The following is a 70066-nucleotide window of genomic DNA, read 5'->3' on the forward strand; positions in this document are numbered from 1 at the left end:
CTCCATTTGAAATATTGGTAAGAAAATTTACTGTGCTAAGTGGCTGCATAAAAATATTAACATAGTAAAGAAAGCATAATCAGCTTGCTAGTACATACCCTCTGAGCTGTTAATAAAAAACTATGACAAAAAAATGGAAATTCATAGAAAAACTAGCAATGCTGGAAAGGAAGACTTTTTCAGCTATTGCATGGAGTTCTTTCCTGTGGAGGGTTCAAATTTGTCCTAAAATCTACGTTCAGGCCTTGCTTCAGTTATCCACACAGAGGTGGTCACTGCCTCCAGGATGCCCTGGGGAAGCTGAAGCACCCGTGTGGGAAATGCGCCCCAGGAGATATGGGAGCCCTTCTGGAGCATGAGCTGGGATGCAGGCAGAGTACCTCAGGGGTGGGGGAGGGCATCACCTGCCGCCAGCACTGCTGGGGTGGCTGAGCAGGGACCTCTCCAGCACAGCAGCACATTGTGTCCCCTTGGCTGCTGGCTCTGAGGGCACTTCGGACTGGCCAGCAGTGGGCAGACAGATACTTGAAGGTCTTGAAAGCCCTTACATTACAGTCCCCAACAAGATGAAAGATTTGGGGAGGTCAGGGCTAGCTGGGACTGGAAGATGGTAGGTTTGGGGGAGGGAAGAGGGGCTTGGCCAAAAGAAATGAAAGATTTTGAAGAGGTAAGATGAGTTCAGGTAATGTTGATGCCTCTGCAACACTGACTGTGAAAACATTCATGGCAGGCCTTTACCCTATTTCTAACCAGCAACCTTAAGTCCTAAGCCTGCCCCTAAATGCTACCCCTCACCCTGCAAGGAATCCACTACTCCAATCCCTCACCTCAAAGTTTACCTCGAAACCAAAGTCCAAACACAGAACCCCTTACCCGTACTCTTACCCTATTGATCACCCTAATCCCTTGCCCATACCTCTAGCAGTAAAATGTTGGCTTTAACCCTAGCCCTCACCCCAGGCCTAAACAAAACCCTCATCCACAAGGGTAGCTCGTACCCTCAACACTAACCAGACACCCTCAGCAGAACACCAAACCTACCCTATAAACCTTTGCCTAATCCCTAACCATGAAAGGTGAGCTGTAGTCCCTGAACCCTAACGTGAACACTTAACCCCTGAAGCCGTTATTTCCCGTGCTCTAATCCCCTCACCTTCAAGCCTTTCCTAACCCTAACTTAAGCTGTTTGGCCCCTTGGGGCAGGAGGGGGATCGTGAGGTCCCAGAACAGTCGCATGGCACTGGAAGAGGAATGTCAGGTGACCTGTATCTGATCGGCTCATAGGCCACAAGGAGGAGATGGGTGGGAATGCTATGGTGAGGTCAGCTGTGCCTCAGGATCTCCTGGGCCAGCAGGAGGCACAAGGCCTTGAAGGTGGCTGTGAGGTCACTTCGGTCTCTGGAGTTGGTAGGGCAGTAGCAGGAACATGGCTGGGAACGGGACTGTGAGGTCACTTCTTTCTGCAGTAGCTGATAGGTCAGCCCTTGACTCATGGCTGGGATACGTGCTTTGAGGCTCACATCTGCCAGTGTCTCTGCCAGACCAGCAGAAGGCACGTGGTTGGCAAGTTGATTGTGGGAATCCCTAAGTACCTGGTAGGCCCATGCAGGAAAAGGGCTTGGATAGGGGTTGTCATGTCCTTTCCACCTGAGTACCCGATGGGACAGCAGTGCCCACATGATTTGGTTGTGTCTACTGGAGAAGCTGAAAGGCCAGCAGCAGGCACGTGGCTTGGAAGATCCCGGTGAGGTTCCTTCTGTCCAGTCAGCTGGTGCAGCAAGTCTTGCAGATCCCGTCTGTAGAAGGGTTATCCCATTTTGCTCCTGTGATCTCTTTCAGTGTTTTCTTAGAAGAAAAAAATTCAAGTCATCCTTTCAGTAGAAAGCACCAAAAGAGGGGGTTCACATGTGAATTCCTTGTTGCAGTTTTAGATAAAAGGAAGGACAAGCAGCTGGCCTAATCACCGGCACCAGGTGGGAGCTTCTTGCAGACTTCTCATTACAATCAAGTTTATCCTGCAACCCAGCAATATGCTCAGCACAACACAGCCTGAAGGCCAAGCTGTACGTGGAGCACAGCACAGGCCTGGGTCTCCTCAGATTTACCATTACATGGATTGCTAACTCCTTGATGTACAGTGGTCTTCTGGTCAGGATCCCTGAACTGCCTGAGGAAGGCTGGGAAGAGGATGAGGTGTCCTCTAGGCAGCTGGAGAAAGGGACACAAATTTAGGCTCTAGTAATCACTGGGGACTTTGAAGACCATGGACCTCTGCTGGAAGGCCTTGCTTAGAAGGAAGGTGGAAGGTGATCCCTGACCCAACATGGGGGGATGCTCTCCTGGACTTGTTTTTCACAAGAAGACAAGGCAGGACTGGTGGAGGATGTGGAGGGCGCGAGTGAGTGGTAGGGTAGAAAACCCTGAGGGAAGTCAGCAAGACAAATTGTAGCAGAGCTGAGCAGAGAGGAAGGATCACCTCCACCAACCCTTTGGCAGTGCTCTTCCCAACGCAGCCCAGGATGCCAGTGTCTGCCTTTGCTGCAAAGGTGCAAAGCCAGGAGAAGAGAAGAGAAAGCTTTGGGGAGACCTAATAACAGCCTTCCCACATCTTCTTGGGTACCAGCAAGAAAATGGAGCCAGGCTCTTCACTGTTGTGCATGATGGGAGGATGAGGGCCACTGGGCATCAGCTGAAACAAGAGAGGAAAATCCTTCTCCCCATCAGGACACTCAAGCACTGAAGCAGATTTCCCAGAGAGCTTGTGTCATCTCCATCCTTGCAGCTTTTCAAGCCCAAAATGAGTAAGCTCCTGAGCAACCTGCTCTGAGCCCATCGCTGACCCTGCTGAGAGCAGGAGGTTGGCCTAGAGATCTCTTGAGGTCCCTTCCAGCAGGAATGATTCTGTGCTTCCATCCACAACAGCTCTTTCCTTTATGATGGGAGGGAAAGCACTCAGGTTCCCAGTGACCACTGAAGTCAGCCAGAAAGAGGCTTGGTCAGATGATCTGTGGCTTTCTTGTCCCACTCCAGGCATTGTTGCCCAGATGCGGGGCTGCTTGGCACGTACCCCTCAAAGGCCCTGATTATTTCCTTTGATTCAACTTTTCTTTCCTTTTCCCCTCTTTTCCCACTCACAATTTCGTCCCAGTACCCTCCCATGCAAGCAGCACATCTCTGTTTTCCCTTTCCTCCCTGGCCCTACTTTGGCTTCCTGTGTACCCTCATTTGGTGATTCTGAGCTTGTCATCATGGGAACTCCTGCCTTGGTCAGCAATGCCATTAAACCAGTACCTCCTTCTATTAGCTGTAGTGTCCTGCAATTCCTCATGCTGTTATCTTGTCAGAGGCACCACTAAGCTGGTGGGCCATCTGTCCGTACACAGTAACAGCTGTGCCAACAGAGCTTCACTCCAGAGGCACCTTGAGAAACTCTGGGATATGGCAACACAAACCTCAGGAAGTTTTACAAGGAGAAGTTGCAAGTGCTTTTTTTGGGGCAGAATAAGCCCCAACATGAGGGCAGGCTGGGACCTGAACAGCTCCGGAGTGCCCCTGAGAAGAAGGGCCTGGGCACTAAGAGGAATGCCATAGGAGGCAGTGGTACCTGCTCACCATGAAGAAAGCCAGCCGCATAGAGGGCTGCATTAGTTGGAGCATGGGCGCCCAGAGAAGGGAGTTATCATCATCCCCCTTGTCTCAGCACTGGTGTGGCCACATCTGGAGTAGTGTGTCTGGGTGTGGGGCTCCCTGGTCTGGAGGAATGGGGAGGACCTGGAGGGGTTCTAGAGGAGATCTGGCAGGATGGGGTTTGGGGCCTGTGTGGAGAGGCTGAGGGACCTGGGCTTCTTTAGCCTGGTGAAGTGGAGGCTCAGGGCACTACAGTAGTAGCCTGTAACTGCTTGAAGGGTGTTTTCAGAGATGATGGAGCTTTTGCTTGGTAGTGGGAAGAGAAGGAAACCTCCACAAAGAGCAGCTTGGAAGGTTCAGAGTGGATGTGAGAAAAAAGAAATGTCACTCAAAGTGTAGCCTTGTGGTACAAGAGGTGACCCAGAGGGAGTCTGGATCAGCCCATGGCTTTGTGTTTCAAGGAATGGCCTGTGAGAGTAAAGAGCCATCAGTGAAAGTATAGAAATGCCAGGGTGAGAGGTAGGTGGGAAAGCAAGAAGGATGTCAAGGGCCTGAAGGGAAAGAGGTGCAGGCATGGGACAGTGTAGGACAGCCTGCAGGAGATGTGGCCAAGGGCTCTAGCAAGGCTGAAAGGCCCAACAGGACTGAGGTCTTTGTCGTCTTGCCTATAGCAGTTGCCTCTGCCACCAAGGCTGGTGAGATGGAACTTTAATTGGAGGGTCTCGGGATCTGCCTTCCCAGGGCCTGGGGGTCAGGGTTTGGCCTCTCTGCTTCATAAAACAAACCAAAGGGTTTGCTCAGCGTTACAGGCACCTGCACAGAGCCTTTGCCTATCTGCAATCATGGCCTCCAATTACCTGCTCTAACGAGTCCCTGGGGAGGCTTTGTCAGTAATGGTCCTCAGTGGGGCCCATTAATACTGCAAGGTACTTTGGGGTTTGCTTCTGACTTTGACTTCTTGAGCAGTTTGTTCAGTCTCCTCTCAGTATCTGAGGTTCATGGAATGAGCCCCAAATGCCCTAACGAGCTATTTATCTTCCTGTGATTTTCTTCAAGTCTTTAAGACTTGTATTGCTAATTGGAGCTGTTTCATAGTGTAGTTAAGGAGGAAGATTTCAAAGTGCACCTAATAAGAATTATTTTTTCTTTTAAAGGGAATACTGTATTACCTTTTAGTTTAGAGAAGAGGTTATAGCAGCATTCTCCAGGTGATAATGATCCAGAGTGTGCGCTCAGGAGGTCTGGACAGGTAGGAAAAGCAGCCCCTTGAGGTCTGACACTGTATGGACAACCTTGCTCCTTCCCTCCCAAACCTCACCATTTCTGACATTGGCCCCCTGGGACTTGCATCACTGTTCCTTACATCAGACTTCTGCCCTGAAGTCTGCAGCTGGATGCTACAGGTCCTTTGCACCATCTCCCACCTGCTCTCCTTCGAGAACTGGCTGCACACCGGCACAGAAGAATTTTTCCTATTTGCAAGCAAAGAAAAGCAAAGCAGGATAAAGTTCCACAAACAATAAAACACACTCTGTAACAATATGCTCAATTCAAGCTACCTCTAATGAGGTTGCCTTTCTACAAGAGATAATATGAGAAATGTTTTACATAGGTAGATACAAAAAGAGATATAACTAAAAAGTTGGCTGAAGAGACAATTAGACTACTGAAAGACAGGCCAAATTTACTCGCTGAAGCTCAAAGCAGCAGCATAGGGTAGGTAGGTGGATACAAAAAGATAGACATAAAGACAATTAAAGAGCTGGCTAAGGAGACAATTACAGTGTTGAAAGAGAAGTAAGCTTTTACTCCCTGAAGCTCAAAGCAGCTGCATAGGTGAGAGGTATCAGAATGAACAAAGAACAAGGTGCAAATATAGGAAAGATTAGAGAAACTGAACAGACTGTGTCACAGGCAAAATGGTGGTAATGGAGTTACAGGGGAAGATCAATATTCCTTTTGAATCTCCCTTTTGACTTGGGATGGGCAGAGGTCTCTTGTGAGTGAGGACAAGGCAATGTTGCACCCATCTTTGAAGGGGGCCCAAGGTGCGACCCTGGGAACCCCAGGCTGTACAAGCTCACTGTGGTGAGGAGTCTGCCATCAATTAGAGTCCTCTTGGGTGACTTCTCTGGGCACCTAAAAGAGATGAGGGTGCCCAAAAGCAGTCAGCATGGACTTACCAAGGGTAAATCCTACTTCAGCAAGGCAGTGGTGACGGTAAGGAAAGCTCTCAGGTTTCCTGTGACCCTGGAAGAAAGTCACATGTCAGTACAGTCAGAGCAGCTGCAGCTTGCTTGTCCTGCGCCAGGCTGTGTGGCTCAGATGCAGGGCTACTTGACAGGTATCCCCAAACAGCCCTGGTCACTTCCTTTGCTTCACCATTCATTTCCTTTTCATTAATTTCCCACCTCTCAAGTGCTACTCTTGAACCAGCCTTAGCCCCTCCCCTGCAAAAAGCCAACCCCTTTTCACCATTTCCCCACTGGCGCTGCCTTTCCTCACTTTGTACCCACCTTTGCTGTTTCTGAGATGGTTATCACAGTGCTTTCTCCCTTGATTAGCAACTCCATTACACTAGTACTCTTTTCTTATCATCATTAGTGTCCTGCAGCTGCTTAAGTTATGGTCTTGTTAAAGGCACCATGACTCAGGATGGACATCAGCACATGTACTTTCAGTGCTTGACTGCTGGAGGTTCAGTCCAGAGAGACCTCGACACATCTGGGGATTCAGCCAACAGAAACCTGAAGGTTTGGAAGGAAAAGCTGGAGAACAACTCCATGCAGCAGCATGGGCAGTGACCACACCAGCTAGGGAGTGCCCTGAGGAGAAGGGCCTGCGAGTCATGATGGCTGCCATAGGAGCCCGTGGGCTTTGCATTTCAAAAGGAAAGTGGAGAGACTGGAGAGGGCCCAGAGGAGGTCTGCCAAGATGGAGTGAGGAGCCTAAAGCAGGAGGTGTGAGGAGAGTCTGAGGGAGCTGGGCCTCTCTAGCCTGCTGAAGTGGAGGCATGGGGCAACCTAACAAGAGCTTACACCTACCTAGAGAGGTGACAGATCCAAGCTCACTTCTGCGGTGGCTGATGGTATGAGAGGCAACAGCCACAAACTGCCTCTTGGCAGCTTTAGGCCGAGACTTAAGAAAAATAAAATGGACTAGGAGGAGTGTTGCTCTTATCTCCACCTTTGGAGCTCTTCAGGATTCAGCATAGAGACCCTCCATATATCTGAGCTGCCCTCACATCACACAAGGCATCCCCCGCTTCTCATCTCCCCTCTCACTCTCTCCTCAAGACGCTGTATCTCCAGCAACCACAAAAGCCATGGGAGCTGTCCTTCCCCACCTCACCTCTTATTCCCCTGATGTCACAGCTCTGTGATGGCACACGGGGCTCCTGCTCTCTGCGCCCCAGGCTGTGGGCTTTGGTGCCCATTTGGGCTGCAGCACCTCAGATGTGGCACCAGGGCCAAGGGCAGACTTGTCACATGGAAACCTGGTCCCCAGAGGTGGGAGCCCGTGTGTGGCAAGGCTTGGCTTCCCAGCAGAGGCATGCTGGAGTGGGTGGCAGGTGGTGCCATAATGATGGATGAGGTTCCCCCATGGAGAGCAAAAGCTGCAGTCCCCAAGGGCAGAGAGCAAGAGGCCTGGGCTGTGCAGGCCTGGCAGGAGAGGGCTTTGCTGTGCCAGGTGACTCTGCAGCACCGTGGGGCCTGTGCCAGAGGTGGAGCTGATCTGCAAGAAGGACAAGGTGCTGCTGAGAAAGTCCCTGAGGGAGGACAGCCTGTGATCCAGCCACACTGTGGATGTCATGCTGAGGGCCGACTGGTGACTGGTGACTGGAGGTGACCCTTGCCCTCCACTCAGCACTGGGGAGGCCCCATCTGGAGTGCTGTGTCCAGTGCTGGGCTCCTCACTACAATAAAGTTGTTGACCTACAAAAGCAAGTCCAGCAAAGGCCCATAAAGCTGTTTTAAGGGACTGCAGCATTTTTCATAGGAGGAAATGCTGAGAGATGTGGGACTGTTCAGTCTGGAGAAGAAAAGGCTCAGAGGGATCTTGTTAATGTGTATAAATACCTGATGGGAGGGCATGAAGACCAGGGAGCCCAACTCTTCTCAGTAGTTCCCAGTGACAAGACAAGGGGCGATGGACACAGCTAAAAACACATGAAATGCAAAATCTGAACCCAAGAAAGCACATTTTGACTGTGAGGGTGGTCCAACACTGTAATAGGTATCCCAGAGAGGTTGTGGAGTCTCCATCCATGGAGATATTCCCAACCCAGCTAGACAAGGTGCTCAGCAACCTGCTCTAGCTGACCCTGCCTCACTTGGAGGGTTGAACTACAGAATCTCTTGAGGTCCCTACCAAACTCAACATTTCCATGATTCTGTGATTACGAAGGAGAAAAGTAAGAGAGAAAGAAAGGAACAACACATAGCCTTGACAACAAATACGGTGGGATCCCATGGAGAGGACCTAAGCAGGAGCATGGGAGAAGTGTGAGAAGGAAGGAGAAGCAGAGATGTTCTGTAGTGACTGTTAACCCCCTCTTCACCATCCCCCCTGCTCCTCATGGTGTTCAGGTAGGTAGAAGAACTGGGAACAATGGAGTAATTTGAGCCTGGGGGAAAGTGTGAGGGGAATGGTCTTTAATATTTTTGTCATTGCTTCTCACAATCCAAATATCTTCATAATTGGCAAAAAATGAATTTGATCTTCCCCAAGTCAATGGGTCTTTACCCATGATGGTATTCGGTAACTGATCTCCTTTACTTTATCTTGACCCATGAGTTATTCCATCTTATTTTCTCCCTTTGTCTTGTTGAGGCAGGGGAGTGAGTGAGCAGCTGGGTGGGTGTCTGGCTGCTGGCCAGGCTAACCCTCTACAGGACCACCACATCAGGACTGCTGCGTCCAGCATGGGGCTTCCCAGCACAAGAAAGACCCTGACAGACTGGAGCGAGTCCTGCAGAGGCCAGAAGGGTGGCTGGGACCTGGAGCACATTCTGGACAAGGAGAAGCTGAGAGAGATGGGTTCTTTAGAAATCGTTCAGAACAAGACACAGGAGCAAGAACCCAGGCCAGTTGGTGGGATCTCACTCAATGGAGATATTCAGTATTTGTTGAGACAAGGCCATGAGCACCTGTTCAAGCTGCATCTGTCCGGGATCTGGCTTGGCTGAGAGAGCAGCTGTGGCAAGAGCTATGGGGCTTGTGTGCAATAAATGTCAGTAGGAAACTGGTTCCCTTTTCCTTAATACTGGTGGTGGAGTTGGGTATCACTGAGCCCCGGAGGAGGATGGGGCTGACCATGCAGGAAACGTCCCTTCTCAGGGCTGGGGTGTACGGACAGAGATGGAAATGTCCGGTGTGTGGGACTGATCTGGGACAGTTTTCCCAGGGCAGCTTCCCCAGGATGTCCAGGGAACATCGCACAGACCTGGCCGCTCTCTTCTGCACCTTCGGTGCCTTGCTTCCTTCACCATGATGCCTGACTCTGCACTGTCAGCACCCTGCTGGGTACCCCCACCCTGCACACTCACACAGCTTAGCTCTACACTGGGGCTTTCCTCTCCCAGGCACTTCCCAGCCCAGCCCAGCCCCTCCCCAGCTCTCCCCACCTCCCCTGCCCTCTCCCCAGCCCAGCAGAGCAGCCCAGTTTGGGCTGGCCCCATGGCAGTGCCCACCGCAGGGTGCTGCAGAGCTCTGGGCACTCACCCCACAGCCCCAGCCCCTCTGAAGGGCACAGCAGCTCCTGGGGGCAGAGCGGAGGGGGTTCATGCTCCCCATCAGCCCCAAGGCTGGTGCTGGCTCCAAGGGCACAAGGAAGCAGAGGCCATGTACTCTCTGGCTCTCCTGAATTCATATTGTAGGTGATGCCCAATCCTGACTGAATTTGCCCCTCCTCTGCTCCCACCAGCCCCACTGCCCAGGATGGCATGAGAGTCCTGGGGCTTCTCAGGCAGCTCCTGCATCTCTCCACTCTCCCTTTCTTCTGCCTGCTGGGCTCCTACTGACTCCCATGGCAGAGTCCTTCTTTTGCATACCTCAATTTAATCAAAGAATCATAGAATCGTGAAGGTGGGAAAGGACCTCAGAGATCATCGAGTCCAACCTCATAACCTAACTGCCTGGTCCACCTCTAAGCCATGTCCCCAAGCACCACATCCACACGATTTTTGAATACTTCCAGGGACCATGATTGGACCACTTCCCTGGGCAGTCTGTTCCAATGCCTACCCACTCTCTCTGGGAAGAAGTTTTTCCTAGTATCTAATCTAAATCTCCCCTGGCACAACTTGAGCCCATTTCCCCTCGTCCTATCACTTGTTACCTGGGAGAAGAGACCGACCCCCACCTCGCTACAACCTCCTTTCAGGTAGTTGTAGAGAGCAATAAGGTCTCCTCTCAGCCTCCTCTTCTCCAGACTAAACAACCCCAGCTCCCTCAGCTGCTCCTTGTAAGACTTCTCCTCTAGACACTTCAACAGCTTCAATAGCTTCATGTTTTGCTTTTGGGGGAGTTCACATCTGAGGGCCTTTCACCTTCTGAGCCTCCATTCATTGCAACCCCAGGGCATGTGGGGAGTCCCCATCCTCTCCTCTCCTCACCCCTCCAGATTCATTTCCAGGCAGTCTGGTATATGCCATCATTCCTGTCATACATGAAGAAACCTGAGGAGAGAAAAGGGAGCTCATGGGCCATCTCCCCTCCCATTGAACACCAAGAAGAGAGCTTTTAAATCCAGAATACTAGGTCCAGTGGAACCCAATAGTACCATGATCTTAACTCCCAAAACACTGAGAACAAAAGGAGATCAGACTCTTCAAAAAAACAATTCCTTGGACATTTTCTTGGAAATACCTTTGGAGGAAGAGCCCATCCTTCAGGCACTGGACCTGGGAGATTCCGTTTTATTGAAGAGCTGCTATTGGGCATGCCACATATCACACAGTGCTGTGCAAGAGTCAGACACAATAAGATCAAGCCTCAAGACAAGTAGTATAAGCCCAGAAAATTATCTATAAGCAGGATTATCATGAGAGAAGAAAACAGACTCTTGGCCTAAGAAAGACTCTGGGAAATGTGCAGAGAAGGGAAGGCAGGTTATTGTCTGTGAAACAGCATCCATTGGGCCAGTTTCCATAGGACATCCTTGAGCTCCTGGTTCCTCATGCTGTAGATGAGGGGGTTCACTGCTGGAGGCACCACAGTGTACAGCACTGCCACCACTAGGTCCAGTGCTGGGGAGGAGATGGAGGGAGGCTTCAGGTAAGCAAACATGGCAGTGCTGACATAAAGGGAGACCACGGCCAGGTGAGGGAGGCACGTGGAAAAGGCTTTGTGCCGTCCCTGCTCAGAGGGGATCCTCAGCACGGCCCTGAAGATCTGCACATAGGACACTACAAGGAAAACAAAACACCCAAAGGCTAAACAGGCACTACCCACAAGAAGCCCCACTTCCCTGAGGTAGGTATGTGAGCAGGAGAGCTTGAGGATCTGGGGGATTTCACAGAAGAACTGGTCCAGGACATTGCCTTGGCAGAGGGGTAGGGAAAATGTATTGGCAGTGTGCAAGAGAGAGTTGAGAAACGCACTGCCCCAGGCAGCTGCTGCCATGTGGACACAAGCTCTGCTGCCCAGCAGGGTCCCGTAGTGCAGGGGTTTGCAGATGGCCATGTAGCGGTCGTAGGCCATGACAGTGAGAAGACAGTATTCTCCTCTAATGAAGAAGAGAAAGAAAAAGAGCTGTGCAGCACATCCCAAGTAGGAGACGGCCCTGGTGTCCCACAGGGAATTGGCCATGGCGTTGGGGAGAGTGGTGGAGATGGAGGCAAGGTCGAGGAAGGACAGGTTGAGGAGGAAGAAGTACATGGGGGTGTGGAGGCGGTGGTCGCAGGCTATGGCGGCGATGCTGAGGCCGTTGCCCAGGAGGGCAGCCAGGTAGATGGCCAGGAAGAGCCAGAAGTGCAGGAGCTGCAGCTCCCGCGTGTCTGCGAATGCCAGGAGAAGAAACTCGTTCGTGGAGCTGCCATTGGACATCTGCTGCTTCTGGGCATGGAAACTGCCAAAGGAGAGAAAAGAGAAAAATTCAGAGAAGCTTCTCTGAGCCAAATTTGATTCATTCATTGTGCGATACCTAAGGGCGCTTTTCTTTCCTGGGGGGGGGTGTTATGCAGCTCGGAGGCTTCAGCTGTGGTTTGTGCTGGCTGAGTGTGTGTGCAGAGCCGTGCCCTCTTCCCAGGGGCTCCTGAAGGGTCAGCCCTGCTTTCCAGCAATGACCCATGGAGGCAGCAACAGCCCAGGGTGTTTGGAGGGAGGCTTCCTGGGGAGGAGTTCCCCGTGCTGCACTAGAGCGGAGGGTGAAAATCCCAGAAGGAGGCTTTCTTCCCCAGAGGAAGGTGAGAGATGAGGTGCAGCAAACGGATCTCGTCACAGAGGTTGCTCTGGAAAAGACACTGGCCTGTCCTGGGAGCAGAGGGGTGCTGTGCCAGGTGCAGAGTTCAAAACACCTCTCCTTTCCAGCACAGCTCTGCAGAGCATGAGGAAGAGGACAGGGCAAGGATGCTGATTGGCATGGGCAGATCGGGTGCTCTCAGACATCTCCAGGGTCCTGCAGGAGAGCTGTGCCCTTCTGGAGGGATGCTGACAGCCCCGCAGGACTCCCTGTCCAGCAGAATCCGGTGTCTTAAGGTGCTGTCTGCTAAGGGACGCAGTGCCTCATTGCCCAAGCACTGAGTGCAGTGTCTCGAGCCTGGCAAATGAAGAGAGGGCGTGGGCACCTTGGTCCCATGGAAACACCTCCAGGGCAGCGCCCTCCAGGCCAGGGCCAGAGCAGGCACTCCACACCCCCACCCCTTGCCCCACACCACCACCGTTCCTGCCAGGGACCCCACGAGCAGGAAGAAGAGCAGCACAAGCAGGTGGAGGACCAAAGCAGAACTCTGTGACTCTCCTCCTAAGGGAAGCAAGGAGAGGAGAGGCGGCCGGGCACTCAGGAAAGCCTTCTCCTTACCCAGCAGAGCACAGCACCTGCCAGTTAGCAAAAGCCCCGGGCAGTCGCTCGCAGCCCCTTTGCCCTGCAGAGGGAAGCGGCCATGTGTCAGGAGAGATGCCCCTCTGCTGTGCCAGAGCTCTGGCTGCACAGGAGGCAACTCCTGCCCTGGACCACACGGCCTTGAGGGCAGAGGCTGTGCTGGGTGGGAGACGAGAGCAGGGGTCTTGCGCAGAGGCAGGTGTCTGCATTGGAGGGGATGACAGGGAGCTTCCCAACTTCTCCCTCCCATGCCATTTGGGGTTGGAGGTTCCTAGAGCTCTCTGCCCATGTCTCTGCTGCCTGGAGCTATCCCTGCCGGGAACTGTTGCTCTGCCCTCCAGTTTTTCCCTGTCAGGGATCACAGACCCCATCACCCACTCCTGTCTGCTCAGCTCTGACCTCAAGAAACCTCCCAGCTCCAGGCACTCTCCAGAGGTACTCCCCGCTTGCAGGCAGGAAGGAGCAGGTCAGAGAAACCCTGCTGAGGCCAGCAAAGGTGGTGCTGGTGCTCTCTGGAGGGAGAGGATTGGATGGAAGCAGTTGCCTTGCCTCCTACCAGACCTCCTGACCTCTCAGGGTGGCAGCTCAGGACTCTCAGGCTCCCTCGCCAAACGCAGCAGCGCCTTTTCCCTTTTCCTGAAACAGCAGGAAACTGAAAGCAGAGCCTCAGGAAAGCTCTTTAGCTGTAAGGGATCCCCTGCCTTGCTCTTCCTCTGCAAAAGTCCCCTCTGAAATGCCCTGGGCAGCTCTGGCTGCACACCCTGCCTTCACCCCTTCCCCCTGGTCTAACATGAGCCCCTGGGCTGGGAGGCCTCCTGACAGACCCTGCAGGCTGGAGCCTATGAACGCTTTCGGAGACCCTTCCCGCAAGGGCAGCTGCATTGCCCTGCACCAAGAGACTTACCGTGGCAAGGGCTGCAAAGGTTTCTTCCCTTGCAGCTCTCCTCTCTCCTCCCACTCCAGGCTGCCTTTAATCGCGCTCTGCCCTACTCCTTTGCCCAGAGCCCTGCTGCGCTTGGCAGAGGAGTTGCTCCTTGGCAGAGCTGTCTCTCTGCACTGCTGCCTGCTTACCAGGAGCTCCCTCCACCCCAGGAGCCTGTCTCAGCCCCGGAGGAGGGGACCTGCCCAAGACGCCACTGTCTCTGCCCCCCACCCCACTCAGCGCTCCCTCCAGGTGTCCCTGGGGCTCTCCAGGAACCTGCTTGGGAAGAGACTGAAGGAATCACCGCTGTTGCCTGTCTCACCTCTGCAGAGACGTTTCTTTGCAGCAGTGGCCTTGCTGCTCTCCGAGACACACTTAGGTCTGAGAATCCCCCTTCCTTGGCCCATCATGAGACAGGACACCCGGACACTGCCAGGGAGGCATCTCCTTTAGCCATGCTGAGGGAAGGCAATCAGCTGAGTCAGTGGAGGCATCTCATGCTGGATTTGTAGTGCTGGGGCTGGAAGGGACCTCAGCTCCCTCCCATGCCTGCCACAAACCCCCAGGAGGTGGGATTGCCCTTGCTTCTTTCATGGCATCTGTTAAAAATAGGCACCTGTACTCATTTTCTATGGTCCCATGATCAGAGATGGAGACCAGGAGTTCACACACAAATGCCTGGTGACATTTGAGGTGCCAGATGTACTAAGGCTCCTTAGCCTCACTTTGGTTGAGGCGTGTGTCCCTTAGCATGTCATCTTGGATCCCAAGTTAGGACAGTGTGTTCTGCATGGCTTTATAAGTTTAGAGGTGAAGAAATGTTTGGCTGGTGTGGCTTGGAGGCACATGGTGAATCGCAAAGTAAGCAAAGAGAAAAGTAACCAAAATATAAAAAAATAAAGCGAAAGATATGTATTATTGCACTTTACATATTTTAAAATTCTTTATGCCCTCCTCATCCCTGTAGATTTCTTTCAAAATATTTGTCCTGTGGTGAGGCAGGAGGGATAGATTGGTTTGCGTTTGGGTTTGTCCTGGACCAGTTCTTCTTGAAGTTCCCCAGATCCTCAAGCTCTCCTGCTCACATGCCTACCACAGGGAAGTGGGGCTTGTCACGATTAGTGCCATTTATGCCATTCGATGTTTTGATTCCACTGTGTTGTCCTATGTGCAGATCTTCAGGGCCGTGCTGAGGATCCCCTCTGAGCAGGGACGGCACAAAGCCTTTTCCACGTGCCTCCCTCACCTGGCCGTGGTCTCCCTGGTTGTCAGCACTGGCGTGTTTGCCTACCTTAAGCTCCCCTCCATCTCCTCCACAGCTCTGGATCTGCTGATAGCTGTTGTTGACTCGATTGTACCTTCAACGCTGAACCCCCTCATCTACAGCCTGAGGAACCAGGAGCTCAAGGATGCCCTGAGGAAACTGACGACGTTTTTCAGCAGCCGTACACTGCCTACCTTTTTCTGTACATGACTCCCACTGTATGTCATGACAGGCCAAGCATCTTTCCTTCTTTATATTTTTTTTCCCACTTCTGATGATGTTATTTTTAAAGAAATGTCATTATTCATCCTCCTTTTACTTAAGTATCCACCCATCTTGTATGACCCAGAGTCTCTGTGTAAATGGGGAGCCAATCTCTTATTGTATTTAAGCAAAATAAATGAACCTGCAGCAAAATCTTTGTCTAAGATTCACTCTCAGCGTAGCAGGAATGAGTGGGAAATGACACCACCTTTCTGGCTGTAGCAGCCTGGGGCAGGCTGCTCTGTCCCTGGAGCAGCAGGAGCTCTCAAGGACCGCAAGGGCCAAGGCTCTTGTGCTGACCTGGTGAGACGGGATGACCTTTCAGGGTCTCCTGGAGAGGAGACCAGGGGGCAAAGGGTACCAGTGACCTCCTTTTCCTTGTGCCATTGATACTCCCCACTTGTGGGGCTGACCCCCCTCTGCCCTCCAGGAGCGGCTGTGCCCTTCAGAGGGCTGAGGTTGTGGGCTGAGTGCCCAGAGCCCTGCAGCACCCTGCGGTGGGCACTGTTGTGGGGCCAGCGCAGGCTGGGCTGAGCTGGAGAGAGGGCAGGAGAGGGGGAGAGAGGGCAGGGCAAGGAGGAGAGGCTGGGGGGAGCTGGGCTGGGCTGGCAAGTGCCCAGGAGAGAAAATCATCAGTGTGGAGCTTGTACTGTATGACCACGCAGGGTGAGGACTCACACCAGGGAGGGTTGTGGTGCAGAGGCAGGGCTCGTGGACGGGAGCTGAGACATGCAGGCGCAGGAGAGAGGAGATCGCTCTGTGCCCTTGGTGGCATGGACAGACCAGGAAGGTGGCCCAGGGCATTTGTCAGCCCCTGGCCTCTCTCATCGCCCATTTCCAACCCTGGCAGCTCACCTCAGGTTTATGGGTGAATCTTGCTGCGAGGCCATCTCCATCCTCCTGCTGGTCTCAGTGCCTTTATGGGGGAATGGCGAGCCCTCCCCAGCCCCTCTCCTGGCCCAGACCCCAGCACAGCTGAGAGCAGGGCTGTCTGTAAAGCCTGACGTGGGACACGGCTGGGCCAGGGCAGGGGCTGTGTGCTGGGGGAGGCTGCAAAAGCAGGATGGTCATGGGGGGACAGAGAACTGGGGGCTGTCATTGGGATCATAATGGGGGGACCATTCCCCAGTCCTGAATGCACCCTGTCCCATGCTGTGCCTGCACAGTGGGGCCGTGAGACCATGTGCAGGCCAGTGAGGTCAGGCCAGTGCAGGGACAGGGCGCTGACAGGGCCACAAATCAGCTGCCAGGAGGTGACAACAAGGACAGGTACAACCAAAGAATTTAATTACATTGCCATCGTTGTCCAGGTGTGATTTTGGGAAAGGCAAAGGTCAGCTGGAGATGCAGGTTGCAAGGGAAGTCAAGAGCAAAATGAAGAGCTTCAAGTGCTCATTAAAGACCAAGGCTGAACAAGTGAAATGCCAGCCTGCTGCTGCTGAGTGGGGAGGGTGAATTAATAATAATAATAACAGCAGGCACAGATGGGGCTCAGGGACTCAATGCCATCTTTGCTTCAGTCTTTACTGAAAAGGTCTGCGGGCCTCTGTGCTCAGGGAAACGGCTAAAGAAGGAGGAGGAGAGCACGTGTTGGCAGGAACCTCAGGAAATCCAGCAAGGGCAAATGGCCGTGTCTGCCCCTGCAGGGGACTCCCCCTGGCAATGGCACAGGCTGGGGGCTGCCTGGCTGGGAGCAGCCCTGTGGGAAAGGTCTTGGTGGGCAGGAGCTGGACAGGAGGCAGCTGTGTGCCCTGGCAGCAAGGGAGGCCAGCAGCGTCCTGGGCTTTATGACCAGGAACATGGCCAGGAGATGGAGGAAAAGGATTATATAGCCTACAATGTCCAGATTTCAGATCCCCCGTACAGGAAAGATGTCAGCAAACTTAACAAAGGGCCCTCAAGTTGGTCAGAGCCTGGAACACTTTGGCTGTGAGGAGAGGCTGAGGGAGCTGGGCTTATCCCACCTGGAGAAGGGAAGATCTTGGGGGAACATGCAGCAGCATTGCACAGTGACCACGAAGACTGAGTCAGGCTCACATCTGTGACACAAGACACAAGGGCAAGAGGCAATGGGCTGAAACAAGAGAGGGTCAGGGTACGTACAGGGAGAAACTTCCCCAGTAGGAGGACAGTCACTAGGAGCTGTTTCCCAGGGAGTGTGTGCCGGCTGTATCCCGGAAAGTGGCGTGTTTTGATAATACTCTGAGAAATCTTGTCTGACCCTACTTTGAGCATGAGGTTGGTCAAGAGACCTCCTGAGGTCCTTTCCAGCCTGAACGATGCTGTCCTTCCTTCTTCCTCTTCATGTTTTCAGATTAGGGAAAGCGCTCAGGTTCTCCCTGGCCACAGCAGTAACTCACATCAGGTGCTGGGCTGCTTCACAGATGTCCCCAGGCTGCCCTGACTCTCCCCTCTGCTTTCATTTCCCCAGCCAAAGTTCTTCTCTGTTACTGTCATAGAATCAGAGAATCATAGAATGTCCTGATCTGGAAGGGACCCACAAGGATCATTGACTCCAACTCTCGTAATAAACTCCTAAAAGAACCACCTGCCCTGTTAATCCTTTCCCCATTGGCCATGCATTTCTTATTTTGCATCCTCTTTTGGTATTTCTGAGATGGCTGCTGTGATATTGCTGGGTAGCAACTCCATGAAGCGCATAAGTCTGCTTCATTACCTCTAGTGTCCTGCAATTCCCCATATTCTTTTGCTTCGGGCACTGGCCCCCAAGCCTTTAGTGCTGACACCTTAGAGTTTCAGTGCAGAGGGACCTTGACACTCTTGTGGATTTGGCCAACAGAAACGTCCTGGAGTTTTGCAAGGGAAAGGGGCAAGGTCTGCCCTGGGGGCAGAATAACCTCGTGCATCAGGACAGGCTGTGACGTGAGCAGCTGAGGAGTGTCCTGAGGAGAAGTGCCAGAGGAGTGCCTGTATTGGTTTTGCGTGGCAAGGTTTTGGTAGCGGGTGGGGCTACAGGGTTGGCTTCTGTGAGAAGATGGCAGATGCTTCCCCCACGTCTGACAGAGCCAGTGCCAGCCGGCTCCAAGACGGACCCGCCGCTGGCCAAGGCCAAGGCAATCAGCGATGGTGGTAGCACCTCTGTCATAACATATTTAAGAAGGGGAAAAAGACTGCTGCACAACAGCAGCTGGGAGAGAGGAATGAGAAAATGTGAGAGGAACAACTCTGCAGACATCAAGGTCAGTGAAGAAGGAGGGGGAGGAGGTACTTGAGGTGCCAGAGCAGAGATTCCCCTGCAGCCCATGGTGAAGACCACGGTGAGGCAGGCTGTCCCCCTGCAGCCCATGGAGGTTAACGGTGGAACAGATATCCACCTGCAGCCCATGGAGGACCCCACGCTGGAGCAGGTGGATGCCCGAAGGATGCTGTGACCCCATGGGATGCCCACCCTGGAGCAGGGTCCTGGCAGAACCTGTGGACCTGTGGAGAGAAGAGCCCATGCTAGAGTAGGTTTGCTGGCTGGAATTGTGACCCCACGGGGGACCCTTGCTTGAGCAATCCATTCTGGAAGGAAAGGACCCATGGTGGAGCAATTTGTGAAGAACTGCAGCCCATGGAAAGGACCCATGCTGGAGAGGTTTGTGGAGAACCGTCTCTCATGGACGGGACCCAGCGCTGGAGCAGGGGAAGAGTGTGAGGAGGAAGGAGCGGCAAATACAAAGTGTGATGAACTGACCACAACCCCCCTTCCCCATCCCCCTGTGCCACTCGGGGGGAGGAGGTAGAGATACTGTGAGTGAAAGTGAGCTCGGGAAGAAGGAAGGAGTGGGGGAAAGGTGGTTTAAGATTTCATTTTTTATTTCTCATTACCCTGCTCTGATTTGATTGGTAGTAAATGAAATTAATGTCCTCAAGTCGAGTCTGTTTTGCCCATGACAGTAATTGGTGAGTGACCTCCCTGTCCTTTCTCGACCCATGAGACATTCCATTATATTTTCTCTCCTTGTGCAGCTGAGGAGGGGGAGTGATAGAGTGACTTGGTTGGCACCTGGCATCTAGAGAAGGTTAACCCCCCCACTAAGGAGAAGCCCAGATCTGGCATCTGCACTCTGCTACTCTCCTTGCTCACTCCCCTTGGGAGCTGAGACCCCACTGCTTCATGGGCACTGCAGCCAAGGCTTACACTGGATTTCACATCCCTGACCTGCTTTTCCCTGTTTGCAAGCATGAGATCCAGGTGAGCAGCACCTATGTTGGCCATCAGGCAGCTGGGCTGAGAAGCTGGCCCCAAGAACCCATAGAAACCTCTGGGTCTGTTTGCACCTTGCACTGTCCCCTTCCCATGAGTGTCAGGGTGGTTGAAGCCCCTAAGGGTGATGTGGGGTCATTGAACTGGAATTGCTTAAATAAGACTTTGTCCTCTTCCTCACCTGATTCCAGGTATTTACATCCTACCATGACGTCTCCCTAAGGGCCTGTCCTCTGACCCTCACCCAAAAGGCTTTACCCAATCTGATTGCCATCCCATAGAGGACCTCCATACATCCAGGCAGCTCCTACGCAGAGGGCATCCCCCTCCTGATCTTCCCCAGCTGTCTCTTCTGAAGAGTCTGTATCCATCCATCACAGCACCTCAAGCTTTCTGACTTGTCCCACACACCTCAGCAGGTATTTACATCAATGTCACAGCTCTGTGACAGCACACAGGGCTCCAGCTCCTCCCGTCTGTGCCCCAGGCTGAGGCCATTGGTGCACATTTGGGTGCAGCCCCTCAGCTTGGTGCCACCAGGGCCAACCTCAGACTTGTCACAGCTCTTGCACCCAAGATCCTGTGCAAGCCAAGGCTTTGCTTCAGAGCAGAGACATGCTGGCATGGATGGCAGATGGCAATGTGAGGCTGAAATGAGGGGCCCTCAAGGTGAGCAAACCCTGTGCTCCCCAAGGCAAGAGACAACCAGGGCTGGGCTTTGCAGCCCTGAAGGGAGAGGGCTTTGCTGTCTGTGGTGTCTCTGCAGTCCCTGAGAGCCTGTGACGGAGGTCAGGCTGATCTCCAGGAAGGACAAGGTGCTGCTGAGAAAGTCCTTGGCTATGGACATTGTGTGATCCAGGTACACTGTGAAAATCATTCACCTGTGTCTTGATTGTATCATCAAGGAGGTGAATAAAGGATGGGGGTAAGAAGAATCAGCAGCATTTGAAAGTGTTGGCATATGAGAGTTGTGATGTGCCTCGTATTCATGCACTGCCTGCATCTCCTGGACAGACATGGGACAGACCTTGTCTCCCTGCAGCGGTGCCATTCAGTCACGTGCTCATGCACCCCAAATCTATCTGAGATGCCCTGGGGTGTCTGTTATGTACCAGCCTGGGATGGGGACAGCTGTCCTGTGGGTCCTGCACTGCCCAGCCAGCTGGACGCTCCGGTTGTGCTGGGCAGCTTTGGCATCTGAGGTAGGACTACAGGCCTGCATTTGGCCATTAAGCTGAGCAGCTGCCCTGGACTAGCTTAGGCAATGTAGGGATGTCCATGGGAAACCTTTGGTTACACTTAGTGGCGATGTAGGAATTTCACCTGATGGAGAAGAGTCAGACAGACTGAGCTCCCCTGTGGCACGTGACTCCATTTGGTCAGATGAACACCTCTGTCGGCTGCCCTAAGCATACAGAGGAGGGACAGCTTGGGTCATCGTTGTCATCATTTTCTACCAGTTCAGTTGGCCAAAGGGATTCCCCACCAGCCGCCAAGGCAATGCCCCCAGATGCTGCCCTGTCTCTCACAATTGCTCCATTAGAGCTTGGAGTTTCCTGCACATGTCCTGAACCACCTCTGGCAGCTCCAGTGTCACCAGGCGTTTGCATCGGAAAAGCTCATTCCTGGCCTCTATCCCCATCATTAACACAGCAGCTTAGAGAAGGAGCTCCCAGCTCTTTTGTGCAGCCGAGTTGCGGCAAGAGGCATCCCACCTCCTATGGGTCTGTGGGGTGCACTGGAGAAGCTGAATGCCCCTCCGGCCTCAGGAATACTGATGAGAGCTGAGAGGCAGACATTGACTTGGCTCAATCCCTGCCCTGCCCAGGTGGCAATGATCCCCTGCCTGTCACTGCCCACATGCCCTGCCTGACCATGGGACAGGAACGGGGGTTTCCAGAGGGGAACGTTGACACCTCCCGTAGCTCCGCACACCCTGGCAGAGCAATTCCCACTGCAGGAATGAGTCTGTGCAGTGTTTAGGGAGGGAGAGTTGGTGGTGACTTCAGTCTGCTTCAAGTTCTGTTCCCCAGGAGAGACCCTGCTGCCTTTCAGGAGCTGTCAGCCCTGGAGGCCCAGGGACACCTGGAGGGCTCTGGGGGCAGGGGCTGGGGGTAGGAGGCAGAGAAAGTGCTGTCTTGGGCTGGGCCTCTGCTGCTGAGCTGGGCTGGGCTCCTGGGATGGAGGGAGCTCCTGGCAAGTGGGCAGCCCTGCAGAGAGACAGCTCTGCCCAGGAGCAGCTCCTCTGCAAAGCGCAGCAGGGCTGAGGGCACTGCCTGCAGGCACCGAGGGGACAGGAGCGAGGCAGAGAGAGGGTAAAGGCAGTCGGCAGTGGGAGGATGCTGAGAGTTAACAGGGGGAGAAATCTTCACAGCCCTTGACACAGTAAGGCTCTGGCAGCAGGGCAAAGAAGCTGCAGTTCCTGGAGAGATCTCCAAAAGCTGGCACATCCCACAGCCTATGGGATCTTTCAGGAGGACTCTCACATCTTCTCTGGTGTGGAGGAGGAGGACATGCTCCAAAGCAGGGCTCCCCTGCTGCACCACCAGAGGCACAGGGCATGATGGCTGCCTTCTTCCAGGAATGTCCAAAGGGGTGTGAAGGTGGGTGTGCAGCCAGGGGTGCCCAGGGCCGTCCTTCAGAGCAGGGTCCCTGCACCCCAGGGGCTGTGTGCTGGGGCAGGGACTCTGCCGCCTGCCAGGGTCAGCACTCAGCCTGCCCAGGGAGCTGCCCATGGTGATGTGGGGAGAAGCTGTGGGTGGAAGGAGTGACCCCTGGCAGGGCAGTGTCCTTCTGCTGTTGAGAGGGTGCTGTGTGGGTCAGGTTTGCTCTCAGCTCCAGCTCACTCCCACGCATTTCTGAGGGAACTTTTCAAGGTGGAGTTCCTGTAAGGGCAGGTGTCTGTCTTTTGAGGTTTCTCCTCTTGGTTGGCTGGGTGGGCTACACATAGCACCAGCATCACCTTTCCAGTCTCATTGGGGTTTGTGGGACCTGCTCTTTAGCCCCTGCACACACAGAGAGGCTGCAGGGCAGAGCTGGGCACAGAGGGGCTGAGATGGGGCCTGTGAGCACTGGCAGGGAAGAGACGTGGGGCCAGAGCAACAGCTCGTGGCAGGGACAGCTGCAGGCAGTAGAGATGGGCAGGAAAGGAAGGACCTGCTAAGGGAAGCCCTGTTGCAGGGGAGATCTGGGCACCTCCCGGCCACCCCTGCAGTGCAGATGCCTTCCCTGAGCAACCCCTTCATTTCTTCTCTCCCACCCAGCACAGCCCTCGGCCCTCATGGCCATGGGGTCTCGGGTGGGAGTCACCTCTCTGTCCAGCAGAGCAGCAGAAGAGGCGAAGGGCATCCCTAGTGCCATGTCCCCTTTTCCCACTGACCAGCAATCAGGCTGAGGGCAGCTGTCCTGCATTATCACCGTCTGGGAGGTGGCGTGCACAGCTGGGTAAGGGTAACGCTGTCCTGAGGGTCCGCCTGCCTCCCCCCTTGCCTCTCTCAGCCAGACCCTCACTGTATTTTTCCTTGTTTCTCCACTTGCCCATTTTAAAGTCATCTTTTTAGTGCTGTCAGACTCCCTGGGGATGGGAATTTCAGCTGCAGAGTCACACACTGATCTTGTTCGTCCTTTCATGCAGGCATGTCGATGGGAACAAGTGTCCCAGCTTTCCTCTAATCTGTGGGGCTGTGGGCAATGCAGCCTGTGGGGCTGGGGAAGGAGTCAATTTTCTCTTCATGAGATGCCAACATTAAGACAATTGACTATCATCTCCTTAGGGTGTCCTTCCAAGCTGTCAGCTGCCTTCCAGCATGCAAACCTGTCCCATAGCACCTTTGTGTTCTCTGGAAGCCCCATGGAGAAATGCAGAGACTCTATGGCTGAGGAAATGCTGTTGGGTTGGTGAAAGGATCCAGGAGTGTCCGGGGCTAGAAGTGGGGTGCTGAGACCTTGAGCAAGGCTGACATATTTAGTAGTCTGCACTGGATCCCTCTGCTCTCAGCAGTGTCTGGCTGCGTAACATAAGAGTGTGCTTGCCCTCCATCTCAGGAAGGTGCAAGCCCAAGGCAGCTGGGGACGAGACAGAGGGAGTGACCAGATGCCCTCACTGCACTGAGCCACAGGCAATCGTTTTGCCTCGCAGGGCTCACTCTGTTCTCCGTGAGAGCAGCAGAAATGCGGAGGGTTTTTGACATCCCAGGACAATCCCTGTGGAGATGGTGGGAGCTGTAAAAAACCCCAAGCCTCTCAAACTGCCTTCTGCTATGCCAGTTCCTTGGCACTGGCAGTACAGATGCTGACAGGCCCTTCTGTGTTAGGTGTGGTTTCATCTGACAAAGTTGGACACCTGCACTTGCCCCTGCCCCCACCGTTCCCATGACCCCACTGCTGCAGAGCAGGGCTGACTCCTCAGCAAATAGTGGGCAAGGGCCCTGCTCCTCATGGCACATTCTGCCAGCACCAACCAGAGCTCCAGCCACGGAGCTGAAGAAGGTCTCCTGGAAAATGAAAAAGGGGTGTGTGCAGCAGGAGCAGAGTCTATGGAAAATGGCTTTGATTTTCTCAGAGAAGTCTCTGCTAACTTACTTTCCTCCTTGAACAGGTCCACATGCCTAGAAAGGGAAAATGTCCAACAGCAGCTCCATCACTCAGTTCCTCCTCCTGGCATTCGCAGACACGCGGGACCTGCAGCTCTTGCACTTCTGGCTCTTCCTGGACATCTACCTGGCTGCCCTCCTGGCCAACGGCCTCATCATCACTGCCATAGCCTGCGACCACCGCCTCCACACCCCCATGTACTTCTTCCTCCTCAACCTCTCCCTCATTGACTTGGGCTCCATCTCCGCCACTCTCCCAAACTCCATGGCCAATTCCCTGTGGGACACCAGGGCCATCTCCTACTTGGGATGTGCTGCACAGCTCTTTTTCTTTCTCCTCTTTATCACATCAGAGTATTCTCTGCTTACTATCATGGCCTATGACCGCTACGTGGCCATCTGCAAACCCCTGCACTACGGGACCCTCCTGGGCAGCAGAGCTTGTGTCCACATGGCAGCAGCTGCCTGGGGCACTGGGTTTCTCAATGCTGTGCTGCACACTGCCAATACATTTTCCCTACCCCTCTGCCAAGGCAATGTCCTGGACCAGTTCTTCTGTGAAATCCCCCACATCCTCAAGCTCTCCTGCTCACATGCCTACCTCAGGGAAGTGGGGCTTCTTGTGGTTAGTGCCTGTTTAGTCTTTGGGTGTTTTGTTTTCCTTGTGGTGTCCTATGTGCAGATCTTCAGGGCCGTGCTGAGGATCCCCTCTGAGCAGGGACGGCACAAAGCCTTTTCCACGTGCCTCCCCCACCTGGCCGTGGTCTCCCTCTTTGTCAGCACTGCCATGTTTGCCTACCTGAAGCCCCCCTCCATTTCCTCCCCAATTCTTGACTTAGTGGTGGCAGTGCTGTACACCGTGGTGCCTCCAGCAGTGAACCCCCTCATCTACAGCATGAGGAACCAGGAGCTCAAGGATGCCCTATGGAAACTGGTCCAATGGACGCTGTTTCACCAACAATAACCTGCCTCCCTTTCTCTGCATATTTCCCAGAGTTTATCTTAGGCCACGAGTGTGCTTTTTTCTCTCGTGATAATCCTGATTATAGAGAATTTGCTGGGTTCATACTACTTGTCTTGAGGCTTGATCTTATTGGTGGTGACTCTTGCACAACACTGTGCCAGATGTGGCATGCCCAATAGCAGCTCTTCAATAAAATGGAATCTCCCTGGTCCAGAGACTGAAGGCTGGGCTCTTCCTCCAAAGTTGTTTCCAAAAATTTGTCTGAGGAATTGGTGTATTAAAGAGTCTGTTCTCCTTCTGTTCTCAATGTTTTTGGGGTTAAGCTCATGGTACTATTGAATTCCATGGGACCAAATGTTCTGAATCTAAAAGTTCTCGTCTCGGTTTCCAATAGCGGGGGTGATGGTCCATGAGCTCCCCATTCTCTCCTCAGGTTTCTTCATGTATGACAGGACTGATGGCATATACCAGACTCCCTGGAAATGAATTTAGAGAGGAGAGGAGAGGAGAGGAGAGGAGAGGAGAGGAGAGGAGAGGAGAGGAGAGGAGAGGAGAGGAGAGGAGAGGAGAGGAGAGGAGAGGAGAGGAGAGGAGAGGAGAGGAGAGGAGAGGAGAGGAGAGGAGAGGAGAGGAGAGGAGAGGAGAGGGGACTCACCACTTTCCCTGGGGTTGGAATGAATGGAGGCTCAGAAGGTGAAACACCCTCAATGGTGAAGTCCTCCAAAATTAAAGCACTAAATCGATGTATCCATAAACAAGGACTCTGCAGTGCCATGGGAGTCAGTGGGGACTCAGAATCCAGAGGGAGGGGAGACTGGAGAGATTCGGGAGCTGCCTGAGGAGGCCCAGGGTTAGGACTGCTGTGCTCTTCTGAGGAGTGGGGATGATGCGGAGCCTGAACCCCCCTCTCTGCCCCCCAGGAGCTGCTGTGCCCTTCAGAGGGGCTGGGGCTGTGGGGAGAGTGCCCAGAGCTCTGCAGCACCCTGCGGTGGGCACTGCCGTGGGGCCAGCCCAGGCTGGGCTGCTCTGCTGGGCTGGGGAGAGGGCAGGGGAGGTGGGGAGAGCTGGGGAGGGGCTGGGCTGGGCTGGGAAGTGCCCGGGAGAGGAAAGCCCCAGTGTAGAGCTAAGCTGTGTGAGTGTGCAGAGTGGGGGCCCCCAGCAGGGTGCTGACAGTGCAGAGTCAGGCATCATGGTGAAGGAGGCAAGGCACCAAAGGTGCAGAAGAGAGGGGCCAGGTCTGTGCCATGTTCCCTGGAGATGCTGGGAAAGCTTCCCTGGGAGAACTGTCCCAGATCAGTGCTGCACACCGGCCATTTCCATCTCTGGCCATACACCCCAGCCCTGAGCAGGGACTTTTGCTGCATGGTTATAGTGAGGTGGGGGTTGGTCTCTTCTCCCAAGTAACAAGTGATAGGACAAGAGGAAACGGCCTCAAGTTGTGCCAGGGGAGGTTTAGGTTGGATATATTAGGAAAAACTTCTTCACTGAAAGAGTAGTCAGGCACTGGAACAGGCTGCCCAGGGAAGTGGTTGAGTCCCCATCCCTGGAGGTAGACGTGGTGCTTAGGGACATGGTTTAGTGGTGGACTTGGCAGTGTTAGGTTAACGGTTGGACTTGATGATCTTAAGGGTCTTTTCCAATTTCCAATTTCTGTCCCAGGCAAAGACCTGTTCACTTCCCGAGGATCAATTTGATTTATTGCCAATTAAAAAAGATTTGGATTGTGAGAAACAATGGCAAAAATTTTAAAGACCATTCCCCTCACACTTTCTCCCAGGCTCAAATTACTCCATTGTTCCCAATTCTTCTACCCACCCCAGGCCCAAGAAGAGCAGAGGGGATGGTGAAGAGGGGGTTAAAAGTCAGTAAAGAACATCTCTGCTGCTCCTTCCTCCTCACACGTCTCCCCTGCTCCAGTGTCGGTCCTCTCCATGGGATCCCACTGTATTTGCAGTCAAGGCTAGGTGGTGTTCCTTTCTTTCTGTCTCACTTTTCTCCTTTATACTGACAGAATCATGAAAAATGCTGAGCTTGGAAGGGACGTCTGGAAATCATGTAGTTCAACACCCAAGGTGAGAAAGGGTCAGCTAGAGCAGGTTGCTCAGGACCTTGTCTAGCTGGGTTGGGAATACCTCCGTGGATGGAGAATCTACAGCCTCTCTGGGCAACCTGTTCCAGTGTTTGATCACCCTCACTGTCAAAAAGTGCTTTCTTGGCTTCAGATGGAATTTTCTATACATTAATAAGATCCCTCCATGCTTTTTTCTCCAGACTGAACAGTCCCACATCTCTCAGCCTTTCCCCCTATGAAAGATGCTGCAGTCCTTTAAACAACCTTTGTGGCCCTTTGTCGGACTTCCTGCAGTAAGTAAGTCAACAAGTTTTTTTTACTGGAAGCCCAGCACTGGACGCAGCACTCCAGATGGGGCCTCACCAGTTACTGAGAAGAAGTGAAGGGTCACCTCCCTCCATCTGCCAGCAAGGCTTTTCCTAATGCAGCCCAGGAGGCTGTTGGCCTTTGCCACGGGGGTGCATTGATGGCTCATACTCAGCTGCTTCTCCTCTGGGACGCCAAGGTCCTTCTCTGCAGAGCTGCTATCATCTGTCCAGTCAGCCCCCAACATGATGTCCACAGTGTGGCTGGATCACAGGCTGCCCTCCCCCAGGGACTTTCTCAGCAGCACCTTGTCCTTCTTGCAGATCAGCTCCACCTCTGGCACAGGCCCCACGGTGCTGCAGAGTCACCTGGCACAGCAAAGCCCTCTCCTGCCAGGCCTGCACAGCCCAGGCCTCTTGCTCTCTGCCCTTGGGGACTGCAGCTTTTGCTCTCGGGGGGGGGAACCTCATCCATCATTATGGCACCACCTGCCACCCACTCCAGCATGCCTCTGCTGGGAAGCCAAGCCTTGCCACACACGGGCTCCCATCTCTGGGGACCAGGTTTCCATGTGACAAGTCTGCCCTGGGCCCTGGTGCCACATCTGAGGTGCTGCAGCCCAAATGGGCACCAAGCCCACAGCGTGGGGCACAGAGAGCAGGAGCCCCGTGTGCCATCACGGAGCTGTGACATCAGTGGAATAAGAGGTGAGGTGGGGAAGGACAGCTCCCATGGCTTTTGTGGTTGCTGGAGATACAGCGTCTTGAGGAGAGAGTGAGAGGGGAGATGAGAAGCGGGGGATGCCTTGTGTGATGTGAGAGCAGCTCAGATATATGGAGGGTCTCTATGGGACATGTTACAGGTTAGATGGTGCCTTGTGTGTTGGTCAGCTTCTGAATGGGCCACCCACTCTTCTGCTCACCTGGGTCTAGTACTCCCAAAAGAGGAAGAGCTGGTCAGGCATGTGAAGACCTGAAGGCTGCAGTGGCCATGAGACTGTGGTCTCCAGATCCCCAGGGACATGGGGAAGGAGAGGAGCAGAGAGCAGACCCTGTGAATCACGGAATGAGAATTTGGCCTCCTGTGGGCACTGGCAGGTGGGATCCCATGGGGGCATTGTCAGGGCCCTGAGAGCACCCATAGACCTTCACAGCCCTGACCAGCATTACCTGCGGCTTCCACCCCCACCTCTGTCCATGGGCCCTGGAGAACATTTATGCCCAGCTTGATCTATGCTGTAGGTGTACAGGTCTCCAGACACGGCCATAGACACAGCCTTGCCTGTCCATGGACCTTGTTGAGTCAGACTTGCAGACTCACTTCCCAGCTTGATTCTTTATGGGGCGTACAAGGGAATGACACCATGGCCCTCCAAGTGCCAGACCCCAGCTGATTCACAGAGGCCTACACTCTTTTGGCTGCCTTTCCTCCCATCCCTTGGTCAGGCTTTGGGAGGAGAGGAAGGCAAAGCAGGTGAGGTTTCTGGGTGCCAATGATTGAAATGGGGGAGCAGATCCCTCACACGTGAAATGATCTAAAGTCTATGCTGGTTGAAAACTGTTATCTTCAGCTCCTTTCTTGGAGGCCTGAAATCTTCTACAGGAACCTGGAAGCTCTGAGATCCCTCCATCTCCCTCTCTTTTAGCAATTAAGTAAACAGTACCCAAGTCTCCTGGTTTCAGCTGGATTAGAGTTAATTTTCTTCCTAGTAGCTGGCAGAGTGCTGTGTTTTGGATTTAGGATGAGAATAATGCTGAGAACACACTGACGTTTTAGCTGTGGCTAAGTAGTCCTTACGTTAGTCAAGGAGTTTTCAGCTTCCCATGCTCTGCCAGGTGCACAAGAAGCTGGGAGGGAGCACAGCCAGGACAGCTGAGCCAACCTGGCCAAAAGCCTGTTCCATACCATATGACGTCATGCTCAGTATATAAACTGGAGGGAGTCTGCTGGGGGGCAGAGATCGTTGCTGAGGGACGGGCTGGGCATCAGTCAGTGGGTGGTGAGCAATTGCATTGTGCATCACTTGTTTTATATAGTATTCTACTACTACTACTACTACTACTACTACTACTATTATTATTATTATCTTATCTTCCTCTGCTGTCCTATTAAACTGTCTTTGTCTCAAACCATGGTTTTTATGTTTTTACCCAATTCTCTCCCCTATCCCACTGCGGGGAGGGGAGTGAGCAAACAGCTGTGTGGTGTTAGCTGCCTGCCCAGTTAAACCACAACAGCCCTTCTTCTCAACCGCTTTAGATATGTACTTCTGGATGGGGTATCATGCCCTATATTGCAAATACTGATTCAATTGGCATTGCCCAAAGTGGCTACCATGGATGCAGACTGCTCCACTGCAGGTATTTATATTCAGGCAGATCAGTGCTTTTGTTGTTGTTGTTGCAGATACTGGTATTGTTGGGGAAATCACACAAACACTTGAAGGGTAATGGAAGGATTGCCATCTTAGTGGCCCTCCAGTGAAGTGGCTCCTCTTTGCCCATGTCTCACTGTCATTGCACAGGCTCTAAACCTGGGCAAGGATTCTGGATGCGGTGTAAAAAGTGCCGAGCAGAGGGGGAGAATCACTTCTTCTGGCTGTGGCCCTGCTCACACAGCCCAGGATCCTCTGCTGGCTCATGTTTTGCCTAAGGAAACTCAAGGACCACCAGAGCCTTCTCCACAGAGCTGCTGCCCAGCCACGCAGCCCCTGGCCTCTGTCGCTGCAGCCTGTAACTCCCCTGCTCAGCCCTTGGGCCTTTTTAGAAGATGTATGCAAGATTTGCCTTTGGCTTTCTCCAGTCATGATGGCCTTCCAAAATGTAGCAGAGCAGCCCTGCTGTGACATCGGCCTGGTCTCTCAACAGCCACAGCCTTGGATTCATCCCATCTGGTCCAAGGGACTATTAAGGGCTGACATTACCTAAGTAACCCCTGACTTGATCTCCATCCACTGCTGGATTCCACCTGGGGTTCTGCCTCTTAGGCACACGGAACCAGGAGACCTTGCTGGTGAAGACAAAGGCCAAGAGGGCCTCGCACCTATCTAACCTACCTAACTCAATTCAGCAGTGGCCACACGTTATCTTCATTTCTTCTTTAACTGTTCCTGAAGTGGTAACATTGTGCCCTTGAACTCCCTTGCAAGTGTCAACTCTACGGGAGCTCTGGCTTTCCTAAAACCAACCATATTTCTGAATTCCTCCTTTGTTTCAATCCTTGCATCCACCTCGTGTATGCTGCCTTTTTCCTATGCAGCTTCCCCCATGAGTCTGCTGGTTCCCCACGCTTCTGTCTTGAGATCTCTGCTTGTTTTCCTGACTCTTGGTCTGCACACTCTCGGAACTGAAAGACACTGTCCTTGCAGACCAGCTGTACTGAGCTCTGCTGCTCTTCTGAGCCGCTCCTAGGGGATCCCGCACTGAAAGTCACAAGACCAGGCCAAAGTCTGCTGCTCTGAGGGCTAGCATCTGCACTCTTCTGTTCTCCTTCCCCCTGGGAGGTGACACCCCACTCTTGCATGGTCACGACAGCCAACGCTGACACTGGTTTTCACATCCATCACCAGCTCTACCTTCTTTGAGAGTAACAGATGCAGATGAGTATCAACATTTTTGGCCAATCTGGCAGTTGCACTATGGAGACCTGTGTCCCAAGCTGTGTCCCAAACCCCTCCAAAAACCTCCGGGCTGTTGTGGTCTCCTTCCACTGAATGCCAGGGTAATGAAAGTCCACAGGGGGACTTCCATGACTTCTTTGTCTCCCACCACAATGTCACCCTTACCAGTCTCCTCTGACCCTCACCCGCAAGGGCTCACCCAGTTTGTTCATCCCACAGAGGAACTTCACACATCTAAGCAGCTCCTTCACACTGGGGACACCTCCCTCCTCATCCTTCTGGCCTGTCTCTCCTGATGATCCTCTACCCACCCATCACAGCACCCCAATCATGTCAGCTGTCCCAACACACCTCAGCTGTTATTCCCTCCAAGTGGGATGAAGGGATTGCATGCAGAGCTCCAGCTCCTCCTGCCTGTGCCCCAGGCTGAGGGCATGGGTGCATGGCTGGGCTGCAGCACCGCAGCTGAGGCACCTTTGGGCTGAGAGCAGACTTGCAAGAGGGAAACCTGCTACCAAGTGCCCAAGACCTCAAGTGTGCAAAGGCTTTGCTTCAGAGCAGAGACATGCTGGAGTGGAGAGCAGATGGCAAAGTGAAGAAGAAATGAGGTGCCCACAAAGGTGGCAAACCCTGCTCTCTCCAAGGCCAAAGAGAAACAGAGCTGTTCAGTCTGAGCAGGAGAGGGGTTTGCTGTCTGTGGTGTCTCTGCAGCCTCTGAGGGCTTGTGGTGGAGGTGAATCACAGGAAGGAAGAGATGATGTTGAGAGTGCCCTTGGGTGTGGATATCCTGTGATGATGGAGAGAAGAACCAGCAGAGCTTGAGAGGGAATGCACACGAGTGGGGACCCTGGTGTGATGTGCTTGGTATTCATGCACTGCCCAGCATCTGCTGGAGAGAGAAGGGACAGACCTCACGTCAGTGCAGTGGTGGGATTCAGACATTGGCCCAAAGGCACCGAATCTGTCTGAGATGCCCTGGGTGGTGCCTGTCACACAATGAGACTGAATGGGGAGGGGGTTCCTGGATAGGCCCTGTGCTGTCCATGTCAGCTGCATGCAGTTGGGCTGGAGCATCCTGGCATCTCACAGAGCTCTACAGGCCTGTATTTGGCTATTAAATTAAGATTCAGCTGTCCTGAATTAGGTCAGACAATGGAGGGATGCACATGAGACAACTGCCAAAGGAGATGTACATAACACAACTGGTGGAGAAGAGAAAGAGAGACTTAGCTCTCCTTGGGCCACGTGACTGCAGTTGGTCAGCTGAAGACCTCTATAGGCTGCCCTGGACATAAGGAACAGTTACAGGTTCAGGTGTCCTACATGTGGGCATCTGCTGTCAATTTACCTGGACAATGGAATTTCCCACCAGCCCCCAAGGTGATGCCCCCAGATGCTGCCCTGTCTCTATGGACTGCTCCATTACAGCTCACAGTGACCAGCATGCATCTTGGTCACCTCTGGCACCTCAAATGTCACCAGGTGTTTGTGTCTGAACAGCTCACTCCTGGTCTCCATCTCCAGTAATTAGCATGGGAGCTGAGACAAGAAGCTCACATGCAGGTGCCTGTTTTGTGCACACCTGAACTATGCAAGAGGAATCCCAGCTCCTGGGGGTTGTGGTCTGCAAGGGAGGGAGCTGAGACCCCTTCTAGCCCCAGGACCACAGACCCAGGATGAGATGCCTCAGTTGACTCTGCTGAAACCCTTCCCTCAGCAGGGGTAAAAGAGATCCCTCCCTGTCGCTGCCTGGGTGTCCTGCCTAATGATGGGACAAGAAAACATGATTATAGGACCGAACTCTGTCTCTGGTAAGAGAAATTACACTGGTGGGAGTAAGTCTCTCTCCCCAGCTGAGGGAGGGAACACCAGTGGTTGCTTCAGCCTGTTTCACATCAGGTTCCCCTGGAGCCCCAGGGACACCTGGAGGGAGCCCAGAGGGGCAGAGAAAGTGCTGCCTTGGGCCGGGCCTCTGCTGCTGAGCTGGGCTGGGCTCCTGGGATGGAGGGAGCTCCTGGCAAGCGGGCAGCCCTGCAGAGAGACAGCTCTGCCCAGGAGCAGCTCCTCTGCAAAGCGCAGCAGGGCTGAGGGCACTGCCTGCAGGCACTGAGGGGGAGAGGAGTGAGGCAGAGAGAGAAGGCAATCTGGAGTGGGAGGAGAGCTGAGTGTTCACTGTGGGAGAAATGTTCACAGCCCTTGACACAGTAAGTCTCTGGCTGCAGGGCAACACAGCTGTGGTTCCTGGAAAGATCTCCTAAAGCTGGCACATAACCCCAGCTTATGCAATCTGTCAAGAGGGCTCTCAGTGGTTCTCTAGCATAGAGGAGGAGGATGTGTTCCAGAGCGGGGCTTCCCTGCTGCACCATCAGAGGCACAGGGCATGACGTTTCCCTTCTCCTGGTGACGGCTTCAGAAGTGTGAAGGTGGGTGTGCAGCCAGGGGTGCCCAGGGCCGTCCTTCAGAGCAGGGTCCCTGCACCCCAGGGGCTGTGTGCTGGGGCAGGGACTGTTCTGCCTGCCAGGGTCAGCACTCAGCCTGCCCGGGGAGCTGCCCATGGTGATGTGGGGAGAAGCTGTGGGTGGAAGGAGTGACCCCTGGCAGGGCAGGGTCCTTCTGCTGTTGAGAGGGTGTTGCGTGGCTCAAGGCTGCTCCTAGCTCCAGATCATTTCTAAGGCATTTCTGAGGAAATTGAGGGCTGGGTGGGCAGTGAGAGATGGGAATTTATTTCTCCACTCTGGAGAAGGCACTGAGACTGCGGTTCTGGTTAGGACTTCTCTGAGCTGTTCCTGAGCCCCTGCACACACAGAGATGCCCCTGGGCAGTGCCTTGCTGCCGGGAGGGGTCTGCAGGGCAGAGCTGAGCACACAGTGGGTTGGATGGAGTCTGTGAGCACTGACAGGGAGGAGATGTGGGCACAGAGAAACAGCTCCTAGCACTGACAGCTCCAGGCAGCAGATATGGGCAGGGAGTGAGAGGGGAGCTGCTCCCAGAAATGCTGGGGGAAGGAGGATTCAGGCGCCTCCCTGCCATCCCCTGCCATGCCAGACACCTTCTCCAGAGCAAGCCCCTGGTCTCCTCTCCGACACAGCAGAGCACAAGGGAAAATGGCATTGATTTTGTTCATAGTAGTCTAATCTCAACATTTGACTGCCTTTTCCTTCATGGACAGTGCTGATGCCCAGCAGGACCAGATGTGCAACGGCAGCTCCATCACCCAGTTCCTCCTCCTGGCATTCACAGACACACGGGAGCTGCAGCTCCTGATCTTCTGGCTCTTCCTGGGCATCTACCTGGCTGCCCTCCTGGGCAATGGCCTCATCATCACCACCGTAGCCTGTGACCACCGCCTCCACACCCCCATGTATTTCTTCCTCCTCAACCTCTCCCTTCTCGACCTGGCCTCCATCTCCACCACTCTCCCCAAAGCCCTAGACAATTCCCTGTGGGACACCAGGGCCATCTCCTACTTGGGATGTGCTGCCCAGCTCTTTCTGTTAACCTTTTTTATCATAGCAGAATTGTATCTTCTCACTGTCATGGCCTATGACCGCTACATTGCCGTCTGCAAACCCCTGCACAACGGGACCCTCCTGGGCAGCAGAGCTTGTGTCCACATGGCAGCAGCTGCCTGGGACACTGGGTTTCTCAACTCCGTCCTGCACACGGCCAATACATTTTCCCTACCCCTCTGCCAAGGCAATGCTTTGGACCAGTTCTCCTGTGAAATCCCCCAGATCCTCAAGCTCTCCTGCTCACATGCCTACCTCAGAGAAGTTGGGGTCCTTGTGGTTAGTGCCTGTTTTGCCTTTGGGTGTTTAGTTTTCCTTGTGATGTCCTATGTGCAGATCTTCAGGGCCGTGCTGAGGATCCCTTCTGAGCAGGGACGGCACAAAGCCTTTTCCACGTGCCTCCCTCACCTGGCCGTGGTCTCCCTGTATGTCAGCACTGGCATATTTGCATACCTGAAGCCCCCCTCCATCTCCTCTCCAGTTCTATATCTGGTGGTATCACTTCTGTACTCAGTCGTGCCTCCAGCAGTGAACCCCCTCATCTACAGCATGAGGAACCTGGAGCTCAAGGGTTCCCTGAAGAAACTTATGACTGGATGCTTTTAAGCAGCAATAAACTGCCCATCTTCTTCTGCAAATCTCATTGCACTTGTAACTCATTATAGGCTGAGACTGTCTTTGGTACTTTGTTTTTAGCTTTTCTTAGTTGTAATAATGTTGTCCACAAAAAAGTGTCGTTCTTCATCACGCTTCTGTTTCAGTATCCACCTGTTTTTTGTGATCCACGGACTGTGTAAATGAGGATCCATGCTCTCTGTGTGTTTAAACAAAATAAAGGACCCTGCAGCGACTTTTTTCTAAGATTCTTCCCCTGAGACCTTTGTAAAGCTGCAGATGGAGTACCCTGGTGCAGAGGTGCAGAGGAAAAACAGCCCTGGCACAGCAGCACTGCCAGGGAGCACCAGTTCTTGGTCTTTCCCAAGCTGTTCTCTTTCCACTTCCACACTCTCCTTCTCAGCCCTTGTCTTGGTGCACGGTCGGAGTGCTCTGGCAGCTTGGTCACAGTCCTGTGGTGCGGCAGTCCTGGGACCGCAGGCAGGGACGGGCAATGGGCACCTCTGTGACAGAGCTGGCCTCCATAATAGCATTTTAGATTAGCTATTAGGAAAAACATCTTCACGGAGAGAGTGGTTAGGCATTGGAACAGACTGCCCAGGGAAGTGGTACAATCACAGTCCCTGGAAGTATTCAAAAAACATGTGCATGTGGTGCTTAGGGACATGGCTTAGAGGTGGACCAGGCAGTTAGGTTAACAGGTTGGACTCAATGATCTCAGCGGTCCTTTCCAACCTTAACGATTCTATGATTCTATGATTCTATGAGAAAGGATCTTCTCCGGGCAGTGCCTGAAGGCTTAGGTCTTCTTTCAAAGTGGCTCTAGAGAACATGCCCAGAGAAGTGCCCAGGAGAGGAAAACCCTTGTGAGCAGCGCAAGTGTGTGAGTGTGCAGCTCTGGGGCACACAGCAGTGTCATGGACGCTCATGGGAGAATTCAGTCCTTGGCACCCAAGAATGTCTCCTCGCACAGCCAGGCCTCCTGGGAGAGACGTGAAGGACCAGCGGAGCAGGGTCTGGTCTGTGCCCGTGTGCGCTGGACACCCCATCCAAAGCACACACCATACGGGCTGCTGTGGAGAAAATTAACCCTCTCCCAGCCACACCCAGTACACCGAAGCTCCCCTCCCACGGCATTCCTGGTAGCAGTTCCGTCTCACTCCCTGCCCAGTGCAGACCAACCGCCTGCAATACAAATGGGGTCACCAAATGAGCTCCTCCCGAGCCGTGCACAAGCAGTCAAAGAGCCAAGAGGTGCCTCAGGGAGGTCCTCCCCTCACACATCTTGATGTGCTTCCTCAGCCCGTGTTTTTTGGATCCATGAATAGTGAATGGTGAAAGATGGTCATCCCCTGAGGATGGGATGGAAATCTTGAGCGCTCCTTAACTTAATAAATACTGCTTGTTGTTGTTATGCTAACAAATGTAAACCAATTGAGTACAGTGTAAATATCATTCGAGAATATGACCATACCTTACACCAAATAGCTCAAGAAGAATCTTTGCTCAGGGGTCTGTCAGCTGACTGGTCATGGCTGTGCTCTTAGGTACCACATCTCGGAGCTTGGGCACAGTGCAGTTTAAGGATATTAGCTGTGAGGAAAGGGTAAACTGCTGAGCCCAGATAGCCAGGTAAAAATCCTGAGAAGAGACCTGAGCAGGATGCCCTCAGGAGAAGGAGAATAAAAAGGAACCTGTGTTTGGCAAACGCAGGGGCACATCTGGACCCCAGAAGGTCATGTTTGAACAACCAGACTGCCCATGCAGAACAACACTGGGTGACTGAGAATACTTGCAAGGAACTGAACGTGATCGGAGAGGACTAAAGTGTGTGTGTGCGCTATTGGATGATTAAGCTTAGCTGTATAGAAACCTTTCAAGCTGTATATGAACTCTTGAAAAATCCCGATGGATACATTCCTTCCCTATGGAGAGCTGGTCTCACGATCATGAAAGAAACCTTTTGCAGTTCTACCCTTGTGTCCCTTTCCTCCTCAGCTGACGAATGTCCCAACTTGCTTTTGCGACAGTGCCCCAGTTTAGCTGGGGCACCTCATGTGCGTGAATAAATATTGACCCTTGTAATTCTAGACTTTGCATCCTAGCCTCTCTCCTCAGTGTGCACGTGGCAGTTGGAAATTTTCCTAACAGAAGCAACTGATGGCCACGACTGCAGTGTTACAAGGCCTGTCCCCTGTCAATCCAGCAGATGTAGGGCAGTCCAGGAACACAAGGCACAGAGCACTGCGGTCTCCACTTGTGTGCCTGCACACTGTCCTATGTGCAGATCTTCAGGGCCGTGCTGAGGATCCCCTCTAAACAGGGACGGCACAAAGCCGTCTCCACGTGCCTCCCTCACCTGGCTGTTGTCTCCCTGTTCGTTAGCACTGCCATGTCTGCCTACCTGAGGCCCCCCTCCATCTCCTCCCCTGTTCTAAATCTGGTGGTATCATTTTGGTATTCAGTGGTGCCTCCAGCAGTGAACCCCCTCATCTACAGCCTGAGGAACCAGGAGCTCAAGGATGCCTTATAGAGACTGGCCCAGTGGTCATTGTTTTACCAACAATAACCTGCCTCCCTTCTCTGCCCATTTCCCAGAGTTTATCTTCGGCCAGGAGTCTGATTGTTTTCTCTTGTGATAATCCTGCTTATAGATAATTTGCTGGGTTTACACTGCTTTTCTTGAGGCTTGATCTTACTATGTGTGACCCTTGCACAGTACTGTGTCAAATGTGGCCTGTTCAGTAGCAGCTCTTCAATAAAACAGTATCTCCCAGTTCCAGAGACTGAAGGCTGAGCTCTTCCTCCAAAGCTGCTGCCAAGAAAATGTCCAAGGAATTGGTCTTTTAAAGAATCTTTTCTCCTTTTTTTCTCCCTGTGTTTGGGGTTCAGCTCATGGTACTATTGGGTTCCACTGGACCAAATGCTCTGGGTTTAAAAGCTCTCTTCTTGGTGTCCAGTGGCAGGGCAGATGGTCCATGAGCTCCCCATTATCTCCTCAGGTTTCTTCGTGTGTGACAGGAGTGATGGCATATACCAGACTCTCTGGAAATGAATTTGGAGGGGTGAGGAGAGGAGAGGATGGGGACTCACCACGTGCCCTGGGGTTGGAATGAATGGAAGCTCAGAAGGTGAAACACCTTCAGATGTGAAATCTCCCCCCTCAAAAAACGCTAAATTGAGGTATGCACAAACAAGTACCCTGCCATGGGAGTCAGTGGGAACCCAGGAGGCAGAGGGAAGGGAGACTGGAGAGATGCGGGAGCTGCCTGAGGAACCCCAGGACTCTCGTGCTGTCCTGGGCAGTGGGGCTGATGGAGGCAGAGAAGGGGGCAAATGCAGGCAGAGTTGGGGATAACCTCCAACATGAATGCAGCAGAGCTGGAGATTGACTGGCTTCTGTTTCCTCGTGCCCTTGGGGCCAGCATCAGCCCTGGGGCTGGTGGGGAGGCTGACCCCCCTCTCTGCCCCCCAGCAGCTGCTGTGCCCTTCAGAGGGGCTGGGGCTGTGGTTGAGTGCCCAGAGCTCTGCAGCACCCTGCAGCGGACACTACCATGGCGTCAGGGAGGTGGAGAGATCTGGGCAGGGGCTGGGCTGGGCCGCAAAAGGCCTGGAAGAGGGAATGCTACTGCAGAGGTAATCTGTGTGAGTGTGCAGGGTGGGGGCACCCAGCAGGGTGCTCACGGTGCAGAGCCAGGCGTCATGGGGAAGGAAGCAAGGCACCAAAGGTGCAGAAGAGAGGGGCCAGGTCTGTGCCATGTTCCCTGGACATCCTGGGGAAGCAGCCTCAGGGAAATTGTCCCAGACCAGTCCCCCACACCGGCCATTTCCATCTCTGCCATAGGTCATGGGTCAAGATAAAGACAGGGAGATCGCTTACTGATTCCTGTCACAGGCAAAGAAGACACGACATTTTTGCCAATTGAAAGAATCTGGATAGTGAGAAATGATAACAAGAGTATTAAAGCCCATTTCCCCACCCCACTCCTTTTTCCCAGGCCCAGATTACTCCTTCATTCCCAATTCTTCTACCCACCCCAGCCTTGAGAGGTGCAGGGGGGTGGGAAATGGGGGGTTTCAGGTAGTACATAACAGTTCACCTCTGTCACTCCTTCCTCCCCATACTTCTCCCCTGCTCCAGCGTGGGTCCTCTCCACTGGATCCCGCTCTATTTGCAGTCAAGGCTATGTGTTGTTCAGTTCTTGCTCTCTGACTTTTCTCCTTTCTACTCACAGAATCACAGAAATGTGGACGTTGGAAGAGACCTCTGGACTTTCCTTCCCCTTTGTGAACCCATGTTAAATAAAAGTCCAGTTTAACTCATTTGATATCCTTCTGGGATAAGGTTACCATCCTAGTGGATGAAAGGAAGGTGGTGGGTGTAGTTTTCCTGGATTTTAGTAAGGCTTTTGGTACTGTCCCTCACAGCATCCTTCTGGACAAGTTGTCCAACTGGGGGATGAACGGGTTCACGGGGCGCTGGGTGAAGAACTGGCTGAAGGGCAGAGCTCAAAGGGTCACAGTGAATGGGGCTGCATCTGGCTGGCGACCAGTCCCCAGCGGTGTTCCTCAGGGCTCAGTCCTAGGGCCAGTTCTGTTCAATATGCTTATCGATGATCTGCATGCAGGAGTCGAATGCAGCATTAGCAAGTTTTCTGATGATAATGATTCCATTTCACAGAATCAGCGGCTGCTTGAGGCTGGCCGGGAGGTCAGCTGGAGGACGAAGTCACCTGGTCCAACCCCCCTGCTCGAGCAGGGCCTCCTGCAGACACTTGTCCATGACCATGTCCAGAGGGCTGTGGAACATCTCCAGGGAGGGAGACTCCACAGTCTCCCTGGGCAGCCTGTGCCGCTGCTCGTCACCCGCACAGCACCCTTTGCACGTCCCCTTTCTGGTCTGGGCATGAGGGCCCTGTCAGCCCATCTCTGCAGCCTGCCCAGGTCCCTCGGGACGGCAGCACGACCCCCTGGCCTAAGCGCCACTGCTGCCAGTCTGGTGTCATCGGCCAGCTTGCTGAGGGTGCCCTCTGCCCCATCCTCCAGAACATTAATTAAGGATGATGTTAAACAGGATCAGACCCAGTCTTGACCCCTGGGAGACACCCCTGCTTACTGGCCTCGCACGAGGCTTGCTGCCACTGAGCAGCACCCTCAGGGCCCAGCCGTTCAGCCCGTTTCAGTCCCACTCGCTGTCGTCGCAGCCAGCCCATTTCTGTTTGAGTGACTTGATCTCCATATTTGAAAAGAAGAGATTGCAATATGGGCACATGCAAGCACACAGCTTTCAAAATCCCAAGACATAAACCTCCCACACTGGGCATTTCCTCCAATTGCCCCAAAACCTACAGAGAAGAAAACACCCCAGGAATTGCATATGCAAGGCCAACGAGTGGTTTTAATTCTGGCTTTGGCTTTTCTGACTGTTGGTACCAAGTGAGTGTTGTTTTTGCAAGGCGATCCCAAGAGCTGACCAGGGCTTAAAGCTCTTCCTCGCGGGACCTGTGGGCAGGCGGGCTCGCCGGCAGAGCTGTCCGAGTCTGTGGAAGGTCTCTCTGAGCTCTTCCTGGCCAGAGGCCGCACTGGGAGGGGGGACAGGGTGGGCTGCTGATGCCCTTTGTGCAGCTCGGTCCCTGCTGGGGGCAGTTTTGGTGCTTCCTGGGTTCTTCCTCCTCCTCCTCTCTGGCATTGCACAAGTCAGATGCTGTGCTCCACCCTTATCCAGGGTTGCAATCTGCCCCCGTCACAACAGCAGCACCCTGAGTGTTACTTTGCTGTGCGTCTCTGGGGCACTGAAACTCTCCTCCTCCCTGCTGAGGTATCATAGTCTGTGGTGTCCAGAAACTGGCTGCAGACATCATAGCCCCGCTGCGGGGATCTGCTCCGCTTTCTCTGCCTCAGCAGGGTTTGCTCCCAAGCAGCCCTGGGTGCAGAAGGCGACTGGGAGCTGCCGTTGGAGGGCCCTGCAGCTGCGTCATCTCTGGGAGTGCAGTCACGCCTCAGAGGACCAGTTCTCCTCCTCCTCCCTGCTGAGTGGTCATAGTCCGTGGTGTCCACGCACCAGCTGCGGAGATCTTTTCCCCACTGCGGGGATCTGCTCCGCGCCCTCTCCTTGGCACCACTCTTCTGGCAGTGGGAACAAGGGCTGAATCCATGCTCCTCTTTGCTGATGTCTTCTCGCGTGGTGTGCAGCACACGCTCACATGGTTGAGAGCAGAGCGGGCACGCAGCTTTCCTTCTGGACACCAGCCTTACACAGCCACTGAAGAAGCGATGCAGGCAGGAGCCAACGTAGGAGGCGATGCTGAGCCTGCCTGGCCACATGAAGCGCGGCCAGCCTGCAGATGCCTCCCGTGCACCTGCCCAGGTGAGCTGGCTCTTGCTGGCTGTTGCAGAGGAGCTGCTGTCCTCTGCAGAGTCCTCCATGCCCAGCGTCACGTCCTGCAAAGAGAGCTGTGAAAAGGTCCTGCCCTTTCCTCCTGAAAGGACCAGAAGAGTGAGGAAAGCCCAGAAGCTGTGGGAGGGGACAGCTAAGGGCCTCCCAAAGGCTCTCCTGGAGGGCTGCAAAGGCAGAGGGGCCAAAGGCAGACAAATGGGATGGATGGATCTAGGTGGGATGCTTTGAGAGGGAGCAGCGTTGGGTCTGTGAAGAAAGCTGCAGTGTGGGAGGGAAAAGAGAGCAATGCCAAGATCCCAGAAAGAAATCCACTGTCCACCTGCTGCCCTGACCCACCTCCCCACAGTTACCTTAGTCCGATGAGGCAGACCCTGTGGTCCCACAGAGCACGCCTGTTTGCTGTCGGCCCCCCGCTGACTGAGGAAGGGACGGGCATATGATGGTGCTGGTGAGGAAGAAGCCCTTTCTCCAGTTTTCAAATCAGAGCACCTGGAAACAAAGAGTGATCTCCACTTAGGTCTGTTCTTGCAGCCTCCCCTGGGGTTCAGTCATTTTCTTGGAGCAGTTTCTACGACAGAGAGAAGACGTAACCGAGACTAGAAATGAGAAATTCGATTGGGGTCTTCCCACCAGGTCTACACCTGTCAGAGCAAGTCCTCGTCTTTATACCCCCTGCAGCCTCCATTTCATAGAGTCACAGAATCACAGAATGGTTTGGGTTGGAAGGGACCTTAAAGATCATCTAGTTCCAAGTCCCCTGCCATGGGCAGGGATACCTTCCACTCGATCAGGCTGCTCAATGTCCCATCCAAGCTGGCCTTGAACGCTTCCAGGGAGGGGGCATCCACAGCTTCTCTGGGCAACCTCTTCCAGTGTCTCACCACCCTCACCGTACACAAATTTCTCCCTAATACCTAATTTACATCTTCCTTCGTTCAGTTTAAAACCATTCCCCCTCGTCCTATCACTACACTCCCTGATAAAGAGTCCCTCCCCATCTTTCCTGCAGGCCCCCTTGAAGTACTCTTCTCTACATTAGCCAGCTTCAGAGAGCAGACAAGGAGCAGTTTACAGCAGGGCAGGAGCCGAAAGCCCGGCAAGAAAGGTAAGGACGGAGGTGGGGTAGTTCAGACTTGACAGCACCGAATGATGCAGGTAGGAAGTGTCTCCTAGGACCAAAAGAGAAACACTCAGGAGGATGAGAAGAAAAAGAGCAAAGCCAGGAGAAGGAAACGTATTTGGAACCCATTTGAATACTGGTTATTACCTGACATAGAACAGTAGATAGGCTTGCTGCCTGAGAACTGTGTTGATGTCAGAGCCATCCACAGACGCATCGTTCATCTTGTACCACAGTCCATCGCTGGCCTGCAAAGAAAGGCATCGATAGCTGGAGATGAACTGCCTGGTTTCTCAGGGATAACCCAGGCAGAAAACTAGAGAACCAAGAGGACGCCAAAAGAAACCCAACGCAGCCGGGAAGGAGACCTTCTCCCCCAGAACCTTGGCTGCCAGTAACCCTGCTGTGAAAGTTTGCCTTCCCCAGCACACATTTTTCCCCTGCTAGGAAGGAAGGTGCTCTTGACCTTGGTGTAGCAGAAATAGTGTCCTGCATGACAGGTAACACCGCGATGTACCAGGACAGCATATAAGGCGTAGAGGAGCGGTTCTCCTGCTGTCTGGGATGTGTATGGCCGAAGATCCAAGTACTCGAGATACTCCACCACCTACGGAGAGACCAAGAAGGCTCAGAAATGATCCTGAGTTAGTACATGGAATAGCCTGCAACATGTAATGGTTTGGGTGGCAGGAAACTGTTCCTGGCCAAAGCAGCTCTGTCGGAGCAGAGTCCATGCTTGTCTTCCCGCGGGCACTCTCGTCTCCCCAAAAGGGAACACGAAAAACCCAACATGAGCGGCTTGTGAAAGAGCATACTGCTCTGGGAAATCTCCCGCTCCAGGAAGAGAAAGTTGCACTCCAATTGCGTACGCACCTTGCTGATCTTCCTACCAGTGAAACGTTCAACCCATTTCAGACACATGGTGAGAACCTTGGGCACGCAATGGATTGTAAACCGCTTGGAGGCGGCAACCATCTTGTCACACCTTGAAACCAAGCACAGGGCCAGATGCTGAAGGGCAGCCTTTTTCCCCGCCAGAAGGCAAGACAAGCTTTCCTGTCTCACACATCCTGACACTGTTTTAAGGCTATACAGGACCATAAATACCAGATTAAACAACAGCCGCGACCCATTATTGTGCATTAAACCTCCATGAAAAGATGACTTATGCACGATGACGTGCAGCACCTTCATGAAGGATCTAGCATCAATATGTCGTTAGTAATCATCTTACTTGCTGCATTTAAAGCAGTTTTCACCATCCAGCTGCTCGGGTTTGACAAAGTCCTCCAGAGCTGCGGTGACAGATGAGGCTGCCTGGAGGAGGGAGAAAGGGGAGCACTGAGCTCGGGGAAACGCCCTTGCCCAAACACTTAGCTAAGAGCTGCCAAGAAGGCCCAGGTAGCTGAGGCTGAGGAGACCCACTGTGAACCCACAAGCAGTGTCCAGAAGGAGGCAGAAAGAGGGTATTATGCTGACCATCTCCCTCATTTCCCAGGAATGCCCATGGCTATCAAGAGTGACCTCTCTGTGGCACCACTCAGTTCAGCTACCGATGGGGTGCAGGCTCATCGTAATGAAAACAACACAACCCATCCGCCTGGGAGCCAGACGGGTGTTGAGGGAGGGCAAAGGGAAGAAGGATGGGAGTCCCTCAAGGGTGCAGGGAGGATAATGTGTGCTTGTCCAGCTTAAAGCCAGCACCTAGAGGGAGACCACTGCCATGGCCTCCCCAGAAGGACACAGTCCATTCCACTTCCCACCCACCACCAAGCTCTCTTCTCTTGGGCTTGCAGTGTTTTTACACCAGCTACAGTGGCCTTGGGATGTCTTGAATCACAGTAATAAACCCTCTTACTTTTATATCCAAAGGAACATCCAGGAAGGCCTCGTAGGAATCGGAAACCGCTTTGCAGCTCAAGCACGTGACTGCAAGGCAAATCAAAATGCTCAGCGATAGGGGAAGTCGACTGACTGTGCCGGTTTACGGCCTCCATACCTGCTACGCCAGTCACGCGATGAGCTGTTTATCACAGGCAGAGAGAAGGACACAGACAATTCCAAGGAGAGCAATAGTCATGGAAAAGTACCTCTGGATCTCAGCACACCCCCAAATATTTGGTGGATGACGGTAGTTGCTTGAGAAGAGACATCCAAGCTGGAAAGAAACGGTAATTGGAGCTCAGAAGTAGGGCAGAGAATTTTCTCCTCCAAGAGTTTTGCTTTGTCTGAAAAGCCTGGCTGTAGGGTTTCCTTGATGGGAGTACATCAAGGAGTCCAAAGGGCTTGGGCATGCTGAAAAGGGAATTTGCTTGTGCTTACTCACTGCTTCCACTCAGACAAGCTCTCTGCATGGCATCGACAGTGCAGCGTAAGAACTCGTGGGCGTCTCCCTGCCTGCCATGCTGGAAATGTTCTCCTATTCCTAAGAAAGAAGAAGTTAGTAGTTGTCCCCCACAGGAAGGGAAGGAAACCTGTAAAAGCACCTGGAATGACTCACGTGGGAGGACATTGACTACAGTCCAAGGCTGGATGGCACTGGCTGAGGAATGCAGGACCTTGTTAACGTGCGCTTCCATTACGCACATCATGCAGAAGCCTTGCTGGCGACCTGAAGAGGAAGGGAGGGAGGGAAGCTTCTCAGGTTAGCAAGATATCCAGAGCGGTGGGAAACCTAATGGAGATCTTGAAGTTACAAGGACAGCCCCCACTCCTCTTCTCCCAAGGTGCCAATGGCCCACCGAGCCTGGGACATTGTCGTGCACAGAAAACTTTCTTCAGAGGGATGCTGAACTGACAAAAGGTTTCTGTGCAAGAAGCAAAGAGAGTTTAACTTGCAGGCATAGGGACCGAGAGCGGGGCCTCGAAAGAGGTGCCTTTCTGAAGATGAACACAGCGAGATAGGACAAGGGGCTTCTAGGCTTGCGTGTTCAAAGCACACCAACTCGGGGGATTGACAGAGGAGGGCTGCTTTTGTCCTCAATCAAATTCCAGGTGCTGGGAATCCTTGGGAAGAGCCCACCAGATTTGCAAGGAGCTGTTCATAAAAGTACTGACACGAGCGGCTGTGCTCACGAGACAGCAGGTAGTTGGCGAGAGGGGGTGTGTACGTCAGGCACTGCAGGACGGAGTTGAGGTAGCACGTATTGCCCAGGTTGTGGAGGCCTGCTCCAGCTCCCTGTCTTTGCTGCCAGGCCATGCAAAGCTTCTCCGGGGGAAAGAGGATCCTCTGTGGCAGAGCCATTCCCTCGGCAGTGGCTGCAGGGAAATGACATTTGAAAAGAGAGGAGATGATGTGGTTGCATGAAAGCATCTCTTAAAAGTCAAGTTCTGTACAGGAGCCCCCAGGACAAGCAGCTCTACCCTCCGACACAGAACCACTGGGGGAAGCCTAACACTGCCATTGACAATGAGTGGTCAAGAAACAGTTTTGGAAAAGAGTCTGTTGCCCTGCTTACTTTGCCAAAACACCATGAAACCCACGCTCTGATTTCTGTGCCTCGGGCTACCTTCCTTTCCCTCTAGACTCCTGAACTGGATTATCAGGTCAAGTCTTCCCTTTTCCTGATTGTAACTGGATGAAAACAAGCAAGTCCCTAGCCCAGAAGGTAACCCGACTGATGTCAGATCTTTCTACGAGCAACATCCTCTTCCAAAGTCTTGTCCATCGTGGCAGAGGAGGGACAAAACATGTTTTCCTGTGTCTAATCGAAAACACCTGGGTGAGCCTGGCTGACTGCAGAGAAATAACTGCAGTTCAACAAAATGATTGAAAAAAATTCCAAAATTCCAAATTCCAAACGAAACCCACAGATCAACGTCTGCCATCAGGAGTGTTTCAGTGGTACGTGTAAGTGCTGCAGAGCTGCAGGCTGATGGCCCTGCTGTCCCTGTCACAGGACTCCAGTTGACAGCAATTGCCAAGGCCCTTTTGATAGACTGAATGGCTGCCTTTGCCGTGCTCCTTTTCTGTCTCCCTTCCTACCCCATCAGTCAGGGTGGGCTTCTTGTCATTCCAGGCTGAGCCCAACGCCTCAGACTACATGGCCACCCCCCTACTTACCTATCCTGGGATATGGTAAAGATATATAAGAGGAACTCTACCCATAGCCCATATCTGGCCAGCCTAGAAAGGTGTAATAGCTCAGCCTAGAGCTCGGAAGGCACAGACCAGCCTATACTTTTCTCCCATATCTACCTACTCTATGATGTGTCCTGAAAGTCAAATCATAATTACCTTTGACCGAGGATGGAAGCTGAGGAGAAGTGGGCAGGAAACGATAAATGGTTGGGAAAAGTGGGTACGCAAGTAGCAATGGAAGGAGCCGAGTTATCCCGAAGGGCAGCTCAGCCCAACTAGCTTTCGCTGGCCTGCTCTTCAGGATTCCAAGCCCTGGCCAGGTGAGGTCACAAGCGCTGGGTGGGTGCCGCATCACCGCCCCTTTGTGACATGGGCGCCCACAGGGGGATGTGTCCCCTGGAGGCCACAGAGCTGCCACAGCCCAGGCACCTCCCACAGCCATCAGCCCCTGGGCTTCCCCATGCCCTGCTGGCAAAGGGCTGCTCATCTGCCGTCAGAGCTTCCACCTCCTCCCTGAGCTGCACCAGGCAGATGAAGAAAATCCTGCCCTGGGCTGTAAGCGTGCCTGTTCCCAGCTTTGGCTAGTGAGGTTGCTGAGGGTTTCTTTTCCGGTCTTCCCAAGTACAGGACTGTGTCCGTGAGACTCGTGGAGCAAAGCACCTGGTCTCTTACAGGTTCATTTCCCATGAATTTTATCTGCCCCCAAGATACAGCCACAGGCTGACTCTGAACTAGTGCTCCTTGTCCCCCCGATTCATTCCCTGGTGAAAGGCGGCCACCCCTATGAAAGGCGGCACCACCTTGCGGTTCCCATTGGGAACCACTGCCCCGGAACTGGCATCCCCTCCCCGGCCTGGTACCAACACCCCTGGTATCTCTGTCCCGTCCTGCTGCTGACAGCCCCACCACCGGCATCCCCACCGCAGGCTCGAACCGGTGTCCCCAGGAACAGCATCCCCACCCCACGCTGCTACCATCACCCCCAGTACCTGCATCTCCCACCCATCTGTTGTCAAACACAATAGGAACTGTTTCTGGAAATGCATTAGCAACAGAAGGAGGGCTAGGGAGAATCTCCATCCTTTATTGGAGGCAGGGGGAAACAGGGACAAGGGACGAGGAAAAGGCTGAGGTACTTAATGCCGCCTTTGCCTCAGCCCGAGGCTCCTCAGTCCGAGGAGCTGATTGTTTTGTACTGCACTGACACGGGGCAAAAAAGAAAGGCTGTTTGTCTTGTCTGCACGAACGGCTGGAGAGCTGTTACTCACTTGGGCCAGCTGTGAGCTTGGTGTTTGCCCTGGCACATCCAGAGATGGGATACACTGCAGGCACCTACTGCCCATTCCTGGTCACGGAGGGCTCCAGACAGCAATGAGGACTGGAGAGCAGCTGTCTCCCACGGCGGGTTTTGCCCCTTTCCATGTGTAAGCCGGGGCTTTGGTTTTGGTGGGAATGCAATGAATGAACCTAGGAAGAAAGGCATATGAAAGGTCACCGGCAGGCAGCTGCCCATTTATAGCTCCTGTGTGCCTGGAGCAGTTTGAATTGCAGCCTCATCAAATTGCCTTTAAATTATTCCCTGTAAATGACCTTAACAGGAACCGGGACCTTCTGCCAGCACGGTTCCAGTGAATATTGGCCGGGGCAGGGAGGGGGAAGTGTGGTGGTGCATTCTCCCCCCCTCCTTTTCTTCTGATGCGCCTGGCAGAGCATGGGAAGCAAAGCTGCTTTACAGTCTCAGTAATTCCCATCAAAACTTGGCCTTTGTGTAATGAGTTTCATGGTTAAGCGTCCCTTGACTGTATCAAAACTCTCACATGGCTGAGGTGGGAGCAGCACTGTCTGTACCAGGGAGGCAGCCCTGACAACCTTGGAACTACATTTTTCACCTGTACGAGTCGCCTCCTGACAGCCTTGGGGCCTATCTTAGCTAGGCTGTAACTCAGGAGGATCTTGTACCATCATCACTGGAATTCTTGAGAACTTTAGTAATCTTCAGCACGGGCTGTGAAAGTAGAAGGGAAATTTACTGGTGCCTAAAGTCAATCATCTCATGAGCCTAGAAAGAGTGTTGCCAAGTTGAGACCCTTTGAGCTCTCCTGGATCGCAGCGGGCTGCACCAGAATCTCCCTCTGAGTGGGACGCCTCTCAGAGCTGCAAACTCAAGCTGATCTCTGGTGCTCCTTGCTCGAGATTTGACCCTCGCCTGATCTTTGTCGATCCTTGCTCCTCGAGGTTCGATCCTCGCCTGTTGAGACAGTCATTTAAAGTGAGTATTTTGCTAAACCCAGGCAAATTTTTATTGGTACCTTTAACTGCACACATAATAAGTGCTTAGGCCTATTGTGTGTTTGTGCGTGATATAAATATTGTAGTAAACCTCATTTAATCACTTTGTAGATGCTAGATTAATTAATGATCAGTTATTACTAGATTTTTGTGATTCACTCCTTGCTGCAAACAAATAAACTGCTGCTAAACATATAAGCCTTAGACATAAACCATTGACCAAGTCTGAGACTAGGATTGGATCCAGCCGCAGCTAGGCTCCTCTCTGAGGAGGAGTTTAGAAAGCAAGGGGGTCCATTCCGAACCTCGTGACTCAACGGGAGGGCTCCCCTTTTCCTCCGTGTATTTTCTTCGGGCTCGATTTCCTCTTTCTTTCTCTTTATATGTATATATACATATTCCATTCATTTAGGAGTAGAGTGAACCTTGCCATGGAACCCTCTTAAATCACACCTTTATAGATTTCTATTAAAATCACTATTTGCAAAGATCTTTGATGGTGATTTTTTTTGAAGTGGCTTAACCACTCTCCCGTGACACTGGTATAGTGCTGTGGTTTGGATTTAGGATGAGAGTAATGTTGATAACACCCTGATGGTTTAGGTGTTGCTCAGTAGTGCTTACACGGGTCAAGGACTTTTCAGCTTCCCATGCTCTGCCTGGTGCACAAGAAGCTGGGAGGGGGCACAGCCAGGACAGCTGACCCAGACTGGCCAAAGGGCTATTCCATACCGTATGACATCACGCCCAGTATATAAACTGGGGGGAGTTGGCTGGGGGGCTGAAATTGCTGCTCAGGGATGGGCTGGGCATCGGTCAGGGGGTGGTGAGCAATTGCATTGTGCATCACTGTATGTTCTTTTATCATTATTATTGTTATTGTTATTATTATTACTACTACTACTACTACTACTATTACCACTGCTCTATTTTATTTTACTTCAATTATTAAACTGTTCTTATCTCAACCCACGAGTTTTCTCACTTTTACCCTTCCAATTCTCTCCCCCATCCCACCCGGGGTCGGCGGGGGAGGGAGCGAGCGGCTGTGCGGTGCTTAGTTGCTGGCTGGGGTTAAACCACGGCACTGTTAAAGACTACACTGAGAGCAATGGGTGGTGGAACATTTAAACATTGGGATACACATTTAGCAAAGGCCGCCTGGTTCGTCAACACTAGGGGATCTGCCAATCGAGCTGGCCCTGCCCAATCAAAACTTTTACATACTGTAGAAGGGGATAAAGTCCCTGTAGTGCACATAATAAATATGCTGGGGGAGACAGTCTGGGTTATTCCTGCCTCAGGCAAAGGCAAACCCATTGGTGGGATTGCTTTTGCTCAAGGACCCGGGTGCACTTGGTGGGTGATGTGGAAGGATGGGGAATTCTGATGTGTACCTCAGGGGGATTTGATTTGGGGTGAAAATAGCCAATGAACTGAATCGTATGATGTTAATTGCTAAATTATAGTGTATGATGTCGTTACTCCTATGGTGGCTATATGCCATATCAATGGTATTACAGTACGAACCACCCAGATTAATGAAGAACTTGGATGAAACAGAGAAAAGTGCAGCAGTGATGGAACCAGAACTGACTTCAGCATGCAACAGTCCAACACCACACACCATCTCTCCTGCCCTGAAAGGCTGTTATGACAGATGGAGCCCAAAGTCATGGACTAAACAAACTCAACGCACATTTTAGAGGGATGGCCCATGGACTAAGAGAATGACATCTGTGTGTATATATCAAAAGACCGGAAAAGTGGTTGTGATTAATTGGAATGTATTGGAAAGGGTAGGATCTGGACATGACATAGATTGTATGGAATCTATGAATGGGTGGATACTGTCCTGGTTTTGGCTGAGACAGAGTTAACTTTCTTCCTAGTAGCTGGCATAGTGCTGTGTTCTGGATTTAGGATGAGAATAATGTTGATAACACCCTGATGGTTTAGGTGTTGCTCGGTAGTGCTTACACGGGTCAAGGACTTTTCAGCTTCCCATGCCCTGCCCGGTGCACAAGAAGTTGGGAGGGAGCACAGCCAGGACAGCTGACCCAGGCTGGCCAAAGGGCTATTCCATACCGTATGACATCACGCCCAGTATATAAACTGGGGGGAGTTGGCTGGGGGGTAGCGATCACTGCTCGGGGATGGGCTGGGCATCGGTCAGGGGGTGCTGAGCAATTGCATTGTGCAACATTTGTTTTGTATGTTCTTTTATCATCATTATTATTATTGTTTTCTTCCTCTGATGTCCTATTAAACTGTCTTTATCTCAACCCACTTTTTTTTGTTTTTCCCCGTTTCTCTCCCCATCCCACTGCGAGGGGGACAGTGAGCAAGCGGCTGTGTGGTGCTTAGTTGCCAACTGGGGTTAAACCATAATGCCCTCCCAACAGAGACTGAGAGACATCTCAGTACAAGCTGAATCGCTTTAACCCCGCCCAGTACAAAATGGACCCTGTCCGAGTCCAATCTGGCTGCATTTATACTCTCCCAGAACAGACTGGCACCCATCCCAGTATAAACTCTATCCCGTGATCCCATCCCAGTACAGACTGGGCCCCATCCTGTTACAAACTGGATGCCTTTAACCCCTCCCAGTACAGAGTGGGCCCCATCTCACACCAAAGTGGATCCCCTGCTTCCTTCCCAGTACAGGCTGAGCCCCGTCCCAGTACCAACAGGATCCCTTTAACCTCTCTCAGTACAGACGAGGCACCATCCAAGTCCAAACTGGATCCCCTTATCCCCTCCCAGTACAGACTGGGCCCCCTAAATTACAAACTGGATCTCTCTCACCCCTCAGTACAGACTGGGCCCTGTCCCAGTACAAACAGGATCCCCTAATCTCCTCCCAGTACAGACTGGGCTTCATCTCAGTACAAACTGGATCCCCTGACCCCTTCTTAGTAGAGACTGGGCCTTGTCTGTGTATAAACTGTATCCCTTTAACCTCTCCCAGTACAGACTTGGCCCCCTCCCAGTTTAAACTTGACCCCTTTAACCCCTCCCGTTACAGACTAGGTCCCATCCCACGCCCAACAGGATTCGTAATCCCCTCCCAGTACAGACTGAACCCCCTCCCAGTACTAACTGGATGCCATTAAAATCTCCCAGTATAGAGTGGGCCCCATCCCACTCCAAAGTGGATCCCCTGCTTCCCTCCCAGTACAGACTGGGCCCCCTACCAGTACGAACTGGATCCATTTAACCTCTCCTGGGAGGGGGGTACTGCTGCTCAGAGACTGGCTGAGCATCCATCAGCAGGTGGTGAGCAACTGCATTGTGCATCACTTGCTTTGTATATTATTATTATCATTATCATTATTATTGTTATTACTACTACTACTACTACTACTGCTGCTGCTGCTGCTATTTTACTTCATTTTATTTCAATTACTAAACTGTTCTTATCTCAACCCATGAGTTTTCTCCCTCTTACCCTTCCGATTCTCTCCCCCATCCCACTGCGGGGAGGGGAGCGAGTGAGCGAGCGGCCGTGTGGTGCTCAGTTGCTGACTGGGGTTAAACCACGACAATCCCAGAAGAACAAAAGTCCTTTTGAGGGAGCAGCTCCTTGGGTGCATTCCTGGAACAAGCCTTGGAAGAGGCATCCAGCCTTCTGACCCTGCCCTGAGGAGACCATTGGCTTACATTGGTGCTAGCAGGGAGGCCAGCTCTGACACAGAGGTTCACATGGCCTGCTCCTGCCCACAGCCACAGGGATGCCAGTGCAGAGACAACAGGACTGCCTCATCTTACAGGAGGCCTTCGGGTTTGTACAAACCACAGGACACGGCAGGACAGTGTGGAAGTGAGGAGACACCAGCACTGAAAAGACCCCATCCATGGCTGTCCATGACCATGGCTCTGGGGAAGCAGTAGCCCTGACTTGCAGGCAGCAGAGAGGGAGTGCCCACCAAGGCAGCCCCCAGGGCAACTGGGGCTTCTCCTCCATGGGGCAGCTGGGCATTTGCTCCTGAAGCCCTCCTGCATGCTGGGCCTGCTCCCCCAGACCCAGAGAAGGTGTGAAGAGATGGGAGTTGAGACAAATTATTTTCTAATGGTTTCTTTATTGAGTTTCTCTGCACAGGGAGCCTGGATCCATGTGTCCATGAGGTCTTTGGGTCACGAAAAAACAGGTAGGAGGCCAATAATAATAATATAACAGGTATAAAACAAAATGCAAAAAAAACCCCAACAACCAAACAAACATAAAGGAAAAATAAAGACAAATATGAAGAAAAGTTAGCCTGGCTTTTCCTGAGATATGGTGGGAGCCCTAGTGGGATAATGGGCACCTTATTCATCTGAAGTAGATCATATTCAAACAGCTTCCACAGGGAATCCTTGAGCTCCTGGTTCCTCATGCTGTAGATGAGGGGGTTCACTGCTGGAGGCACCACGGAGTAGAGCACTGCCATCACGACATCCAGGGCTGGGGAGGAGATGGAGGAGGGCTTCAGGTAGGCAAACATGCCAGTGCTGACATACAGGGAGACCACGACCTGGTGAGGGAGGCACGTGGAAAAGGCTTTGTGCCGTCCCTGCTCAGAGGGGATCCTCAACACGGCCCTGAAGATCTGCACATAGGACACCACAAGGAAAACAAAACACCCAAAGACTAAACAGGCACTAACCACAAGGAGCCCAACCTCCCTGAGGCAGGCATCTGAGCAGGAGAGCTTGAGGATCTGGGGCACTTCACAGAAGAACTGGTCCAGGACATTGCCTTGGCAGAGGGGTAGGGAAAATGTATTGGCAGTGTGCAGCACAGCATGGAGAAACCCAGTGCCCCAGGCAGCTGCTGCCATGTGGACACAAGCTCTGCTGCCCAGGAGGGTCCCATAGTGCAGGGGTCTGCAGATGGCCACGTAGCGGTCATAGGCCATGACAGTGAGAAGACAAAATTCTGCTGTAACACAGAAAAAGAAAAAAAAGACCTGTGCAGCACATCCCAAGTAGGAGATGGCCCTGGTGTCCCACAGGGAATTGGCCATGGACTTGGGGAGAGTGGTGGAGATGGAGGCGAGGTCGAGGAGGGAGAGGTTGAGGAGGAAGAAGTACATGGGGGTGTGGAGGCGGTGGTCACAGGCTACAGAGGTGATGATGAGGCCGTTGCCCAGGAGGGCAGCCAGGTAGATGGCCAGGAAGAGGCAGAAGTGCAAGAGCTGCAGCTCCTGCGTGTCTGCCAATGCCAGGAGGAGGAACTGGGTGATGGAGCTGCTGTTGGACATTTGGTCTCTCTGGGCATGGAGGACTGTTGAAAGAGGAGAAGACATTGACAAGTTAGGGCAGACTTCTTTGAGACAATCCTATGCTGTTTCCCACAAATTCCCCCCCAAATTATTCTCTTTCTTTGGGAGAACTTTGTTCAGCTCCTTTTTGTGAGCTCAGGTTTGTGCTGCTGAGTGAGGGCACTTACTTGGAAGGGGCAGAAATCCTCATCTTTCACATTGCTCTCCACCTGAACAGTGGTGAGCCCCGAGGGACAAAAGGGCTCCTTGTGCCCTAGTGAAGAATTGGGAGAGCTGGTCTGCCCACAAGTGACCTGCCGGTCACCACGCACGTGCCCTGTGCTTACACCTCTTTCCATTGGAGAATGATTTCACTAAGAACATACTTGACGAAGAAAATGAACATTTGGGAGCATGGAAGCGTCCAGTTTCAAAATCCATTTCTCCAAACTCTTCCCTCTTTGCCCATGCCGATGAGGAGAGAGTGATGCAGAGGGGTGGCCTGGCTCTCTGCTGCCTGGAGCTCTCCCTGCTGGGAGCTGTTTCTCGGTCCCCCTGTCTCCTCCCTTTCAGTGCTCACAGACCCCATCCCGACCGCTCTGTGCTCAGCTCTGCCCCGAAGACACCTCCTGGCAGCAGAGCACTGCCCAGAGGCATCTCCCTGTTTGCAGGTCCTGAGGATAAGACAAACCCTGATGGTGCAAGCAAAGGTGATGCTGGTGCTGCCTATAGGTAGAAGAGCGGGTGAAGGCACTTTATGAGGTTTCTGGCAGATCTGCTGATCCCTCAGTGTAACGGTTCAGGAGTCTCAGTGACTTATCCAAACTTGACATCGCCTTTTCCCCTTCAGTTAGAAAAAAAGCTGAGATCACAGACCATGGAAAGGTCTTCATCTTTAAGGTAGCCCCTGCCTTGTCATTCCTCTTGAAATGCTGCCTCTGCCAATGTCCTGGGTGGGATCTGCAGCTGTGAGCAGCCTTAACCATGCAGCACCCCCTTGACAGCAAAAGGACCCTGCCCTGCCGGGGGTCACTCCTTCCACCCACAGCTTCTCCCTGCAGCGCCGTTGGGAGCTCCCCGGGCAGGCTGAGTGCTGATCCTGGCAGAGTCCCTGCCCCAGCACACAGACCCTGGGGTGCAGGGACCCTGCTCTGAAGGACGGCCCTGGGCACACATTGCTGCACACCCACCTTCACACCCCTGCAGCCATCCCCGGGAGAAGGCAGCCATCCTGCCCTGTCCCTCTGATGGTGCAGTAGGGAATTCCTGCTTCGCAGCACATCCTCCTCCTCTGTACTGGAGAGAGATCCCATAGGCTGTGAGCTATGCCAGCTTTACAAGATACCTCCAGGAAGCTCATCTGCATTGCCCTGCAGCCAGAGACTTACCCTGTTGTCAGCTGAGAAGATTTCTCTTCCTCTCATCTCTCAGGACAGGGAGGCAAGGAGGCCCCTGTGCTGTAAGGATAAGGTGCCTCCTCACAGGCATCAGTGGCAGAGACAACAGCCATAGCCAAGGGGAGGGAGAGCTCATCTCTGTTGGGGGCTTTCTGCCTTTCTACATCCCTTTATCATCTCCACCATAACCTGTCCTGTGGTGTCCCATCACCTGCACCTCTTTCCCTGCAGGCTGTAGAGAGCCGTCCTGCTACTATGCCTTGCTCTCAGCTGAGCATCTTCCTTTCTTTACTGGTATCTTTCTCTCTCCTCCCTGGCTGTTCCTTGAAACACAAAGCCCTGGGCTGATCCAGTCTTCCTCTGGGTGACTTGTTCCACCACAGCACTGCCCTTCCAATGACATTTCTTTCTCCTCATGTCCAGTCTGGACCTCCCCAGCTGCACTTGGTGGCATTATTTCTTTCTCATGCTGTTTCCCTCCATGAAGAAAAGCTCCACCATCTCTGAAACCACCCTTCAAGCACTCTCAGGCTACTCCTGTGCTGCCTGCAGCCTCCACAATGCTGCTGAGACAAAGAAGCCCAGGTCCCTCAGCCACCCCACAGAGGTCACGTGCACTAGGTCCCAAACCCTACCTTGGCAGACCTGCTCTGGACACTCTCCAGTTCCTCCCTACTTCTCCAATTTGGGAAGCTGCACGCTGGGGCACACCCATGTGTGTGGGGTGACACCAGTGCTGAGTTGAGGGGGATGATAACTCAAGTTGTCTGCGTGGCCCACACTCCTCCTAATGCAGCCCCGTATGCAGCTGGCCTTGTTCATGGCGAGCATGCACCACTGGCTCATCTGCCATCCCTTGCAATGCCCAGGCCCTTCTCCTCAGCACATCAGGTCCTAGCCTGTCCTGATGTATGGGGTGATTATCCCACTCCGATACAGAAATGGCCACTTCTCTTTGCAAAACATAAGAGCTATCTGATGGCTGAATCCCAGAGTTTCTCAAGGTCTGGATTCTGCCTGGACTGAAGCTCCATTTGGTCGGCTGTTAATGTTTGCGAGCAGATGGCTCCTCCTGGTAAGGGTGTGTCTCACAAGATAACAGCATGAGGAGTTGTAGGGCACTACAAATGCCCGCTCCTGGAGAAACTGTGGGGTCTTGGGGGTCTGGTACTCATAAGGCCATAGATCTGCACCTGGAGGGTAAGTTGCCCTTTATGGGAGAGAGCTGCAGGAATGCGTGGAGCTCCGCCTGGGGACAGACGATGAGTCAGCTGAGAGCTGATGGGTCAGCATGAGGGGGCAGAACAACATGGGCAATGTTGTTACAGACCCCTTGATCAGGGAGAGGAAGTAGATGAGGCCCTCTTCAGACACCTGGACAAAGCCTCGCGTTTGCAGGCTCTGGTCCCCATGGCAGACCTAAACTACCCCGATATTTGCTGAAGGAGCAACATAGCAAGGTGCAAGCCGTCCAGGAGGTTTTTGGACCTCATGGACAACCTCTTCCTGATGAGGGTGACTGAGAGGTACCCTGTGGGACTTGAGGAGAGCAGGCTTTGGTCTGCTGAGGGACCTGCTTGGAAGAATCCTGTGGGATATGGTCCTGCAGAGAAGAGGGGTGCAAAGAGCTGTTTGATGTTCAAAGATCTCCTCGTCAGGCTCTAGAATGGTCCACTCCAACATGCAGGAAGTCAAGTAAAGGTGGCAGGAGGATGGCACAGGTGAGAAAGGAGCTCCTGCCTAAAATCAGGCAGATCACCCAAAGACTAAACAGGCACTAACCACAAGGAGCCCAACCTCCCTGAGGTAGGCATCTGAGCAGGAGAGCTTGAGGATCTGGGGGATTTCACAGAAGAACTGGTCCAGGACATTGACCGTTGTATATCAAGCTGTGCTGCACTGCACGTGCAGCCTGGCCTTCACGCCTGGGGCAGCTGTGACGCACCCACCCTGAATGGGAATTGCTTTCCTGGAGGTCCTGTGTGGTCCCTGCCAGCCCGGCACCTCATGGAGCTCTGCGGGCCTGGATTTGAACATGAAAGTGAGTAGATTCCCTGAATTCTGTTAGGCAATGTGGGGATGAATGTGGGACAAAGGCCATTATAGTCAGTGGAGATCTAGTAAATCCAGCTGATGGAAAAGAGAGAGACCTAGCTCTCCCTATGGTACACGACTGCAATCCTTCCTAGGAATACCTCTAAAAACTGCCATGAAGCTCATGAGGAGGAAAAGCTTCTTTGGGTCTGTATATGGGCATCAGGGGTCATTTCACTTGGTCAAAGGAATTTCCCACCAGGCCCATAGATGATCCCTGAGATGTTGCCCTGTCTCTATGAACTGCTGCATCAGAGCTTGCAGTTACCTGCATCTATCTTGCACCACCTCTGGCACCTCTGATGTCACCAGGGTTTTGCATCTGAACACCTCACTCCTGCCTTCCATCGCCATTGATTAGCACAGGAGCTGAGAAGAGATGCTCACATGCAGGTGCCTATTTTGTGCACACCTGAACAGAGGCAAGAGGAATCCCACCTCCTGGAGGTTTGTGTCAGGCATGGCAGGGAGCTGAGTCTCCTTCAAATGCTAGGAATAGAAATGCAGGACGAGATGCCTCCATTGACTCAGCTGAATCCCTTCCCTCAGCAGGGGTAAAGGAGATCCCTGCCTGTCACTGCCTGGGTGTCCTGTCTAATAATAACACCAAAAAAGGTGATATTGAGATGTAACACTGACTCTGAGAGGAGAAATGACACTTCTGGAAAGAAGTGTCTCTCCCCAGCTGAGGGAGGGAACATGAGTGATTGCTCCAGCCTGTTTCACAGCAGGTTCCCCTGGAGCCCCAGGGACACCTGGAGGGAGCCCAGAGGGGCAGAGAAAGTGCTGCCTTGGGCTGGGCCTCTGCTGCTGAGCTGGGCTGAGCTCCTGGGATGGAGGGAGCTCCTGGCAAGCGGGCAGCCCTGCAGAGAGACAGCTCTGCCCAGGAGCAGCTCCTCTGCAAAGCGCAGCAGGGCTGAGGGCACTGCCTGCAGGCACCGAGGGGAGACGAGGGAAGTGAGAGAGGTTAAAGGCAGTGTGGGGTGGGAGGACAGAGGAGAGCCCACTTGGAGAAAAATCTTCACAGCCCTTAACAGGGTAGGTCTCTCGCTGCAGGGCAATGCAGCTGTGGTTCCTGGAATGATCTCCTAAAGCTGGCACATCCCACCTCCTATGGGATCTGCCAGGAGGACTCTCACAGTTTCTCCAGTGTAGAGAAAAAGGACGTGCTTTGTTGCAGGGCTTCCCTGCTGCACGGTCAGAGGGACAGGGCACGACGGCTGCATTCACCCGCGGATGGCTGGAGGGTGTGAAGGTGGGTGTGCAGCCAGGGGTGCCCAGGGCCGTCCTTCAGAGCAGGGTCCCTGCAACCCAGGGGCTGTGTGCTGGGGCAGGGACTTTGTCTCCTGCCAGTGTCAGCCCTCAGCCTGCCTGGGGAGCTCCCAACGGCAGTGCGGGGAGAAGCTGTGGGTGGAAGAAGCAACTCCTGCAGGAGAAGGACCTTCTGCTGTCAAGGGGGTGCTGCGTGGGTCAGGGCTGCTCACAGCTCCAGATGACCCCAGGACATTTCCTAGGGCACTTTTCAAGGGGAAGCTCAAGGCAGGGATTACTATAAAGATAAGGAGCTTTTCTGTGTCTGTGTTTTCAGTTTCCTACTCTTGGGGAATATGGGGAGAGAAATGCAAAAGGAGCTCTCTTGCTTGAACAAGTCCCTGAGACTCCTGAGCTGTAACTTTGATGGATCAGTAAGCCTGATAGAAGCCTGATAAAGTGCCTTCAGCCACTCCTCTGCCTATAGACAGCACCAGCATCACCTTTGCTGGACCCATCAGGGTTGTTCTGACCTGTCCTTTTCCACCTGCAAACAGGAACATGCGTCCAGTGAGAGCCCTGCAGACAGGCAGGTTTCTGTAGGGCCAAGGTGCGTGCACAAATGCTGGGATGAGGTCTCCGAGCCCTGACAGGGAAAGACCTGGCACAGGGCAACACCTTCCCGGAGGAAAATCTCCCGGCAGCAGGAGATGACCAGGGAAGGAGAGGAAATGAAAAGCTAAAACGTTGTGGGAGGGAGAATTCAGAAAACTCCGTAGCATCCCCTCCAATTCAGACCCCTTCCTCTGAGCAAGCCCCCTTGCCTCATCTGCCACCCAGCAAAGCCCCTGCCCTCAGGGCGCAAACCACCTCCTCTGCAGCCAGAGCTCCAGCAGGGCCGTGGTGCCTCTCTCAGCCATGTGCCCATTTCCCTCTGCAGAGCAGAGGGGCTGAGAGCAGCTGCTCGGCCCATCTGAGTAAGGGTACCGCTGTCCTGAGTGCCCGGCTGCCTCTCCCCTTGCCTCTCTCAGCCAGACCCTCACTGTATTTGTCCTCGTTTCTCCACTTGCCTCTGTAATTGTTATTTTATTTCGTTCTTGCTGTCAGGCTCCTGGGGGATGGGAGTTTCAGCTGCAGAGTCACACGCTGATCTTGTGTGTCATCCCATGCCGGTGTGTCCATTGGAACAAGTGTCCCAGCTTTCCTCTCACCTGTGGGGTTGTGGCAATGCAGTCTGTGGGGCTGGGGAATGAGCTGGTTTTCCCTTACAATGATGCCATCATTAGGACACTCGGCTGTCTCCTCAGAGTGGCCTTCCAAGCTGTCAGCTGCCCTGCAGGATGCAAACCTGTCCCATAGCACCTCTGTTTTATCGGAAAACCCCATGGAGAACGCAAAGACTCTCCAGCTGAGGAAATGCTGTTGGGTTGGTGCAATGAGGCATGTGTGTCCTTGGCTAAAAGTGGGGTGATGAGACCTTGAGAACGAGTGAGACATTTTGTGGTCTGCACTGGATCCCTCTGCTCTCAGCAGTGTCTGGTGGCTTTTCAGGATAACATGGGCATGCGATGGCCCTTTGTGTCTGAAAGGTTCAAGCCCAGGGCAGCTGGGAAAAACACGGAGGGACAGACCAGCTCCCCTCACTCTGCACTAAGCCACAGGCAACCTTCCTGCCGTGCAGGACTCCCTCTGTTCTCCCTGAGTGCTGCAGAAATGCTGAGGGTTTCTGACATCCAAGGACAATCCCCAGGTGAGATACGGGGAGCTGTCAAGACACCCAAACCTCTCAAACTGCCTTCTGCCATCTTGGTTCTTTAGCACTGAGAGGGCAGGTGCTGACAAGTTCTGCATTCGGAGCGGTTTCATTGGACAAAGCCAAACACCAGGACTGGCTCCTGCCCTCACTGTTCCCATGAACCCACTGGTGCAGAGCAGAGCTGACTCCTCACCAGCCAGCAGGCAGCGGCCCTGCTCATCACAGCACTCTTGGCCAGCACCAGCCAGAGGTCCAGCCACAGAGCTGAAGAAAGGTCTCCTAGAAAATGAAAACTGTGTTTGTGTAACAGAGAAGGGTCTAGGATAAATGGCTTTGATTTTGCTCAGAGAAGAATCCCCTAACTACTCTCTGTCTTTTTCCTCTTGAACAATGCCCCATGCCCAGAGGGACCAAATGTCCAACGGCAGCTCCATCACCCAGTTCCTCCTCCTGGCATTGGCAGACACGCGGGAGCTGCAGCTCTTGCACTTCTGGCTCTTCCTGGCCATCTACCTGGCTGCCCTCCTGGGCAACGGCCTCATCATCACTACCGTAGCCTGCGACCACCGCCTCCACACCCCCATGTACTTCTTCCTCCTCAACCTCTCCCTCCTCGGCCTGGCCTCCATCTCCACCACTCTCCCCAAGTCCATGGCCAATTCCCTGTGGGACACCAGGGCCATCTCCTACTTGGGATGTGCTGCACAACTCTTTCTGTTTTCCTTCTTGCTTGGAACAGAGTATTTTCTTCTCACTGTCATGGCCTATGACCACTATGTGGTCATCTGCAAACCCCTGCACTACGGGACCCTGCTGGGCAGCAGAGCTTGTGTCCACATGGCAGCAGCTGCCTGGGGCACTGGGTTTCTCCATGCTGTGCTGCACACTGCCAATACATTTTCCCTACCCCTCTGCCAAGGCAATGTCCTGGACCAGTTCTTCTGTGAAATCCCCCACATCCTCAAGCTCTCCTGCTCAGATACCTACCTCAGGGAAGTGGGGCTTCTTGTGGTTAGTGCCTGTTTTGGATTTGGGTGTTTTGTTTTCCTTGTGGTGTCCTATGTGCAGATCTTCAGGGCCGTGCTGAGGATCCCCTCTGAGCAGGGACGGCACAAAGCCTTTTCCACGTGCCTCCCTCACCTGGCCGTGGTCTCCCTGTTTCTCAGCAGTAGCATTTTTGCCTACCTAAAGCCCCTTGCCACCTCCTCCCCATTCCTGGATGTGGTGGTTGCTGTTGTCTACTCAGTGGTGCCTCCAGCAGTGAACCCCCTCATCTACAGCATGAGGAACCAGGAGCTCAAGGACGCACTGAAGAAGATGATTCAATCAGTAGTCTTGCAGCAGCAATAGCTACCCATGTCTCTTCACAAGAGATTTCCAGTTCATATCAGGATCCTCCTGTGCTTTGGGCATTTTATCTGTGATAACCATGTTTGTCCAAGAATGTCTGCAGCCACTCCGCTTCTCCGGAGACATGACACCAGTCTGTCTGACCTAGAGGCCTTTGTACATGCATCTGGCACAACTGTACAGGTGGCCTCCTGTGTCACATCTCTGTAATAAAAGGGAATTTCCTCAGTGCAGATGTCTGGAGGTTGGGCTCTTCTTCCAAACCTGAGGTCAGGAAGAGGCTGAAGAGATTACTCCCACGAGGTCATGCTGCTGTGCTTGGGTCCTCCATGGGCACAGTTCCCTGGGATAAGGCACTCTGGGTGCAGGGACGTCCCTATGGAAGAGCAAAGGAGCAACTCCGTGCTTCCACGGGGGGATAAATGGCAGAGAGACCGATTTCTCCATGCACCAACTTGGGCAGGCTGCACTGTCACTGGGGCAGCAGGAGCAGCCTGAGGAGCCCCTGGGCCAGGAGTCTTGTGCTGGGGAGAGGGGCTGTCTTAGAGGGGCTTCTGTCAGTTGGCAATAAAGTTCTCTTGGAGACAATAGGAGACACTGGCCTCTGTCTCCTCAGGCTATGGCTGGACCTCAGCCCTGGGGCTAATGGGGAAGGCTGAGAACCCTCTCTGCCCCCCAGGACCTGCTGTGCCCTTCAGAGGGGGGTGGCTGTGGGGTGAGTGCCCAGAGCTCTGCAGCACCCTGTGGTGGACGCTACTGTGGGGTCAGCCCAGACTGGGCTGGGCTGGGGAGAGGGCAGGGCAGGTTCTGGAGAGCTGGGGAGGGGCTGGGCTGGGCTGGGAAGTGCCCGGGAGAGGAAAGCACCAGTGTAGAGCTAAGCTGTGTGAGTGTGCGGGATGGGGGCACCCAGCGGGGTGCTCACAGTGCAGAGCCAGGCATCACGGTGAAGGAAGCAAGGCACCGAAGGTGCAGAAGAGGGGCTTGGTCTCTGCCATGGTCCCTGGACAGCCCAGGGAAGCTGTCTCATGGAAATCCTCCCACACAACGGCCATTTCCATTGCTGGCCATACACCTCAATCCTGAGAAGGGTCCTTTGCTTCATGGTCGCCTCTGTCCTCCTCCGGGGCTCTGTGGTTACCCAGCTCCACCACCTTTATTAAGAAAAAGGGAAGCAGTTTCCTACTGACACTTATTACACACAAGTACCAGGGCTCTTGCCACAGCTGGTCTCTCAGCCAAGCCCTTTCTCAAACAGCTCCAGCTCGTTCAGGTGCTCATGGCCTTGTCTCAGCAAATGTTGAGATCTCCATTGACTGAGATCCCACCACCTGGCCTGGGTCCTTGCTCCTGTGTTTGACTTGGAGGGATTTCTCAAAAATCCCCAGCTCTCTCAGCCTCTCCTTGTCCAGAGTGGGCTCCAGGCCCCAACCACACTTCTGGCCTCTGCAGGACTCCCTCCAGTCTCTCAGGTTCTTTCTTGTGCTGGAGAGCCCCATACTGGACACAGCATTCCTGATGCGGTCCTGTGGTGGGTTAGCCTTGGCCAGCAGCCAGACACCCACCCAGCTACTCACTCACCCACCCTCCTCAAAATGATGGGGCGGGGGGACATGGGAAAATAAGATTAAAATGGTCATGGGTCCAGATAAAGACAGAGAGATCACTTAACAATTTCCAATTTATTGCCAAAATAAATCTGGATAGTGAGAAACTATGATAAAAACATTGAAGACCATTCGCTACTCAACTTCTTTTTTCACAGTGTCCTCGTTTTGGCTGGGATAGAGATAATTTTCTTCTTAGTAGCTGGTACAGTGCTGTGTTTTGGATTTAGGATGAGAATAATGTTGATAACACACTGATGCTTTAGGTGTTGCTAAGTTTTGCTTACACCAGTCAAGGACTTTTCAGCTTCCCATGCTCTGCCAGGTGCACAAGAAGCTGGCAGGGGGCACAGCCAGGACAGCTGAGCCAGGCTGGCCAAAAGCCTGTTCCATACCATATGATGTCATGGTCAGTACAGAAGCTGGGGGAAGTTGGCCAGGGGTGGGGGACCACTGCTCAGGGATGGGGTGGGGAGCAATTGCATCATGCAACCCATGTTTGTCTATTATTATGATGATGATTATTATGAATATTATTACTACTAGTACTACTACTATTTTATTTTATTTTATTTTATTTTATTTTATTTTATTTTATTTTATTTTATTTTATTTTATTTTATTTATTTCAACTATTAAGCTGTCTTTATCTCAACCCATGAGTTTTCTCCCTTTTACTCTTCTGATTCTCTCCCCCATCCCACTGCGGGGGGGAGTGAGCAAGTGGCTGTGTTGTGCTTAGTTGCTGGCTGGGGTTAAACCATGACACCAGGCTCAAATTACTGCTTAATTCCCAATTCTTCTACTCACTCCAGCACTGAGAGGCACAAGTGGGATGGGAAATGGGGGTTACAGCCAGTACCTAATGGTTCATCTCTGCTGCTCCTTCCTGACTACAGTTTTCCCCTTCTCAGCATGGGTCCTCTCCACAGGATTCCAAGGTATTTGTTGTCAAGGCTAGGTGTTGTTCCTTTCTTTCTCTCTTACTTTTCTCCTGTATACTTACAGAATAGCTGAGGTTGGAAGGGACCTCTGGAGATCATCTGGTCCAACCCTTCAACTGAGGCACGGTGAGCCAGAGCAGGTTGGCCAGCACCGTCCCTAGCTGGGTTTGGAATATCTCCATCAATGGAGACTCCACAGCCTGTTCCAGTGTTTGACCACCCTCACAGTCTAAAAGTGCTTTCTTGATTTCAGATGGAAAATGCCCATCACCCCTTGTCTTGGCACTGGGAACTACTGAGAAGAGTTTGGCTCCCTGGTCTTCATGCCCTCCCATCAGGTATTTATACACATTAACAAGATCCCTCTGCGCCTTTTCTTCTCCAGACTGAACAGTCCCACATCTCTCAGCATTTCCTCCTATGACAGATGCTGCAGTCCCTTAAAACAGCTTTGTCACCCTTTGCTGGACTTGCTTTCGTAGGTCAAGAACCTTATTGTAGTGAGGAGCCCAGCACTGGACACAGCACTCCAGATGGGGCCTCCCCAGTGCTGAGTGGAGGGGAAGGGTCACCTCCCTCCATCTGCCAGCAAGGCTTTTCCTAATGCAGCCCAAGAGGCTGTTGGCCTTTGCCGCAAGGGTGCAATTCAGATCCTGCTCAGCTGCTTCTCCTCTGGGATGCCAAGATCCTTCTCTGCAGAGCTGCTTTCTCTCCAGTGAGCCCTCAGCATGACATCCACAGTGTGGCTGGATCACAGTCTGTCCTCCCCCACGGACTTTCTCAGCAGCACCTTGTCCTTCCTGCAGATCAGCTCCACCTCTGGCACAGGCCCCACGGTGCTGCAGAGTCACCTGGCACAGCAAAGCCCTCTCCTGCCAGGGCTGCACGGCCCAGGCCTCTTGCTCTCTGCCCTTGGGGACTGCAGCTTTTGCTCTCCGTGGGGGAACCTCATCCATCATTATGGCACCACCTGCCACCCACTCCAGCATGCCTCTGCTGGGACGCCAAGCCTTGCCACACACGGGCTCCCATCTCTGGGGACCAGGTTTCCATGTGACAAGTCTGCCCTTGGCCCTGGTGCCACATCTGAGGTGCTGCAGCCCAAATGGGCACCAAAGCCCACAGCCTGGGGCACAGAGAGCAGGAGCCCCGTGTGCCATCACAGACCTGTGACATCAGTGGAATAAGAGCTGAGGTGGGGAAGGACAGCTCCCATGGCTCTTGTGGTTGCTGGAGATACAGCGTCTTGAGGAGAGACTGAGAGGGGAGATGAGAAGTGGGGGATGCCTTGTGTGATATAACACATCTCAGATATATGGAGGGTCTCTATGCTGAATCCTGAAGAGCTCCAAAGGTGGAGATAAGAGCAACACTCCTCCTAGTCCATTTTATTTTTCTTAAGTCTCGGCCTAAAGCTGCCAAGAGGCAGTTTGTGGCTGTTGCCTCTCATACCATCAGCCACCGCAGAAGTGAGCTTGGATCTGTCACGTCTCCAGGTAGGTGTAAGCTCTTGTTAGGTTGCCCCATGCCTCCACTTCAGCAGGCTAGAGAGGCCCAGCTCCCTCAGACTCTCCTCACACCTCCTGCTTCAGGCTCCTCACTCCATCTTGGCAGACCTCCTCTGGGCCCTCTCCAGTCTCTCCATTTTCCTTTTGAAATGCAAAGCCCACGGGCTCCTATGGCAGCCATCATGACTCGCAGGCCCTTCTCCTCAGGGCACTCCCTAGCTGGTATGGTCACTGCCCATGCTGCTGCATGGAGTTGTTCTCCAGCTTTTCCTTCCAAGCCTTCAGGTTTCTGTCGGCCAAATCCCCAGAGGTGTTGAGGTCGCTCTGGACTGAACCTCCAGCAGTCAAGCACTGAAAGTACATGTGCTGATGCCCATCCTGAGTCATGGTGCCTTTAACAAGACCATAACTTAAGCAGCTGCAGGACACTAATGATGATAAGAAAAGAGTACTAGTGTAATGGAGTTGCTAATCAAGGGAGAAAGCACTGTGATAACCATCTCAGAAACAGCAAAGGTGGGTACAAAGTGAGGAAAGGCAGCGCCAGTGGGGAAATGGTGAAAAGGGGTTGGCTTTTTGCAGGGGAGGGGCTAAGGCTGGTTCAAGAGTAGCACTTGAGAGGTGGGAAATTAATGAAAAGGAAATGAATGGTGAAGCAAAGGAAGTGACCAGGGCTGTTTGGGGATACCTGTCAAGTAGCCCTGCATCTGAGCCACACAGCCTGGAGCAGGACAAGAAAGCGGCAGCTGCTCTGACTGTATTGACATGTGACTTTCTTCCAGGGTCACAGGAAACCTGAGAGCTTTCCTTACCGTCACCACTGCCTTGCTGAAGTAGGATTTACCCTTGGTAAGTCCATGCTGACTGCTTTTGGGCACCCTCATCTCTTTTAGGTGCCCAGAGAAGTCACCCAAGAGGACTCTAATTGATGGCAGACTCCTCACCACAGTGAGCTTGTACAGCCTGGGGTTCCCAGGGTCGCACCTTGGGCCCCTTTCAAAGATGGGTGCAACATTGCCTTGTCCTCACTCACAAGAGACCTCTGCCCATCCCAAGTCAAAAGGGAGATTCAAAAGGAATATTGATCTTCCCCTGTAACTCCATTACCACCATTTTGCCTGTGACACAGTCTGTTCAGTTTCTCTAATCTTTCCTATATTTGCACCTTGTTCTTTGTTCATTCTGATACCTCTCACCTATGCAGCTGCTTTGAGCTTCAGGGAGTAAAAGCTTACTTCTCTTTCAACACTGTAATTGTCTCCTTAGCCAGCTCTTTAATTGTCTTTATGTCTATCTTTTTGTATCCACCTACCTACCCTATGCTGCTGCTTTGAGCTTCAGGGAGTAAATTTGGCCTGTCTTTCAGTAGTCTAATTGTCTCTTTAGCCAACTTTTTAGTTATATCTCTCTTTTTGTATCTACCTATCATCTAAAACATTTCCCATAAGATTATCCCTTGTAGAAAGGCAACCTCATTACAGGTAACTTGAATTGAGCATATGGCTACAGAGTGTGTTTTATTGTTTATGAAACCCAATCATGCTTTACTTTTCTTTGCTTGCAAATAGGAAAAATTCTTCTGTGCCTGTGTGCAGCCAGTTCTCGAAGGAGAGCAGGTGGGAGATGGTGCAAAGGACCTGTAGCATCCAGCTGCAGACTTCAGGGCAGAAGTCTGATGTAAGGAAAAGTGATGTAAATCCCAGGGGGCCAACGTCAGAAATGGTGAGGTTTGGGAGGGAAGGAGCAACGTTGTCCATACAGTGTCAGACCTCAAGGGACTGATTCTCCTACTGGTCTGTACCTCCTGAGGAGACACTCTGGATCATTATCACCTGGAGAATGCTGCTATAACCTCCTCTCTACACTAAAAAAAAGTAATAGAGTATTCCCTTTAAAAGAAAAAAAAAATATTCGGTGCACTTTGAAATCTTCCTGCTTAACTACACTATGAAACAGCTCCAATTAGCGATACAAGTCTTGAAGACTTGAAGAAAGTTACAGAAAGATAAAGAGCTCGTTAGGGCATTTGGGGCTCATTCCATGAACCTCAGATACTGAGAGAAGACTGAACAAACTGCTCAAGAAGTCAAAGTCAGAAGCAAACCCCAGAGTACCTTGAAGTATTAATGGGCCCCACTGAGGATCATTACTGACAAAGCTTCCCCAGGGACTCGTTAGAGCAGATAATTGGAGGCCATGATAGCAGGTAGGCAAAGGCACTGTGCAGGTGCCTGTAAAGCTGAGCAAACCCTTTGGCTTGTTTTATGAAGCAGAAAGGCCAAACCCTGACCCCCAGGCCCTGGGAAGGCAGATCCCAAGACCCTCCAATTAAAGTTCCATCTCACCAGCCTTCGTGGCAGAGGCAATTGCTATAGGCAAGACGACAAAGTCCCCAGTCCTGTTGGGCCTTTCAGCCTTGCTAGAGCCCTTGGCCATCTCTGCTGCAGGCTGTCCTACACTGTCCCATGCCTGCAACTCTTTCCCTTCAGGCCCTTGACATCCTTCTTGCTTTCCCACCTACCTCTCACCCTGGCATTACTATACCTTTGCTGATACCTCTCCACCTATCCCTGGCTTTTCCTTGACACACAAAGCCATGGGCTGATCCAGACTCCCTCTGGGTCACCTCTTGCACCACAAGGCTACGCTTTGAGTGACATTTTTTTTTTCTCACATCCACTCTGAACCTTCCAAGCTGCTCTTTGTGGAGGTTTCCTTCTCTTCCCACTTCCAAGTAAAAGCTCCATCATCTCTGAAAACACCCCTCAAGCAGTTACAGGCTACTACTGTAGTGCCCTGAGCCTCCACTTCACCAGGCTAAAGAAGCCCAGGTCCCTCAGCCTCTCCACACAGGCCCCAAACCCCATCCTGCCAGATCTCCTCTAGAACCCCTCCAGTTCCTCCCCATTCCTCCAGACCAGGGAGCCCCACACCCAGACACACTAGTCCAGATGTGGCCACACCAGTGCTGAGACAAGGGGGATGATGATAACTCCCTTCTCTGGGTGCCCATGCTCCAACTAATGCAGCCCTCTACACAGCTGGCTTTCTTCATGGTGAGCAGGTACCACTGCCTCCTATGGCATTCCTCTTAGTGCCCAGGCCCTTCTTCTCAGGGGCACTCCGCAGCTGTGCAGGTCCCAGCCTGCCCTCATGTTGGGGCTTATTCTGCCCCAAAAAAAGCACTTGCAACTTCTCCTTGTAAAACTTCCTGAGGTTTCTGTTGCCATACTCCAGAGTTTCTCAAGGTGCCTCTGGAGTGAAGCTCTGTTGGCACAGCTGTTACTGTGTACGGACAGATGGCCCACCAGCTTAGTGGTGCCTCTGACAAGATAACAGCATGAGGAATTGCAGGACACTACAGCTAATAGAAGGAGGTACTGGTTTAATGGAATTGCTGACCAAGGCAGGAGTTCCCATGATGACAAGCTCAGAATCACCAAATGAGGGTACACAGGAAGCCAAAGTAGGGCCAGGGAGAAAAGGGAAAACAGAGATGTGCTGCTTGCATGGGAGGGTACTGGGGTGGTCAAGGGGAAGAAATTGTGAGTTGGAAAAGAAGGAAAAAGGAAAGAAAAGTTGAAGCAAAGGAAATAATCAGGGTCTTTGAGGGGTACCTGCCAAGCAGCCGCGCATCTGGGCAACAATGCCTGGAGTGGGACAAGAAAGCCACAGATCATCTGACCAAGCCTCTTTCTGGCTGACTTCAGTGGTCACTGGGAACCTGAGTGCTTTCCCTCCCATCATAAAGGAAAGAGCTGTTGTGGATGGAAGCACAGAATCCTTCCTGCTGGAAGGGACCTCAAGAGATCTCTAGGCCAACCTCCTGCTCTCAGCAGGGTCAGCGATGGGCTCAGAGCAGGTTGCTCAGGAGCTTATTCATTTTGGGCTTGAAAAGCTGCAAGGATGGAGATGACACAAGCTCTCTGGGAAATCTGCTTCAGTGCTTGAGTGTCCTGATGGGGAGAAGGATTTTCCTCCCTTGTTTCAGCTGATGCCCAGTGGCCCTCATCCTCCCATCAT

The 70066-nt window shown here is 52.8% G+C and overlaps 4 protein-coding genes across 4 annotated transcripts; 3 read left to right on the forward strand and 1 right to left on the reverse strand.

Annotated features, from left to right (window-relative positions):
• Positions 1-23950: 23950 nt before the first annotated feature.
• LOC309603286 (olfactory receptor 14J1-like) lies at positions 23951-24886 on the forward strand (the record flags this gene model as incomplete). The annotated part of the gene is made up of 1 exon (XM_082338169.1): positions 23951-24886. The coding sequence occupies one exon, from the start codon at positions 23951-23953 to the stop codon at positions 24884-24886; it is 936 nt and encodes a 311-aa protein (XP_082194295.1).
• A 9355-nt stretch (positions 24887-34241) lies between these two features.
• LOC309603287 (olfactory receptor 14C36-like) lies at positions 34242-34997 on the forward strand (the record flags this gene model as incomplete). Its single annotated transcript, XM_082338170.1, has 1 exon — positions 34242-34997. One exon carries the CDS (start codon positions 34242-34244, stop codon positions 34995-34997), a length of 756 nt encoding a protein of 251 aa, XP_082194296.1.
• Positions 34998-36512: 1515 nt separating this feature from the next.
• On the reverse strand, positions 36513-54139 carry LOC309603288 (olfactory receptor 14A16-like; the record flags this gene model as incomplete). Its single annotated transcript, XM_082338171.1, has 2 exons — positions 36513-36599; positions 53204-54139. The coding sequence occupies 2 exons, from the start codon at positions 54137-54139 to the stop codon at positions 36513-36515; spliced, it is 1023 nt and encodes a 340-aa protein (XP_082194297.1).
• Positions 54140-61051: 6912 nt separating this feature from the next.
• LOC309603289 (olfactory receptor 14A16-like) lies at positions 61052-61987 on the forward strand (the record flags this gene model as incomplete). Its single annotated transcript, XM_082338172.1, has 1 exon — positions 61052-61987. The coding sequence occupies one exon, from the start codon at positions 61052-61054 to the stop codon at positions 61985-61987; it is 936 nt and encodes a 311-aa protein (XP_082194298.1).
• Between the last annotated feature and the right edge of the window lie 8079 nt (positions 61988-70066).

The sequence above is a fragment of the Platalea leucorodia genome (genome assembly GCF_965183815.1).
Source record: "Platalea leucorodia genome assembly, contig: HAP1_HAP1_SCAFFOLD_46, whole genome shotgun sequence".
Taxonomy (NCBI): domain Eukaryota; kingdom Metazoa; phylum Chordata; class Aves; order Pelecaniformes; family Threskiornithidae; genus Platalea; species Platalea leucorodia.